The sequence below is a fragment of the Phaethon aethereus genome, assembly GCF_964289735.1.
Source record: "Phaethon aethereus genome assembly, chromosome: W".
Classification (NCBI taxonomy): Eukaryota; Metazoa; Chordata; class Aves; order Phaethontiformes; family Phaethontidae; genus Phaethon; species Phaethon aethereus.
This window is the reverse complement of record NC_138581.1, coordinates 40,248,705-40,309,652: the sequence shown is the minus strand read 5'-3', so window position 1 is coordinate 40,309,652 and position 60,948 is coordinate 40,248,705. Positions and strand designations below refer to the sequence as shown.

Below are 60,948 nucleotides of genomic sequence, written 5' to 3'. Positions count from 1 at the left end.
AATGAGAGAGCGGCTTGGTGGGCACCTGGTGGTCAGCCAAGGTCAACCCGCCACAGCTGTATTTCAAGCACACAAAGTAAGGTGCTACTACTAAATAAGCTGAGAATGTTCATCATCTCTCTCTCAGTAATCTGCTACCAACTTATCTTAAAGCCCAATGTTTCATTCTTTACATAGAAGCATTAAGAAACTCAAAATTATTTCACACTAAAAGAGAAAAACATCCAAAAAAGTACAGTTGTATAATTTCAATGTATTGCAAAGGTTTGACTTCAGAAACAGGTTCTAATGCTTCTCTCACACACAGCTATTCTGTGCTGAATATCTCTTAATGCTATACATCAGTACACTGCACCCTCATTAATATTCCATGAAGAGAATATTTCAGTCCAAAACACTGTGTCTGGCTAATGATTCACTGCATCTGTGTAGAAGCTACTCAGTAGAATTATGAAAACCATTTAGTAAGGCCACACAACTTTAAAAGTCCAATATATTGAATAAAATAATTTTATTTGTATCTAAAAAGAAACAAGCAAAATTTATGGAATCTGAAAGTAGATGATAAAAGGTAACTTTTAACTGAGACTTAATATGGGAGATTCTTTACCCAAAAATATGTCACATATTAAGGTCATAAAGAACTTCAAGATTCTGTGCTATACTTTGTGATATGTAAACAGATTTTGAAAATACTTTCCCATTATATATTTTGACACAGTGTGCACAAATTTTTAAAACAAAAAATAAATTAAATTGCCTCAAGGTATTTCTTAGAAGTAAAGCCATTTGAAGATCTATTTACCATCTGTGGTAACAAACTTCTATATATCCAAAATATTTCCTTTTTCCCCAGTACAGAAGAACTGTCTGGAGGCAATTACCTATCAAAATGATGCCAGCAACACAGATCTGATTGTATGACTGCAGCACTTAAAAGAGCACACTGTTTATACATGGCTTTTAACCTTGGGATACAATTATGCTATCATCAGAACTAAAATCAAGCCTAAATCATTCATGTAGAGATGTGTGTGTCATCTGAACACTGTTTAGAGTCCTTGTTTTCCAGATCTGATGGAGATGGTGAAGGTGCTCCAAGGTTCTTGTGCTTATATTCAGGGCAGGATGAACTTTGCAAATACCAGTTTCTCCAATTAATGACAAGCCACAAATCCCAAAGTAGGCATGTAAAGCATCTGAAAGCAGGACGGAAAATGAAAAAGAAAATTATGTTTCTTTCAGGCTGTAACAGACAACTGTTCCTGGATTCCAAACCCCCTGAATAATTACAACCAAGGAAAACAGAGAGATGCTACATTTTAAACTTAGGATTTGAAACAAGAAAAGAATTTCTGCCCAAACCCTCCAGCATGAAATGATGGTGTGCAACCTCTAAGACTAGAGTCTGTTTTATTTTATAAACATTCTTGCCCACTACTTAATTTCATCTGAATTCTCAGGCCAAACAGCAAAATCATTTGAGGAGCTGTAAATACATTTCCTTCAACAGAGTAAATCTTCCTCCCCTGCAATGTGAAGGAATTTTTTTTGCAAATGAAAGTTCAGGTGGATAGCTGGCTACTTTAGTGGACAGATGACTATTGAAACACCAAAATTAGCACCAGTAGCCAAAGAGCAAGACTTAGAAGTATGAAAAAAATCATTACTTTCCCTAATTTCCCCACTTCCAGCGAAAATACCCTAAGGATGTGAATCCACGAAGTAGCTTGATCAGCAGAGATGAGATGTTCTTATTTCCCCATCCCACAGCATTCCTGCTGCCTACGTTATACCACCACTAGAACTTGCTCAACACCCTCCATGACTTTAATTCAGAAAACATGGAAGAAAACTAACCTGAGCAGGAAAAACTGGACAGCTTTCTGACATTTTAGTGAATTAAACTGGTTTGCAGAAGTGTTCAATATATAGCAAATCTAGTGCAAAAAGGGGAAAGGACATGCAGCTGTACTTAAGGAAGCCGGGAGGAAGAGGAGTGAGCCTGCCCCCTCTGGGCAATGATAATCCATTAGGTTGGATTATCTGCCCAAGAAATCACAGCCTAAAGATGGAAAGAGGATGTGACCTTAATGTGTCCCTTCCAAATTCTCAACACCTGGTAATCTTTTGGAGGTATCACTAATTTCATGTCTGACTAAAATGATATTACAAGAAGTTATATGGCTAGAGTCTCTCTAGCCAGATACCTTCTCTGAAAGATGGCTTCTGCTTACCAGCATTAACATGCAGACAAAAGCACATTTGGTAGATATAGTCCCTATTGACCTTGCAGAAAGTATGTCAGGCAAGGAAAGCTCAACTTCAGGAAATATAGTATATTAACTCCTGTGGAAAGGTGCATTGATACTCACTAAAATCCATATACAAGCATAATTAACTAGGGATATTTGGTGAGTTTAACTACAAGGTTCTACACTTGTGCAAATCCATATCAACTTAATAGATTTAAATACAGTGTAACAGAAACTAGCTGTTAGTCGCCGAGGGGAGCTGCTCTGGAGCCGGCCTGACACGCAGTGGAGCGGCAGATCTTGGCGCACAGGGGGTTTCCTGAGGCAGGGAAATGCCAGGGCAGCAGAGAGACCCACCAGGAGCCGGCAGCTCTCGTGGGAGATGCTGCTGAGGCCTGGGCATTGCCAGAGCAATGGTGGCCCACACCCACACCTGTAAAAAGCAGCCTGGATAGAGCTAGAGATTAGGAGTGCTGCCAACAGAGTGGGCAAAGAGTGGGGTGCAGCAGTTTGCGCGGCAAGGGTGCAGAGGCCCCACTAGCTCAAGAGGTGAGTTATATTGGTGGTCATCACCCTGTCAGGTGGAGCTTAGCTATGGTAGCCGCCTGGCAGAAAGCCATGTCTACCAGAATGGATGTGGCAATCCAGACAGAGCTCCCACGGAAACATGCAGCCATCCAGGACTCAGGCTGCAGAGAGTGCCAGAGACTCCCACTGGTAATGGATGGCAGTAGTGGGAACAAGTGTCTGAGGTGTGATCAGGTGGACAATCTACTCAACTCAGTGGCAGAGCTCCGAGAGGAAGTAGAAAAGTTAAGGAGCATCAGGGAGTCAGAGAAAGGGATGGACTTGTGTAACCATGCTCTGCCCTCCCTGAGACAGAAGCAGGAACAGCCACTGGAAAAAACCCAGGATGAAGGGGATCCTGTATCCTCCCCCTGCCAGGCTGAAGGCAGTAGCTTAAAGGAAAGAAGTGAATGGAGGCAAGTCCAGGCTCAGGGTAACAGGTGAAACCCCTCCTTGCCTCCCCAGGTGTCTCTGTACAACAGGTATGAGGCTCTGGATGTGGAGGGACAGTCCATGGATGAAGTGGACAATGGTCCAGCTACACCACAGGTGTTGCCAAGGTCAGAAAGGCCTACCCCCGTATCACAACCACCCCCACAAGGAAGAAAAGATGGATTATAGTTGTAGGCGACTCCCTTCTGAGAGGAACTGAAGGTTCAATATGCCGGGCAGACCCTTCTCTTAGGGAAGTCTGCTGCCTCCTTGAGACCCGGGTTAAGGACATCACTAGGAAACTTCCTAGCCTGGTGCAGCCCTTGGACTATTACCCACTACTGCTCTTCCATGTGGGTGGAGATGAAGCTGCAACTCATAGTCCAAGGGTGATCAAAAGAGACTTCAGGGCCTTGGGATGGTTGGTAAGGGAATCTGGAGCACAGGTTTTTTATTTCTTCCCTCCTTCCAGTTGCAAGCAGCAACACAGGAAGAAACAGATGAGTCCAGTCTATTAATGCATGGCTCTGACTTGTGTCACCGCCACAGTTTGGGGTTTTTTTGATAATGATATGGCCTACCTGGCACCTGACTTCCTGGCATCAGATGGGATTAACCTTTCTCAAAGGGGAAGAGGGTCTTTTCTTGGAAACTAGAGGGACTTATTGACAGGGCCTTAAACTAGACTTGAAGGGGGAGGGGAATAATATCAGGCTTACATATGACAAGCTGTGGGATGACACATCAAGGTTAGAGGGATGGGGGGATAGCAAGGCCCCTCAGCCTGTTGCACCAGAGAAAGACCTCAGAGGAACTAAAGGAGGTCCCTCTAAGAGGGTGACATGGCCGACAGCCCAGCTGAAGTGCCTCTACACCAGTGCATGCAGCATGGACAAAAAACAGAAGGAGCTGGAAGCCAAAACTTGGTGGAACGAATCCCATGACTGGAGTGCGGCTATTGATGGCTACAGGCTGTTCATAAGGGACAGGCAAGGAAGGAATGATGGAGGCATTGCCCTCTATATCAAGAAATGGATAGAGTGGGAAGAGCTGTCTCTGAAGAATAGCCACAAGCAGGTTGAAAGCTTAGGGGTACGAATTGGGGACCAAGGCAACAAAGGGAACCTTGTGGTTTGTGTCTACTACAGGCCACAAGATCAAGGGCAGTCTACTGATGAAGCCTTCTTACTCCAGCTACAGGAAGCATAGCGCTCGCAGGCTCTTGTCCTGCTGGGGGACCACCCCAACATCTGCTGGAAAAGTAGCACGGCGAGCTGTAGGCAATCCTGGAGACTCCTGGAGTGCATGGAGGATAACTTCCTATGCCAGGTAACAGACAGCCCTACCAGAGGGGATGCCATATTGGACCTGTTGGTCTCCAATGCATGTGAGCTAATCAGTGAAATCAAGACTGGAGGCAGCCTGGACTGCAGTGATCATGCACTGGTGGTGTTCACAGTCCTGAGGGATATGGGGCAGGCAAAGAGTCAAGTCAGGACCCTGAATTTTAGGAAAGCAAACTTCCAGCTCTTCAGGGAGTCAGTTAATAGGACCCCCTGGGAAACTGCCCTCAGGGACAAGGGAGCAGAACAGAGCTGGCAGATCTTTAAGGACGCTTTCCATAGAGTGCAAGAGCTCTCGATCCCAAAGTGTAAGAAATCAGGAAAGGAAGGCAAGAGACCAGCATGGCTGAATGGAGACCTGCTGGGCAAACTAAAGGGCAAGAAGGAAATGCACAGGCAGGGGAAGCAGGGACAGGTGTCCTGGGAGGAGTACAGGGATGCTGCCTGGTTGTGTAGGGATGAGGTCAGGAGGGCCAAGGCATGGCTGGAGCTGAACTTGGGATGCAAAGAACAATAAGAAGGGCTTCTAAAGGGATGTCAGCCAGAAAAGGAAGGTCAAAGAAAGCGTACCCCCCTTGAGGAGCAAGGCTGGCAGACTGGTAACAATGGATGAGGAGAAGGCTGAGGTACTCAGCGACTTCTTTGTCTCAGTCTTCACTGGCAGTCTCTCTTCCCACACCTCTCAAGGGGATGGTCTGCAAGACAGGGACTGGAGGAGCAAAGTCCCTCCCACTGTAAGAGAAGATCAGGTTCGAGACCACCTGAGGAACCTGAACATGCACAAGTCTATGGGACCTGACGAGATGCATCCCAGAGTCCTGAGGAATTTGGCTGACGTAGTTGACAAGCCACTCTCCATGATATTTGAAAAGTCCTGGCAGTCAGGTGAAGTCCCTGGAGACTGGAAAAAGGGAAACATTGCACCCATTTTTAAAAAAGGTAGCGAGGAGGACCCTGGGAACTACTGACCTGTCAGCCTCACCTCTGTGCCTGGGAAGGTCATGGAGCAGATCCTCCTAGAAGCTATGCTAAAGCAGCATGGAGGACAGAGAGGTGATTCAAGACAGCCAGCATGGCTTCACCAAGGCAAGTCCTGCCTGTCCAACCTAGTGGCCTTCTGTGATGGAGGGACCACATCAGTGGACAAGGGAAGAGCTACCAATGTTATCTGTCTGGACTTCTGTAAGGCCCTTGACACGTTCCCCACAACATCCTTCTCTTTAAATTGGAGAGATATGGATTTGATGAGTGGACGGTTGGCTGGATGAGGAATTGGTTGGATGGTTGCACCAAGAGGCTAGTGGTCAATGCCTCAACGTACAGATGGAGGTCAGTGATGAGTGGTATCCCTCAGGGGTCTGTATTGGGACCAGAACTGTTTAATATCTTCATCAGTGACACAGACAGTGGGATCAAGCTCACCCTCAGCAAGTTTGCAGATGACACCAAGCTGAGTGGTGTGGTTGACATGCCTGAGGGATGGGATGCCATCCAGAGGGACCTGGACAAGCTTGTGGAATGGGCCCATGTGAACCTCATGAGGTTCAACAAGGTCAAGTGCAGGGTCCTGCACCTGGGTCGGTGCAACCCCCGGTATCAGTACAGGCTGGGGGATGAAGGGATTGAGAGCAGCCCTGCCGAGAAGGACTTGGTGGTACTGGTGGATGAAAAGCTGGACATGAGCCGGCAATCATAGAATCACAGAAACACTAAGGTTGGAAAGGACCTTCAAGATCATCAAGTCCAACCATTAATCCAGTGCCACCATGTCCCCTAAACCATGTCCTGAAGCGTCACATCCACAGTTTTTTGAACACTTCCAGAGATGGTGACTCCACCGCCTCCCTGGGCAGCCTGTTCCAATGGTTGGCCACCCTCTCGGTGAAGAAATTTTTCCTAATATCCAATCTAAACCTCCCCTGCAACAACTTCAGGTCATTTCCTCTCGTCCTATCACTAGTTAGTTGTGAGAAGAGAACAACATCCACGTCGCCACAACCCCCGTTCAGGTAGCTATAGAGAGCGATAAGGTCTCCCCTCAGCCTCTTCTTCTCCAGACTAAACAACCCCAGTTCCCTCAGCCGCTCCTCATAAGACCTGTTCTCCAGACCCCTCACCAGCTTCGTTGCCCTTCTCTGGACACGCTCCAGCAACGCAACGTCCTTCTTGCAGTGAGGGGTCCAAAACTGAACACAGTATTCAAGGTGTGGCCTCACCAGTGCCGAGTACAGGGGCACGATCACTTCCCTACTCCTGCTGGCCACACTATTCCTGATACAGGCCAGGATGCTGTTGGCCTTCTTGGCCACCTGGGCACACTGCCGGCTCATGTTCAGCTGGCTGTCAACCAGCACCCTCAGGTCCCTTTCCGACGGGCAGCTCTCCAGCCACTCCTCCCCAAGCCTGTAGCGTTGCCTGGGGTTGTTGTGACCCAAGTGCAGGACCCGGCACTTGGCCTTATTAAACCCCATACAGTTGACCTCTGCCCATCAATCCAGCCTGTCCAGATCCCTCTGCAGAGCCCTCCTACCCTCCAGCAGATCCACACTCACACCCAACTTGGTGTCATCTGCAAACTTACTGAGGGAGCACTCGATTCCCTCATCCAGATCATCGATAAAGATATTGAACAAGACCGGCCACAGAACTGAGCCCTGGGGAACACCGCTTGTGACCGGCCGCCAACTGGATTTAACGCCATTCACCACAACTCTCTGGGCTCGGCCGTCCAGCCAGTTCTTTACCCAGCGAAGAGTAAACCTGTCTAAGCCACGAGCCGCCAGGTTCTCCAGGAGAATGCTGTGGGAGTCGCTGTCAAAGGCTTTACCTGTCCAGGTAGACAACATCCACAGCCATTCCCTCATCCACTAGGCGGGTCACCTGGTCATAGAAGGAAATCAGGTTGGTCAAGCAGGACCTGCCTTTCATGAACCCATGCTGGCTGGGCCTGATCCCTTTGTTGTCCTGCACATGCCCTGTGAGCACTCTCAAGATGAACTGCTCCATGATCTTCCCCGGTACCGAGGTCAGGCTGACAGGCCTGTAGTTCCCAGGATCCTCCTTCCGGCCCTTCTTGTAGATGGGCGTCATATTGGGAAGCCTCCAGTCTTCTGGGACCTCCCCTGTTAACCAGGACTGTTTATAAATGATGGAGAGTGGCTTGGCAAGCTCCTCTGCCAGCTCCCTCAGCACTCTCGGGTGGATCCCATCAGGCCCCATAGACTTGTGGGTGTCCAGGTGGCTTCACAAGTCCTTAACTGTTTCCCCCTGGATTATGAGTGGGTTATTGTGCTCTCCATCCCCATCTTCCAGCTCAGGGAGCTGAATACCCTGTGGATACCTGGTCTCGCTATTAAAGACTGAGGCAAAGAAGGCATTAAGTACCTCAGCCTTGTCCTCGTCCTTGGAGACAATGTTCCCCGCCATATCCAGTAGGGGATGAAGATTCTCCTTGCCTCTCTTTTTGTTGTTAATATATTTGTAGAAGCATTTTTTTTATCCTTTACAACTGTGGCCAGATTGAGCTCTAGCTGGGATTTTGCCTTTCTAATTTTGTCCCTGCTTGACCTAATGAGATCCTTGTACTCTTTGTGAGTTGCCTTCCCTTTCTTCCAGAGGTGATAGACTCTCTTTTTTCTCCTGAGTCCCAGGAAAATCTTCCTATTCAGCCAGGCTGGTCGCCTTCCCCGCCAGCTCTTCTTACGGCACATGGGGACTGCCTGCTCTGTGCCTTTAAGGTTTCCTTCTTGAAGACTGTCCAGCCTTCCTGGACACTTTTGCCCTTCAGGACTGTCTCCCAAGGGACTCTCTCAACCAGTGACCTGAACAGGTCAAAGTCTGCCCTCTGGAAGTCCATGATAGCAGTTTTGCTGACCCCTCTCTTTACTTTGCTCACAGCTGAGAAATCTATCATGTCATGGTCACTAAGCCCGAGATGGCCTCCGACCACCACATCTCCCACCAGTCCTTCTCTGTTTGTAAACAGCAGGTCCAGCAAGGCACCTCCCCTGGTGGGCTCACTCACCAGCTGTGTCAGGAAGTTATCTTCCACACACTCCAGGAACCTCCTAGACTGTTTCCTCTCTGCCGTGTTATACTTCCAGCAGATGTCCGGTAGGTTGAAGTCCCCCACAAGAACAAGGGCCAGCGAATGCGAGACCTCCGCCAGTTGCTTATAGAATGTCTCATCTGTCTCTTCGTCCTGGTTGGGTGGTCTGTAACAGACTCCCAGCAGGATATCTGCCTCATTGGCCTTCCCCCTCATCCTTACCCATAAGCACTCGACTTTGTCTTCACAATCATCGATTTCTATGCAATCAAAACACTCCCTAACATACAGAGCCACCCCACCACCTCTCCTTCCTTGCCTATCCCTTCGGAAGAGCTTATAGCCATCCATTGCAGCACTCCAGTCATGAGAAGCATCCCACCATGTTTCTGTGATGGCAACTACATCATAGCTGTCCCGCTGCACAATACCTTCCAGCTCCTCCTGTTTGGTGCCCATGCTGCGTGCATTGGTGTAGAAGCACTTGGGCTGGGCTATTGATTTCAACTCTGGCACGCCACCCCTAGGCTCAACTCTAGTGAGCCTGGTTTTGTCCCCTTCCCCCTTCAAATCTAGTTTAAAGCCCTCTCGATGAGGCCTGCCAGCTCATAAGCAAGAAACCTTTTGTCCCTTGGAGACAGTTGCACTCCATCTGCTGCGAGGAGGCCCGGTGCCGTGTAAACCGCCCCATGGTCAAAAAACCCAAAATTCTGACAATGGCACCATCCCCTGAGCCATGTGTTGATCAGGTGTGCTTTCCTGTTCCTTTCAGCGTTCTTCCCTGTCACTGAAGGGATTGATGAAAACACTACCTGTGCTCCTGCTCCATCGACCAGTCGCCCCAGTGCTCTCAAGTCCTTTTTGACTGCCTTTGGGCTTCTTAGTGCAACCTCATCGTTGCCAACCTGTAGGACCAACAGTGGGTAGTAATCAGTGGGCTGTACCAGACCAGGGAGTTTCCTCGTGAAATCTCTCACCCGGGCCCCAGGGAGGCAGCAGCCTTCCCTGTGGGTGGGGTCCGGTCGACATATTGGGCCCTCCGTACCCCTCAGAAGGGAGTCGTCTATGACAATTACCCTCCTTTTTTTAGGATGTCTTGATGTGTGGGGCTGGCTGACTCACCCTAGGCACCCCCCTGGATGGACTTTCGTCAGGGTCCTCATGTTCCTGGCCTTCAAGTTCCAGAGCCCCATGTCTGTTGTGTAAGGGCAGCTGGGACGGTGAGGGAGGCCGGGAGGGGATTCGCCAACCTCTCCGAGCAGGGACCTGCTTCCATTCTCCCTCATCTCTTAGGTCCCCTCCTTCTGCCCAGCAGCAAGAGGGCAGGGCATCCCCTGCTGCTTGTGGAGCCTCCACCAGCTGCCCCTGCCTCAGGGATGGCCGGGTGTGGCTCCACCAATCTATCTCCCTCTCACACTCCCTGATGCTCCTCAGCCTCTCCACCTCCTCTTTCAGCTGTGCCACCAGGCTGAGCAGATGGCTCACCTGGTCACACTGCACGCAAGTGATGTCTCCACTGGTCTCTGGCACAACCGACAGGCTCAGGCACTCTTTGCAGCCGGACACTTGGACAGCCGCGTGCTTGAGTGGGAGCTCTGTCTGTGTCGCCATATTCCTTCGGGCCACGGCTTTCAGCCGAGTGGCGACCATGGCTGAGCCTCTTCTGGGAGGCCGATGGCCACTCGTCAGAGAGCCTCTAGTGCCGGGGTGGGGGACTGCGCCCTGCCTGCACGCCTTCCCTGCACGCCCTGCCCACGCGAACTGATGAGCAAACTGCCGCGCCACATCCTTCTGACGCGCCACGTTCTGTTTGCCCGCCCTGGTCACCGCGCTCCCTGGGGCTGCTCTTGTACGTGAGTAGCTTTCGCCGCCGCCGCCACTCCTGTCCCCCGCCCACGCTGAGTCAGAGCTGCTGCTCGTCAGGAGCCCGCTCTGCCAGCCGGGGCGGGGGAGCTGGGGCACCCTCTCTCTCCCTGTGCTTTTGCCTTCGCGGTTTTGCCGCTTCAGGAAGGGTCCCCCGGCGCGATCCTCTTCTCCGGAGCCCTTCACCTCGGTGTCTTCAATGTGCGCTCGCAGCCCAGAAGGCCAACCGTATCCTGGGCTGCATCAAAAGCAGTGTGGCCAGCAGGTCAAGGGAGGTGATTCTGTCCCTCTACTCCGCTCTGGTGACACCTGACCTGCAGTACTGCGTCCAGCTCCGGAGCCCTCAGCAGAGGAAAGACATGGACCTAGTGTAGTTACAATCTGTAAATCATAATATGTAACTATCTAAACTTTGAGTTGAGTATTTTTAAATACAGTCAAGATTTCTCAATAAGCTCAAAGGATTAATTTCTTAAGGAAATAAACATTCTGAAATATTTTACTCAGACTCTTTACAAAGATACCCACTGCACAGTATGATTTTTAATAAGTATGGTTAAAGACATAACTTGTCCAGCTCTAAACAGACAGTGATACTGTTTTGTTGATAGTCTAAATGACAGCAGCTCACTTGCTCTGATGCTGCACAAGGAAAAACTATATCCCTTTCGCTCTATATCATGAAAATCTTATGTTTTGTAGTTTATTTTTTACATTATTTGAAGGAGCTTGTGGGGAAAAAAACCTCTCACACCTCTCAGATGTTTGACTGCTGGAATATACTTGTAGCTTAAAAAGACACTCAACATAATTTTGAGAAGTAAATTTACCTGGATGGCTATCTGGCCACTTGGCAAATCCACCAAGAAGTCGATCTTGAGTTGACAGGATGTAATTTCGGTTTCTCTCAAAATTTGTGTATTGGAATATGTTCAAGAGCTGAAAAGAAGTTAGAATGTTACAGTAATATATTAAACTTGAGTATATTTTTAAATATTAAAATGTCTTTTTACATAGATAAGTAATGCAATATAGCACTAATCTGTTAAACCTCCTTATCCTGAATTTTTTCAAGATGAAAAACCTCTATAGTGATCTTTGCATATTGTGGGAGAAAGATGGACTTCACAACTCTATGAGAGTTATACTCCGAAGCCGTTTATTGTCTTGTCTGACTCCAATATATGTCATAATTTTTGCTTAGTCACTGCGCACACACTCATGATTGGTTACAGCTTGTTATACACATTATTGCAATTGGCTATACACAAAATATCACGCGCTGTCCATGCACCTCTCACACAGTCAGCATTCGCTGCCTGCAGGTGTTCCTGCGCTCCTTTGCTTCCTCTTAGTTGTTTACCACAGCTCCTTCTCCTCAAGGCCGAGCCGTGCAAAGTGATCCCAACAGCATATTCTTGTACTTGCACCAAATATGTAATTCTTCCAAGTAAATCAAGATGATTAAAGAAATCAAAACAAGTCAATAACTATCTTGTAGGTTTTCTGTAGACTACCTTCAAAGTTGCTCCCACCCAAAAGGAATAGCAGGTGTCTACAGGTTTGTTGGGTCGTCCATGGTAGCCATTCTGTTGTCTCATTATACACCACCTTCTTATCCTGTTCAGTTCTTTTTCTGAAAAAACTTCCTCCAGTTTACCCATCAAACACAGCGATGCAATACCACAAAATGTAGAGCCACCTATGAGGAAACAGTTGTTTATGCAATGTTTTAAGATACCCAGATTTTCACTGAAGCCTATATGATCTCGATCAGAATTTTAACTAGGGTAATATCAATTAAACCAATGGATTTCTAAAAAGAGTACAACAGGAATCAGTAAATGGTAATGCAACAAAAGACATTTCTTGATATGTTACTTGCACAAGAAAGCTAATGGGAAACCAGCAATCAGACTATCAGACTGAAGCAGAGATGGCAAAGGCAGTCACAGACAAAGCTCCTCAGAGAAGAAAAATAAACTGAAGGGTGTCTGGCAAGCAGTAAGCAAAAAAAAAACCCACACCAAAAAGACATGGTTAATGCTATGAAAAAAACTGGAGGGTTCCCATGATTGTAGTAAACACAAAAATTATGCTTCTAAGGATTTTTTTTTATTGTCAAGGAAACTGCAAGGTAAAATTTGAAATTAGAAGATAAACTCATATTCTCTGTCTGTGTATCATTGCCATCGCTTTTGAAAACTCATCAAAGCTCATTCTGAGTTTATTACCTGTAATTATAATTACAGCCTGGAAGTAAGCTGTTGATACAAGACATGTGGACCAAGATCCACTGTTACATATTATGGCACTAGTAAACCCCATGAAATCTAGGATTATTTTTCATTCTGATGTTGAAACGCAGGAAGGATACTGAAGTAATGATATTTGTTATCACTAGCATTCTACAGCAACTTATTTAATGACATTTTAAAATATGTAGGGGTATAATTTAAGTTTTTCAACTTTGTCAGGGGTCTAGGGGATAGCTGCTGGATGGACTGATTATCTTGATCAACTGGAGATGAGCAACAGCATCAGGTTGTCTGTGCTGTTCATATCTGTGTGAGTGCTGGTATTGTAACAGTATGTGGAAGGAAAGAGAGTCTGTTCCTTTAAGGGTATCTGTTCAAGGGCCTTTTCAATGCAAAAGGGGATATTAAGAAAAAGGGGGAAGCCATAAACAAGAAAATATACAGAGACATAAACCTGACCAACAAACAATAAGGGAGGCAGCAATGAGAATCAAACCAGGTCAGTCACACTAATTGGTAAGGCTATATGGAGTGTGGGAATATTTGTTCCATTAAGATTATCTGATCAAGGACCTTGTCAAATGAGGAAAAGGGGGGAGCCATAAACAAAACATAGAGATACAAACCTGACGGGCAAACATAATGGAGACAAAGACAGGAAACAAACCTGGTCAGTCACACTAATTGATGAGCTATCAAGAAGCCACAGGCAAACTTGGACTTTGCAACTGATAAAGGATGCAAACCTGAGGGTCCAGGATGTTGGAGGGGAGGTCGGTGGAACTATGCAAACAAAATAGGGAATGTGGAGGGGAAGGGGAGCAGGGAGGAACAAACCAGGAATAGACAGAAAAGGGTATAAAAAGGACTGTTCATGTCTAAAATGGCACTGGTCAATACACTTGTCTGAGACCTGTGCCTGATCATTGCAGTCTGTCCTATCTTCTTATTAAAACCTTTCTTTAACTATCTCTCTACGTAAGCTCTCTGTGTATCCCATGTGCATGTGTGCTGCAAGGACTAAATGTCAGCTACTGGGGAGACCTGTGTGAGTTGATTTGGTGCCAGATACTGGAGGAGTCAGACCAGGGCTGCAGCTGCCCCTGGGCTATGGTGTCAGCTACTGGATTGGGTGGGGGTCTTGGCCACCAGCCACTGGAGTGGGAATGAGGTGTATCCCAAAAAAGCAGCTACTGGGAGGGACCAGACAGGGAGGTGAGTGAGGGGCTCAGCACCAGTGGCTGGAGCAGGACCGCAGGTTACAGTCTATGTGCCTGGTGCTGGCTTCTGGGCTCCATCAAGCTGGACGAACTGGCGAGTAGGGGACCCATGAAGCAAGTAAGAGGGCCTGGGGTCTGGGCAGTGCTACCAGGGTGTGACCAGTACCCCCTGCTCCTGACACCTGGTACAGCATTGTTGCCAGGATATGGTGACACCAATTATACACAGGAAAGACATGAACCTGTTGGATGGAGCAGGTCCAGAGGAGGGACACAAAAATGATCCAGAGGGATGGAACACCTCTCCTAAGAAGAAAGGTTGAGAGAGTTGGGATTGTTCAGCCTGGAGAAGAGAAGGCTCTGGGGAGACCTTATTGCAGCCTGCCAGTACTTAAAGGGGACTTTTTTATAGAAAGATGGGGACAGACTTTTTAGCAGGGCTTGTAGAGACAGGACAAGGGGTAATGGTTTTAAACTAAAAGAGGATAGATTCAGACTTGATATAAGGAAGAAATTTTTCACAATGAGGGTGGTAAAACACTGGCACAGGTTGTCCAGAGAGGTGGTGGATGCCCCATCCCTGGAAACATTCAAGGTCAGGTTGGACGGGGCTCTGAGCAACCTGGTCTAGTTGAAGATGTCCCTGCTCACTGCAGGGGGGTTGGACTGGATGACCTTTAAAGTTCCCTTCCAAATCAAACTATTCTATGATTCTATGATTATGGAACAGGAAAGCGTAACAGCACATGAGATATTCTGGATGGCAAAACCTGTGATCCTCCAGTGGTCAGGGATGCCTCCTGTGACTGTTCACTCAGCTCTTGCTCAGATTTTGACTAACACACAGCTCATGCTAAGGCCTGTCCTATGCTGTGAGAAGCACCATTAGTTCAAAGGGAGAGCAACAGTTAGGCAGGACACAATGGACAGGAAGAGATAAAGATCATTAATCATTATGCTGCCATTGCCACCTGCAGCTTGCTGTCTCCTGCAGACAAAATTCTTGCATATTGATTGTCTGGCAGCCTCTTCAGGATCCCCTAATTTATGGATATGGTAAAGACTAAACTCCCAAACTGAGAGATATAACTATATGATCTTATCCAAACGGCTTTTGAAGGAGATCTAACAGCAGTCAGTTTGCTAAAGCCTTCATGCTTCCTGGTGTGATACAGGGGACGCCTGTACCGTGACAGAGGGGAAAGGGGAGCACCCTCGCTGTCAGCTAGTGTACCATGACACCACCTCCATCGTTCTTCTTCCTCTGAGGATTGAGTGAATGACTCGTACTTTTTTAAAGTCAGAGTCTAGATTATGATTATTGTATTGCGTGATGATTTTAAAGAATTTGACCCAATCTGCAGAGGGTCCAGGTGACTGAAAAGTCTAGGTAACTGAAATTTTAGGTAACAGGAAAGCCATGCTAATTGCTATAAATTCTGTGTAATGATAAGCTATGCTCATTACTAAAATCATTATATAATAATAAAGCTCTACATATAACTACAACCCTGTGGCCAATTCTCATTCTACCAAGGATCCTTAAAAGAACCTGCCTGTCCCCATAGCGTCGGTGACACAGATGGACAGAGGGGCTGTTCTGGTACTTGGGGAATCCACAAATGCACATGTGCTTGTGAATTTAAAGAATGGCGTGTGTGTGCCTTCACTAGGTACCAGGTATATTGGTTGTATGTGGCAAGGTCTTGGTAGCAGGGGAGCTGCAGGGGTGGCCTCTATGAGAAGAGACCAGGGGCTGCCCTTGTGCTGGACAGAATCAGGTCCAGCCAGCTCTGTAATGGACCCACCACCAGCCAAAGCTGTGACAGTCAGTGAAGCTGGTGGCACCATCATGAAATGACAGAGTTTTCAATTGCTGGAGAAGTAAGGAGGGGGTTAGCAGAACTGCCACCTTGGACTTCTGGAGGGCAGACTTTAGCATGTTTAGGAGACTGGTTGAGAGAGTCCCTTGGGAGACAGTCCTGAAGGACAAAAGGGTCCAAGAAGGCCGGACATTCTTCAAGAAGGAAATCTTAAAGGCGCAGGAGCAGGCAGTCCCCATGTGCTGCAAGACGAGCCAACGGGGAAGAAAACCAGCCTGGCAGAACAGAGAGCTTTGGCTGGAATTCAGGAAAAAATGGAGAGTTTATGACCTTTGGAAGAAGGGGCAGGCAACTCAGGAGGACTACAAGGATGTTGTGAGGATATGCAGGGAGAAAATTAGAAGGGCCAAAGCCAAACAAGAACTTAATCTGACTACTGCCATAAAAGACAATTAAAAATGTTTCTATAAATTAGCAACAGAAGGAGGGCAAAGGAGAATCTCCATCCTTTATTGGATGCAGGGGGAAACATAGTGACAAAGGATGAGGAAAAGGTTGAGGTACTTAATGCCTTCTTTGCCCTAGTCTTTAATAGTAAGACCAGTTGTTCTCGGGGTACCCAGGCCCCTGAGCTGGAACAGAGACAAGGAGCAGAATGAACCCCCATAATCCCAGGGGAAATGGTTAGTGACCTGCTGCACTACTTAGACACACACAAGTCTATGGGGCCAGAGGGGATCCACCCAAGGGTACTGAGGGAGCTGGTGGAAGTGCTCACCAAGCCACTTCCCATCATTTATCAGCAGTCCTGGCTAACCAGGGAGGTCCCAGTGTTGGAGATATGAGAGGAATGAAGCTGAGGGTATTGTTTAGTCTCTGTGAGTAGTTAATAAGGTGCAACCTTGAGGGAAGGAACAAGATAATCACAAAAGAAACACAACTACTGAACTTTGAGTCAACTATCCTAATTAACATCTAATTAGCACAGTAGAAACCCACCCTCAGGTAGGGAAAGCCCCCTACCTGTAACCAAGGTGGTAGGGAATTAAAATAAAATAGGGTTAGAAAATAGGTTTGTGAATTTGTAGCAAGTTGTAACTATAAGAACATTATGCACCAGCAATGCTGCTCGAGAACCCACCTAACCCTTCCCATCTTGATTTAATTATCAAGGAGTTAAGTGTAACATTGTGATCATGGTATTATGCTTTGTTCTAATAACAAGTAGTCAGAAAGAAGGAACACCTTGGTCAGTTCTACGGTCCGGTGGGTAGGTAATTATTCATTCTATAGTCTTGTCTTAAAACAAAGGACTGTGGGGTGAATGATTGCATATTGGACCGATAGCCCGTGAAGGCCTATTGAGTGTTGCCAAGCTTAAGTGAACTTTGTAGGAAAGGTAATTCCGGCAGGGGGAGATCGCGACCACCGACTCAGAGACCACCCACTCAAGAAACCCTCCGACTCAAAAGATTAAGGAAGTAAAATCCCAAGAAATTATAGTGAGCATGCGTGGTCATTTACATGGTAGGCGAGGAATACTTAACCAATCATTGTATGGACACTTGATGAATATGTATTAGTCTTGTAATCATAGGCCTATAAATGTTTGATTTTTGAACTGATCGAGCGAACACGATTTAGGAGGAGCTATCCCCCGTGTTCCCGGCGCCGTGAATAAAGAATGCCTGCCTTTTAACACTACATTGGTGTTACGAGGTTTATTCCCGATTTTGGTGACATACGCACAGAAGCCCCCTCCTCACTGAGCATGCACAGTAAAAAAGAAGGACGCTGTGACTTTAAGTGGAGACGAGGCTTGCGAGAACCAATAGGATGAAGGGTGACTGAGCCAACTTGCAAAAATACTGATAACTGTTGTTCGAAATGTATAAATATTTTCTGTGTGTGCTCTCTGCACACTGGGTGAAAGAACCCATATTTGGGACAACAAAAGGAGGTTGTAGCAAGGTGGGTGTCAGTCTCTTTCCCCAAGTAACAAGTGACGGGACGGAAATGGCCTCAAGTTGCGCCAGGGGAGGTTTAGAGTGGATATTAGGAAAAACATCTTCACTGAAAGGTTTGACAAGCATTGGAACAGGCTGCCCAGGGAAGTGGTTGAGTCACTGTCCCTTGGAGGGATTTAAAAGATGTGTAGATGTGGTGCTTAGGGACATGGTTTAGTGGTGGACTTGGCAGTGCTAGGTTAACGGTTGGACTCAGTAATCTTAAAGGTCTTTTCCAACCTAAATGATTCTATGATTCTATGACCTCTGTGATAACATATTTAAGAAAGGGTTAAAAGTACTGCACAGCAGTTGTGGGAGAGATGGAAGGAAGGAAAAAAAAAGCATGAGAAATAATGCTGCAGACACTAAAGTCCATGAAGAAGGAGGTGCTCCACATCCTGGAGCAGAGATTCCCTTGCAGCCTGTGGAAAAGACCATGGTGAAGCAGGTTGTCCCCCTGCAGCCAGTGGAAAGGACTATGCCAGAGCAGATGTGGATATGCTCTGAAGGAAGCTGCAGCCAGTGGAGACCCCATGCTGGAGGATGCTCCTGGCAGAAACTGCAGCCCATGGAGGACATACACTGGAGCAATCTTATCCTCAAGGACTGCAGCCCTTGGGAAGGACCAGTGCTGGATCAGGGAAAAGGTCTGAGGAGGAAGGAGTGGCAGAGATGAAGTGGTATGAACTTTCACTGTCTGTAACCCCTCACTCCCCATCCCCCTTGAGCCACTGTGGAGGGATGGGGGGGGAGGACAGGGCAGGGAAGAGGAGTCTGGAATGAAGGAGAGAAGTTGTGCCTGGGAAAAAGGGGTAGGGTGGGGTGAGGGAAAGCTGTTTTAGTTTTTGTCTTTGTTTCTCACAACTCAGATCTATTTTAATTGGTGTACTGGTTTTGGCTGGTATGGAGTTAATTTTCTTCATAGCAGCTTGTATGGTGCTGTGTTTTGGATTTGTGATCAAAACAGTGTTGATAACACACCCATGTTTCATCTATTGCTGAACAGTGCTTACACAGAGTCAAGGCCTTCTCTGTTTCTCACACTGCCCCCTCGAGTGAGAAGGCTGGGTGTGCACAAAAAGTCGGGAGGGGACACAGCCAGGACAGCTGACACCGACTGGCCAAAGGGATATTCCATACCATATGAGGTCATGCTCAGCATATAAAGCTGGGGGAAGAAGAAGGAAGGGGGAGATGTTCAGAGTTATGGCATTTGTCTTCCCAAACAAGTGTGATGGAGCCCTGCTTTCCTGGAGATGGCTGAACATCGGCCTGCCCATGGGAAGTAGTAAATGAATTCCTTATTTCACTTTGCTTGCATGCACAGTTTTTGCTTTACCTATTAAACTGTCTTTATCTCAACCCATGAGTTTTCTCACTTTTACCCTTCCGATTCTCCCCCCATCCCACCAGGCGGGAGTGAGCAAGCGGCTGTGTGGGGCTTAGCTGCCTACTGGGGTTAAACCACAACATTGGGCAAGAAATTAAATGAATCTTCCCTAAGTCAAGTCTATTTTGCCCATGATGGTAACTGATAAGTGGGGTGAGTTGACCTTGGCTGGCCACCAGGTGCTCACCAAGCCACTCTATCATACCCTCCTCCTTAACAGGACAAGGGGAGAAAATAAGATGAAAAGCTCATGGGTCAACATAAGTACAGGGAGATCACTTACCAACTACCATCACAGACAAAACACTTGACTCGGGGAAATTAATTTAATTTATTGACAGTTAAACAGAGTAGGAGAGTGAGAAATAAGAACAAATCTAAATACACCTTCCCCCACCTCTCCCTTCTTCCTGGGCTCAACTTCACTCCCAACTCTTTTACCTCCTCCCCTGTCCTGAGCAGCGCAGGGGAATAGGGCACCACTGAGAAGGTGGCCCTGTCAGTGTCCTCTGTGTGTGTGTGTCTCTGGGATATGTGCTCAGCTTTGCTACTGGTTGAACTTCCAAACAAGAAAGCGGCAACTACGTCCCTCAGCCTGGGCAGAGACCTTGGGTCCCCAGGCTGGGCTTCAGCAACCAGGCAGCCAGGAGTCCTGATCCAGAGCTGCTGGAGGAGGTGACTGCTCCTAACATCCCTTAACAATCAATATTGCATGTGTAGGGCATTCTAAACACTGAATATTGTTTAGAACTTGTATTAGGTTTGCGTGGCAAGGTTTTGGTAGCAGTGGGGGTTGCAAGGGTGGCTTCTGTGAGAAGTTGCTAGAAGCTTCCCCTGTGTCCAATACAGACTTGCCACTGGACAAGGCCAAGCCAATCAGCGATGGTGGTAGCGCCTCTGTGATAACATATTTAAGAAGGGGAAAAAAACCAGCATGCAGCATTTGCAGCCAGAGAGGAGAGTGAGAACATGTAAAAAAACCTCTGCAGACAGCAAGGTCAGTGAAGAAGGAGGGGGAGGAGGTGCTCCAGGTGCCAGAGCAGAGGTTCCCCTGCAGCCCATGGTGAAGAGCATGGTGAGGCAGGTTGTTCCCCTGCAGCTCATGGAGCTCCACAGTGGAGCAGATATCCACCTGCAGCCCGTGGAGGAACCCACGCCAGAGCAGGTGGATGCCCGAAGGAGACTGTGACCCTGTGGGAGGCCTGCGCTAGAGCAAGTTCCTGGCAGGACCTGTGGACCCATGGAGATAGGAGCCCACGTTGGAGCAGGTTTGCTGGCAGGACTTGTGACCCTGTGGGGGACCCACGCTGGAGCAGTCTGTTCCTGAAGGATGGCACCTCGTGGAAGGGACCCAAGCTGGAGCAGTTCGTGAAGAACTGCAGCCCATGGGAAGGACTCGCATTGGAGAAGTTCGTGGAGAACTGTCTCCCGTGGGAGGGACCCAACACTGGAGCAGGGGAAGACTGTGAGTCCTTCACTTGAGGAGGAAGGAGCGGCAGAAAACAACATGTGATGTACTGACTGCAACCCCCATTCCCTGTCCCCCTGCGCTGCTCCTTGGGGGAGGTGGTAGAGGAATGGGGAGCAAAGTTGAGCCCGGGAAGACAGGAGGGGTGAGGGGAAGGTGTTTTAAGATTTGGTCTTATTTCTCATTATCCTGCTCTGATTTTGACTGACAATAAATTAAACTAATTTCCCCAAGTTGAGTCTGTTTTGCCTGTGATGATAACTGATGAATGATCTCTCCCTGTCCTTATCTCAACCCACAAGCTTCTTGTTATATTTTTCTCTCCCCTGTCCAGCTGAAGAGGGGGAGTGATAGAGTGGCTTTGGTGGACACCTGGCATCTAGGCAAGGTCAACCCACCACAGAACTATACAACATCTAAACTGACCATATCCTATAGTAACTTCAGCCTGAGAGTATGGCTACACCACAGGGCAGAATAAAAACATATTAGCTAACGTTAAACAGGTTAGCTCAGGCATTAAAAGCAATTACAAGTGTGACAGTACAAAATTTTGTTCATACTCTTCATCCCAATATGCAGGCTTATGTCATCAATGAACAGCGTATTAATCAGACTGACTTCAAATCTATGAAAAAGGGCATTTGAAGAAAACTATGTTCATATATGTCATTCAGTACCTCAGCCTTCTCCTCATCCATTGTTAACAGTCTGCCAGTCTTGCTCATCAAGGGGGGTACACTTTCTTTGACCTTCCTTTTCTGGCTGACATCCCTTTAGAAGCCCTTCTTATTGTTCTTTGCATCCCAAGATCAGCTCCAGCCACGCCTTGGCCTTCCTGACCTCATCCCTACACAACCAGGCAGCATCCCTGTACTCCTCCCAGGACACCTGTCCCTGCTTCCCCTGCCTGTGCATTTCCTTCTTGCCCTTTAGTTTGCCCAGCAGGTCTCCATTCAGCCATGCTGGTCTCTTGCCTTCCTTTCCTGATTTCTTACACTTTGGGATCGAGAGCTCTTGCACTCTATGGAAAGCGTCCTTAAAGATCTGCCAGCTCTGTTCTGCCCCCTTGTCCCTGAGGGCAGTTTCCCAGGGGGTCCTATTGACTGACTCCCTGAAGAGCTGGAAGTTTGCTTTCCTAAAATTCAGGGTCCTGACTTGACTCTTTACCTGCCCCATATCCCTCAGCTTCCTGTGATGTACATTAACTGGACTGAGTACACTTCTTCATCTTTTTTTAGAGATGTGTGTCCGTGTGTCCTGCGTGAGTTTCTATTGGATAGGTTCTCAGCTTTGCTACTGGATGAACCTGGAACCAGGAAAGCAGCAGCCCTGTCTCTCATCCTGAGCATAGATCCTGGGTCCCCGGGCACACCAGGCTGGGCTCCATCCATGGGGCAGGAGGAAGTCCTGGGCTGGAGCTACTCGAGGAGGCAACCACTCCTAAAATCCCTTACCACTTACAAAAATTAACTGCAGCTTCAAGATTTGAGCCCCCAGTGGATTCTGTAATCTAGCAGAGTAAATGTTTCTAGGCTTTACTGATATCTGCTGAAACTGGAAATTATCAAGTACATTGCACAAGATCTCTTCAGATAAATCCACAGAATACCAATGGTACATGCGGAAATTGGTTGCTCTGTCAGCAAGAGATGAGAACTACAGCCAACACCTTTCAACAAAACATTCATGAGATAAGAATAATGGAGTTGATATATTAAGAGCCCATCTGGTCTGATATTAAGCTGGAACTAAGAGAAGATGACATAATATTCTGAGGCATGTTTTGGATTTGCTCTTCCCACTTCCTTAAAACCAGAAAAGAAGGAAAAGCATGACATACAGAATCACAGAATCATTAAGGTTGGAAAAGACCTTTAAGATCATCAAGTCCAACCATCAACCCAACACCACCATGCCCACTAAACCATGTCCTGAAGTGCCACGTCTACAAATTTTTTGAATACTTCCAGTGATACCTTGCACTTCTTAAAGCATTTCTCAATTCAAGTCTTAAAAATGGGTATAGAACATGTTAACATTCTTACTATGAGATTCCAGTCCAGCTCCTTGTGCCAGGCCATTATCATAAGACTCAAGAAAGAATTTACAAACCAGTTACTTTAGAGCGAAATCACTTTTACAGACATTAGAATTTATCAGTTTATTAGCAAAAATATTATTAGATCATTCCACCATTTTAATCTAGTTAAATTCTGAACCTATGTCTCAAAAAGCTCTTGTCACAAATCAGTGTTGTTTCAGTACAGGCAGTTTTTATGACTTTTTTCTTCAATCAAAGAGCATGGAGTTCATTTCAGTTATGAAATCAGGTAAACAGTTCTTTGCCAAAAAGGGAAAACATGCAGTGTAGATAACCATTTAAAAAGCCCTGCAATTTTCAGGCCTTTCTAAAAAGGAAAAATGGATACATAATTCCAAACAAAATTGAAGTAAATAAATGAAATCTTTCTCTAACCCAAAAGTTGGTTAATATACATGAAGGCATAATGTAGGGCACTACTGTATGTACAATGCTGAAGCACAGGAAATGCTTTAGTATGGAGCAAAAGCATCAGTCTTTCAAAAACTGAAGACTGGTAGGGTGGGGGGCAGAAGCAACAACATACTAAGCATACTATTTGGCATTGAACTTTACCTGCCTTATAAAATAATTGCTGTTAAAAATTATTTTTAAAATGATGGAAAAAATGCTTTGTGAAGTGAAATAAAAAGGAGGAGCTTCACTGACAAACGAAACATCAAAAGTATTCTGAGAACACTTCATCTTTTTTACAGAGAGTATATACATCCTTACTGTACTGTAAAGGGATGTACTGGACTAGGAACATTTAATAAGCTTGACTTGATCTCAGTAATTAGTTTTTCCATTGATTCTGTATACGATTTAAAAAACAGGACTAGAGGTCATTGAAATTTGAGGATTTTAGTGACACAATGTTTTACTTATGCGTTTTTTAAAGTTATAGGAACTTCAGGCCTCAACTTTTAAAAACTTGCTTTCAATTTTAAATCTAATTTAAAAAGAAAAAAAATCAGATTTAATTTAATTTGCAGTAAACATACACAATCAATATGATTACTTTGCTAGTACAAACATTACAATGAAAATATAAATACAAAAAGGAATGTGCTTTTCATTTTCAACTCATTGAAGTAGGAATAGAAAAGAAACAAATTACTGTAATATTTCTATTTTGATGGACAGATTTTTAGTCATAGAAAAGAACTGAAGCTATTAACTTGAAAATGCATTGAGAAATAACACTTTGGGAATACTCACCATACTTCTTCTAATGTAGTTTATAGCTTTTTTTGTATCCATGCCTGACCAGTTATCAAGCATGTAGCAGCTGCAGGAAGCACAGTACACAAACCTCATACCGTTCTCACTTCCTTCCAGCACAGCACAGAAACTGAAAGAAAGGTTTCTTTCATTATACATTTTATAACCCGTTACATTAGAAAATATGAAAAGCATTTTAGGAATTTCTCGTGGTTTAGCCCCAGCCAGCAACTACGCACCACGCAGCCGCTCGCTCACTCCCCCACGGTGGCACGGGGGAGAGAATTGGAAGAGTAAAAGTGAGGAAACTCATGGTTTGAGATAAAGACAGTTTAATAAGTAAAGCAAAAGCCGCGCATGCAAGCAAAGCAAAGCAAGGAATTTGTTCACCACTCCCCATGGGCAGGCAGGTGTTCAGCCATCCGGTGGTTGCTTCCACCATGGTAAGCACATAGCGCTTGCCTTGGCGAGTTTGTGGGAGTGTGATATAGTCAATCTGCCAGGCCTCCCCATATTTATATTTCAACCATCGTCCTTCATACCAGAGGGGCTTTAACCGCTTGACTTGTTTGATCGCAGCACACGTTTCACATTCATGGATAACCTGTGCAATAGCATCCATGGTCAGGTCCACCCCTCGATCCCGAGCCCATCTATATGTTGCATCTCTTCCCTGATGGCCTGAGGTGTCATGGGCCCACCGAGCTATAAATAATTCACCCTTATGTTGCCAGTCCAGATCCACCTGAGCCACTTCAATCTTAGCAGCCTGATCCACCTGATGGTTGTTTTGATGTTCTTTGGTGGCCCGACTCTTGGGTACGTGAGCATCTACATGGCGTACTTTTATGACCAGATTCTCTAGTCGGGCAGCAATATCTTGCCACAATTCAGCAGCCCAGATGGGCTTGCCTCTGCGTTGCCAGTTGCTCTGCTTCCATTGCTGTAGCCACCCCCATAGAGCATTTGCCACCATCCATGAGTCAGTATAAAGATAGAGTACTGGCCATTTTTCTCGTTCAGCAATATCTAAAGCCAGCTGGATGGCTTTCACTTCTGAAAACTGACTTGATTCACCTTGTCCTTCAGCCACTTCTGCGACTCGTCGTATAGGGCGCCATACAGCAGCTTTCCACCTTCGATGTTTGCCTACAATACGACAGGACCCATCAGTAAACAGGGCATACTGCCTTTCATTCTCTGGCAGTTCATTATATGGTGGAGCCTCTTCAGCATGCGCCACCTCCTCTTCTGGTGATATTCCAAAATCTTTGCCTTCTGGCCAGTCCATGATCACTTCCAAGATTCCCGGGCGATTAAGGTTTCCTATTGGAGCCCGCTGTGTAATAAGCGCGACCCACTTACTCCACGTAGCATCAGTCGCATGATGTGTAGAGGGGACCCTCCCTTTGAACATCCAGCCCAGCACTGGCAGTCGGGGTGCCAGGAGGAGCTGTGCTTCAGTACCAACCACTTCTGAGGCAGCTCGAACTCCTTCATATGCTGCCAGTATGTCCTTTTCAGTTGGAGTATAGCGGGACTCAGATCCCCCATATCCTCGACTCCAAAACCCTAGAGGTCGACCTCGAGTCTCTCCTGGTGCCTTCTGCCAGAGACTCCAGGTAGGGCCATTCTCCCCGGCTGCCGTCTAGAGCACATTTTTAACATCTTGTCCTGCTCGGACTGGCCCGAGGGCTACAGCATGAACTATCTCCTGCTTAATTTGTTCGAAGGCTTGTCGTTGCTCAGGGCCCCATTTAAAATCGTTCTTCTTCCGGGCCACTTGATAAAGAGGGCTTACAATCAGACTGTAATTTGGAATATGCATTCTCCAGAAACCCACAACACCCAGAAATGCTTGTGTTTCTTTTTTGCTAGTTGGTGGAGACATAGCTGTTATTTTGTTGATCACATCCGTTGGGATCTGTCGACGTCCATCTTGCCATTTTAGTCCTAAAAACAGGATCTCTTGTGCAGGTCCTTTGACTTTACTTTGTTTTATAGCAAAACCAGCTTTCAGAAGGATTTGAATTATTTTCTTCCCTTTCTCGAAAACTTCTTCTGCTGTGTTGCCCCATACGATGATGTCATCAATGTATTGCAGATGCTCTGGAGCTTCACCCTGTTCCAGTGCAGTTTGTATCAGCCCATGGCAAATGGTAGGGCTATGTTTCCACCCCTGGGGAAGTCGATTCCAGGTGTATTGGACACCCCTCCAAGTGAAAGCAAACTGTGGCCTGCACTCTGCCGCCAAGGGGATCGAGAAAAACGCGTTAGCAATATCAATGGTGGCGTACCACTTGGCTGCCTTTGACTCCAGTTCATATTGAAGTTCTAGCATGTCCGGCACGGCTGCGCTCAGTGGCGGCGTGACTTCATTCAGGCCACGATAGTCTACTGTCAGCCTCCACTATCCATTACACTTTTGCACTGGCCTTATGGGGCTCTTAAAGGGTGAGCGAGTCTTGCTGATCACTCCTTGGCTCTCCAGCCGACGAATCAGCTCATGGATGGGGATCAGGGAGTCTCTGTTGGTGCGATATTGCCGCCGGTGCACTGTTGTGGTAGCGATCGGCACCTGTTGTTCTTTGACCCTGAGCAACCCCACCACAGAAGGGTCCTCTGAGAGACCAGGCAAGGTGGACAGCTGTTTAATTTCTTCTGTCTCAGAGGCAGCTATACCAAAAGCCCACCGGTACCCTTTTGGGTCCTTGAAATACCCTCTCCTGAGGTAGTCTATGCCCAGGATGCACGGAGCCTCTGGGCCAGTCACAATGGGGTGCTTCTGCCACTCCTTCCCAGTTAGGCTCACTTCGGCCTCCAGCACAGTCAGCTGTTGGGATCCCCCTGTCACTCCAGAAATACAGATGGGCTCTGCCCCTATATGGCTTGATGGCATTAAGGTACATTGTGCAGCAGTATCCACTAAAGACTTATATTCCTGTGGGTCTGATGTGCCAGGCCATCTAATCCACACAGTCCAATAAACTCGGTTGTCCCTCTCCTCCACCTGGCTGGAGGCAGGGCCCCTCTAATCCTGCTCATAGTACTCGTTACCCACTTCTTGTAAATAGGAATCAGAAGTCCCCTCAAGAGGATCAGAGGTGAGATCAGCTCTTCTATTCTTTCTGGGAAGCTGCCCACTGGAAAGTGGAGCGACGATTTTCCTGGAGGAACCTGAACGCCCTTTTGTAATTGTTTTCCCTTGCAGCTCGCATACTCGTGCCTTTAGGGTCGAGGTAGGTTTTCCATCCCACCTCCTCATGTCCTCTCCGTAGTCACGCAATTGAAACCACAGGGTGGCTCGCGGTGTGTATCCTCTATATCCTCTCTCTTGAACAGAAGAGCGCTTACTCCTAATGGCTGAGACACTGGTCCGTACGGGTGGAGGGTAGGGCATATCCTCTTTGAATTGCCGGAACTCCTGGGACAGTTTCTCTACAGCAGAGACACAGGCCCGTAGGGAGGAAGAGAGACTTTCTTCGTATTGCCGGAGTTGGCCAGCCAATTCATCCACCGTTGGTCTCTCTCCGTCTTTCCAGGCCATTACTGCTAATGAGTTGGCATATGATGATGGTGCACTCCGTACAAACTTCCGCCACATAGGTCGCGTGCAATTGACTTCATCTGGATCTTTGGATGATTGTCCATTGTCCAAGTCACCATAAATCACCTCCAGCACAGCTAGCTCCCTCAGGTACTGGATACCTTTCTCCATGGTGGTCCACTTGCCTGGGTGACATAGAACATCTTCCTTGAAGGGGTACCTTTCCTTCACACCCGACAGGAGTCGTCTCCAGAGGCTGAGGACTCGTGCACCTTTTCCAATTGCTTTGTCAATGCCCCCTTCCCTAGAAAGGGATCCCAGCTGCTTGGCTTCCCTACCCTCTAATTCCAGGCTACTGGCCCCATTATCCCAGCATCGGAGCAGCCAGGTGACAATGTGCTCACCTGGACGACGGCTGAAATCCTTTCGCATATCTCGCAGTTCACTCAGTGATAGAGATCGGGTAGTTACCGTCTCTTTTATGAGTTCTTCCTCTTCCTCCTCTTCAAGCGATGACCTGCTCTCTTCCCTCTTCAGTCCTCGTGATGGCCCTGCTTCAGAGCACTCTGCCTCCTCACTCTCTTCCTCTGGCTCCTTCTTAGCAGAATCTTCCTCGTCCCTTACTAAACGAGCTGACTTCCGCTTCCAAGATTTCTTCTTTTGTACAGGGGCAACTGATACCGGGATGGGCTGGTTCTCTGGTTCAGCTGCAACAGTCTGAGTAGCTACAGTGCCTGTTGCAGAGGTTGGAGTAGTGGCAGTGCCTGCCACATTGCCATCAGACCCAGAGAGCCTCTCTCCCCTTTGCACAGTGTTAAATAGAGCTTGGTAGGCATGGGCCAGGCCCCAGCACATTGCAATGATTTGTGTCTCCTTGGAGCTGCCAGGCTGACAGCATACTTCTTCCAAATATTCTGCTAGTTTATCAGGATTCTGCACTTGTTCGGGAGTGAAGTTCCAAAACACCGGAGGTGCCCACCGCCCCAGGCATTTGCCCATGCTGTTCCACACGCCCTGCCATTCATAACTATCCAGCCTTGGGGCAGATCTCCAGGTGATATTCTTAAATCGCTTGCCAACCTGGTCTTTATCTATTCAAATGGCTCTGTATGTTAGGGAGAATTTTGATTGTATAGAAATCAAGGATTGTGAAGACCCACTCGAGTGCTTATGGGTAAGGATGAGGGGGAAGGCCAATGAGGCAGATATCCTGCTGGGAGTCTGTTATAGACCACCCAACCAGGACGAAGAGGCAGATGAAACATTCTATAAGTGACTGGCAGAAGTCTCGCAATCGCTAGCTCTTGTTCTTGTAGGGGACTTCAACTTAGGGGATATCTGCTGGAAGTATAACACAGCAGAGAGGAAACAGTCACAGAATCACAGAATCACAGAATCACTAAAGTTGGAAAGGACCTTCAAGATCATCAAGTCCAACCATTAATCCAGCACCACCATGTCCCCTAAACCATTTCCTGAAGCGACACATCCAACACTTCCAGAGATGGTGACTCCACCACCTCCCTGGGCAGCCTGTTCCAATGCTTGACCACCCTCTTGGTGAAGAAATTGTTCCTAATATCCAGTCTAAACCTCCCCTGGCGCAACTTGAGGACATTTCCTATCGTCCTGTCAGCCTGACCTCTGTACCGGGTAAGATCATGGAGAGGTTCATCTTGAGAGTGCTCACAGGGCATGTGCAGGACAACCAAGGGATCAGGCCCAGCCAGCATGGGTTCATGCAAGGCAGGTCCTGCTTGACCAACCTGATCTCCTTCTATGACCAGGTGACCCGCCTAGTGGATGAGGGAAAGACTGTGCATGTTGTCAACCTGGACTTTAGTAAAGCCTTTGACAGCATCTCCCACAGCATTCTCCTGGAGAAACTGGCAGCTCGTGGCTTAGACAGGTTTACTCTTCGCTGAGTAAAGAACTGGCTGGATGGCTGAGCCCGGAGAGTTGTGGTGAATGGAGTTAAATCCAGCTGGCGGCCGGTCACAAGCGGTGTTCCTCAGGGCTTGGTTCTGGGGCTGTTCTTGTTCAATATCTTTATAGATGACCTGGATGAGGGGATCGAGTGCTCCCTCAGTAAGTTTGCAGATGACACCAAGTTGGGTGGGAGTGTTGATCTGCTGGAGGGTAGGAGGGCTCTGCAGAGGGATCTGGACAGGCTGGATCGATGGACAGAGGTCAGTTGTATGAGGTTCAACAAGGCCAAGTGCCGGGTCCTGCACTTGGGTCTCAACAACCCCATGCAACGCTACAGGCTTGGGGAGGAGTGGCTGGAGAGCTGCCCGGCAGAAAAGTACCTGGGGGTGCTGGTTAACAGCCAGCTGAATATGAGCCAGCAGTGTGCCCAGGTGGCCAAGAAGGCCAACAGCGTCCTGGCCTGTATCAGAAATAGTGTGGTCAGCAGGAGTAGGGAAGTGATTGTGCCCCTGTACTTGGCACTGGTGAGGCTGCACCTCGAACCCTGTGTTCACTTTTGGGCCCCTCACTACAAGAAGGATGTTGAGGTGCTCGAGCATGTTCAGAGAAGGACAACGAAGCTGGTGAGGGGTCTGGAGCACAAGTCTTCTGAGGAGCAGCTGAGGGAACTGGGGTTGTTCTGTATGGAGAAGAGGAGGCTGAGGGGAGACCTTATCGCTCTCTACAACTACCTGAAAGGGGGTTGTGGCGAGGTGGGTGTTGGTCTCTTCTCCCAACTACCTAGTGATAGGACAAGAGGAAATGGCCTCAAGTTGCGCCAGGGGAGGTTTAGATTGGATATTAGGAAAAATTTCTTCACCGAGTGGTCAAGCATTGGCACAGGCTGCCCAGGGACTTGGTGGAGCCACCATCACTGGACGTATTCAGAAAACGTGTGGATGTGGCACTTCGGGACATGTTTTAGGGGGCATGGTGGCACTGCATTAATGGTTGGACTTGATGATCTTGAAGGTCCTTTCCAACTTTAGTGCTTCTGTGATTCTGTGATCCTGTGAAATATGTTAATTTTTACATTCTTTCACGTATCACAGTATACACTGATATATGAGTTACCATTGTAGAATCTACTATTCTTAGCAGAATTATTTTCCTCCTGTTATAAATGATTTAGTCCCAAACAGGATTCCAATTCAAATGTACAATTTATTAAGCGAATAGAGGCAAGCAAACAGCGCTGGGTGCGCCGGGAGTCTCTGCTCCACCAAGACGCACGCGGTTCAGTTCCCGTTCCTGGTTTATATCCTGTCCGTTAATACATATTCATGAATAGGCGTGTCTTCTTCGGCGCATGCCCTCTTCTCCTTCTACAATCTTCTCGACTCTTCCTCAGCGTGATCCTGTTCGCTAATACATATTCATGAATAGGCGTGTCTTCTAATACATATTAATGAACAGGCGTGTCTTCTTCAGCGCATGCCCTCTTCTCCTTCTAGAGTCTTCTCGAATCTTCCTCGGCGTGCCCCCAGGATGACCCCAAACCTTATGCATGCACTTTCTTTACACAATACTATGCGGTCAGTGGTCAAACTGGTTTGAGCTGATATACCAGCAAAGTAGTTTAACTTTCTCCTGTAAAATACCCCTTTTTATGGTGCAGGAGAAATCCATGAAAGTACAGAAGATTACGCTTCATCACACGAATCAGATAAACATATTTCACAATCCCCCATCTTTTTCTTTTTAGTATTGATTCATGTTTTCATTTCCAATTGAGTATAACCGAGTAGATTAATCTAGTAACAATCCCCCACATATCCTCAATACAACTATCCCCATTTTAGTAAGCCAATCACCACCCATAAAATCTCCCCAAAATCCTATTCCATTCCAAGTTTGTCTCTCAGGAGGCCATTCGTTCTCCCTAATTTATGGGTAACAGGAAAAAACTAGGTTTTATTGTTGATTACAGGTATGCGCTGTACAATTAGAAAAGGTCCTCACTTTTTCCATTTTTCTGGGGTAAACCCCAGCTGGACTTGTTCCAATATTGACTACAGTTATTTGCCATAGTCAGAGTCCAAGGAACTCACCCCCAAGTAGAACTAGAAGAGGTCCGGTCAGGGCCATAGTGGTCGGCGGTCACAGCCCGAAGGGGTTGCAGCCCTTGGCAGACCCTTTTTAAGCCGCAACACCAGTTCCCCTCCGGTCTTGCCCTCTTCTTTCCTTTAAGGGGGTGCTTTCTTAGTACCCAAATTAATTGAGCACTGCTTGTGAAGGCCAGAGCTTTGCTAGATCAGTGGTTTGTCCAGACCTGAGCAGTTGCCCGAGCCTGGCAATCCTCTTTATTTGCAAGGCTTTATGGCTACAGAAAACTGCCAGTTAGCCTGCAACACTAATCTTACAAATACACACCACCTTCTACACAAAGGACAAATTCTAGTTCCAGCTCCTTTTTCCTGTTCTTTTGCAAACAACTCCTTCTGATTATACTCGTTTGGAGTACCCATTGTTGTTTCCTATTACCCTTTCCCATTGTTTTCCAAACTTGGGGATTACTTACATTTCTCTCCATAGCTTCCCATGGCCATCATTCACCTTGATTTGTTCCACCACAAACGTAACAATTAGTTATATTCAATGACTTTACAAATAGATTTTTAGCAACTGTGGGAATTTCATGTTTCACTCCTGTTTCATTACAGGAGTAGCCGCAATAAAATTCCCACAGCAATTTAGTCAGATGTGACCTTCCACTCCTTCACTGGACCTTTCACTCGCGACACGTGTCCATCCTTTTTCAGCAGTTCTCACAGCTGTTTCTGTAGTTAAGAAAACAAGGAAAGGTCCTTCCCAGAGGGGAGATAGGTTTCCTTCTTTCCATGTTTTTATCAGAATTTTATCTCCTGGTTCTAACTGATGAATTGCAAATCCTAAAGGTGGTGTTTGGGCCACCATCCCAATCTCTCTTACTTCTTTTAATCTTTTTCCAATGGTAATTATATATTGTTGGATACTATGATCCTCAATTACATTGTTCCCCAGAGGCATTCCTTGAAAATAAGGCATGCCATATAACATTTCATATGGCGATAATCCAGTCTCACTGTATGGTTTCGTTCTTATGTTTAGAAGTGCCAATGGTAAACATTTCGTCCAGGGCATTTGCGTCTCAATCATTAATTTAGCCAATTGTTGTTTTATTGTTTGATTCATTCTTTCTACCTTCCCCGAGCTTTGTGGGTGCCACGGAGTGTGGTATTCCCACTGTATACCTAATGATTGACATAATAGTTTTATTATTTTAGAAGTAAAATGTGTGCCCTGGTCAGAATCAATGTACTGGATTATCCCATATCTAGGTATCAAATGTTCCAATAAAATTTTTACCACCATCTGTGCCGTAGCTCGTGCTACAGGGTAAGCTTCTACCCACTGTGTTAAATGATCTACTATTACCAATAAATATTTTATCCTCCCTACCTTAGGCAATTCAGTGAAATCGACTTGTACTTTCTCAAAAGGTCTGTAAGCTGTTTTTCTCCCTCCCATGGCTGTTTGTCGAAACACTGTCTTATTTACCTTTTGACAGGTTAAGCAACCTTGTGTAATTTGCTTTGCTATTTCAAAAATTCCAATACAACCAAATTGTTTAAGAAAATGATCACTTAAGGCTTTTGTACCCCAATGTGTTTGCGCATGCAAACGTTCTAATATTCGCCTGGTGTAGGCTTTTGGCAACATTTCTCGCCCATCAGGCAGCGTCCATTTTCCTTGTTCTAATTTAGCTCCTATTTTCTCCAATTTTGTTTGTTCTTCTGGCGTAAACTTCTTCTCTCTTTCCTCTCGTTCTTCTTTGCTGGTGTCCTCCTTTGTTTGTATGACATTAATTTTGGCAACTTTAGTCCTCAAGGCTGCTTCCTGGGCCTCTTTATCTGCTAAGTTATTTCCTCTAGTTCGGTAATCTAATCCCTTTTGGTGTCCCCTCACATGTACCACTGCTATCTCCTTTGGTTCTCAACGCCTTCAAAGTCTTTACTATTAATTCTTGATGTATTAAATTCCTCCCTTGAGTATTAATCAAACCTCTTTCTTCCCAAATTTTTCCAAAAGTGTGGACCACCCCATATGCGTATTTAGAATCTGTAAATTTAGTCCCACTTCTTCCTGTTAATAATTCCAGGGCCCTACATAGGGCATACAGCTCACAAGCCTGAGCTGACCATGATGGACTCAGAGGTCCTGATTCCACAAGTTCCAAGTCCTTATTAATTACTGCATAACCCGATTTTCTCTTCCCTTCTACCACTCTGGAGGAGCCATCTATAAACAGCGCTTCTCCATTTTCCAACTCAGCATCTCTTACATCTGGTCTCACCTTTGTCTGGGTCTCAATTACCTCTAAACAGTTATGTTGTAATACCTCTGATGGTTCTCCAAACAAAAATTGTGCTGGACTCTGAGCAGAAGTCACCCTCAGTTCTAAGTCAGGGGAGTCTATTAGTATTGCTTCATACTTTAGGATCCGGCTGTCCGTTAACCATTTTTCCGCTTTTTGTTGTAAAACATTTCTGACATTGTGTGGGGTATACACTTTTAAAGGAGAACTAAAGGTAATCTTCCTAACTTCTTCTATTAATAATGCTGTAGCAACCAAAGCTTGGAGACAAGCAGGCCATCCTCTGCTTACTGGATCAAGTAACTTAGAACAATACCCCACGGGTTTTTTGATTCCTGCCCAGTCTTAAGTAAGAACTCCATATGCTGTCTGGCTTGATGTATTCACAAAGAGATAGAAAGGTTTTTCTAGTTCTGGGAGGCTCAATACAGGTGCTTGTATTAATGCCTTTTTTACTTCCTCAAATCTCTGATCATCTTCAATAAACCATTTAAGTTGGTTATTAGTTAATTTTTCATATAAGAATTTTACTTTATCACTATAATTTTCAAGCCATGGTCTACAATATCCTAATAATCCCAGTATTTGCCTAATTTCCGTTTTAGTTTGGGGCGGTCTTAAGGATAGAATCCCAGATACCCTATCAGGATCTAACTTCTTCCTTCCCTTACTTAGCCAATGTCCTAAGTATTTTACTTCTTGTTCTACAAACTGTAGCTTTGATCGGGACACCTTTAATCCCTTTTCCCCTAGAAAATTTAACAATTTAATGGTGGCTTTTCGGATCCCCTCTTCAGTTTCTCCTGCTACTAATAAATCGTCCACATATTGCAATAATTTTACCTCCTTAGGTATTGTGAAATCTTGTAGAATTTTTTCTGAAGTTTGTCCAAATAGATTTGGTGACTCTGTAAACCCTTGTGGTAACACAGTCCATCTTAATGGTTGTTTTCGTCCTGTTTCGGGGTCCTCCCACTCAAAGGCAAAATAATCTCTGGATCCCTCATCCAGAGGACAGGCCCAAAAAGCATCTTTCAAATCTATTACACTATACCAAGTATGTTTGGGAGATATATGACTCAATAAAGTATAAGGATTTGCCACCACAGGGAATTTAGTGATTGTTCGCTGATTTACAGCTCTTAAGTCCTGCACCATCCTGTATGACCTGTCCGGTTTCTTTACAGGAAGAATGGGCGTGTTATGAGGTGACATACATGGTTCTAGGGTTCCTTTTTCCAGAAGTCTGTCAACTACAGGTTTTAATCCTTTTCGACCCTCCATAGGTATAGGGTATTGCTTGATTCTAATTGGGCGGTGCGGATCTATTATTTGAACCCTTATGGGGTCCATTTTTATCTTTCCAGTTTCCCCTTCTTTATACCACACTGAGGGGTTAATAGCTTCTTCATCCTCTTGTGTTAAAGTGTATAATTTAATCTGCAATTTGTCCCCTTGACTCTGAATGCTCAAGTTTAACTTCAAAATCAAATCCCTTCCTAATAAATTGTATTCCGCTTCAGGGAGCAAAAGTAAATCATTAAGACAAATTTTCTTTTCTGTTTCTACTTCTACATCTTTCAATATATTTACTTTAAAAGGCTCTCCTTTTGCTCCTACTACTGACACGTAACTCTTCCCTTTTTCTATTCCTTTTGGAAGTTTTTGAATGGTTGACTTTTCGGCCCCTGTATCCACTAAAAATAAAACTTCCTCTTTATGGGGACCAATTAATAATTTTATCAAGGGCTCTGTTGATGTTGAAGTCCCCAGAAGATAGAGCCCCTGACACCCCTAGTCTTCTTTGAACATCTTCTCATCTTGTTCCCTCTTACGGCAGTTCTTCTGAACATGTCCCCTCTTGTTACAGTAGTAACAGATGGGAATTGTAAATCTTTCTCGATAAGGCTGTCCCCGGGGTGTCTGCTCTATTCTTTTTTCCCTTTTCTCTCCAGGAGTCGTCTTATTTTTCTGACTTTCCCTTACTGCTGCTACAAAAATTTTTGCTTTTGCTTTTTGTTTTTCTTCGTCCCTCCTAACATAGACTTTCTGGGCTTCTCTAAGTAACTCCTCTAATCCTCTTTCTTGCCAGTCTTCCAATTTTTCTAATTTCCTTCTTATATCCCCCCAGGATTTAGCTACAAATTGTGTTTTAAGGAGTGCGGTCCCAGCCACTGCATTCGGATCAATTCCAGAATACATTTGCAGGTTTTTCCTCAACCTCTCCAACCATTCTGTTGCAGATTCGTCTTTCCCTTGTTGTTCATTAAATGCTTTAGTAATGTTTTGCCCTCAGGGAACCGCTTCCCTTATTCCCTGTATGATTAACGTTCTCAAATCCCTCATATTTTGTCTTCCTCGGGGTTGCTGATGATCCCAGTGGGGATCCACATTTGGCCATTTCTGATCTCCCAGGGGTCCTGCCTGATTCTGTCTTTCCCAAATTCTCATTCCAGCTTGTCTAATCATTCCCCTTTCCTCAACAGTGAATAGGATCCCTAAAATGGACTGTATTTCTTCCCAGGTATAAGTATTGGGGCCTCGGAATTGGTCCAATTTTTCAGCTACTCCGAGGGGATCATCTAATAGGGTCCCCATTTCTTTCTTGAAATTTCTTACATCTGTGGTATTTAATGGGACTGCCACAAACCCGATGCCTCCCTGATTGCCTCCGAGGGGTACTTCTCGTAAGGGATATAGAGAAGCTCCCTCAGATACAGCAGTCCTACTTCTCGTACATGCAGCCGGAGGTCGATCTAATTCCAGTGCTGTTGGTGGTGGAGATACTACGGCCACCGGAGGGGGAGCCGCCGCCGGAGATGGATTATTAGAATATGGAGGCGGTAGGTTATCCAGTGGCTCCCATTTATCATCTTTTTCCTTTTCACTTTTCCCCTCTTCTTCTTCCTCAAACTTTTCATCTGTTTTTAATGTAAGTATTGAGGCTGGAAAAGAACGTAAAGTTCTGCCCCATAATCCTGCATAATCACTTTCCTCCTGACTAAAAGGTTCCTTTGAATTAACATATATATTTAAGGCCTGGCAGACCCAGTCTTCAAAAGATCCAAAAACGGGCCAAAAGACATGTGGTCTCAAAGGTTCTTTTGGCCATTCTACCATACAATATTGAACTAATTTTAATTTACTTTTTCCTTTTCTGGGGCCCCTATCATTCCAATTTTCAATCATTATTCCTAATGGACTCTCCGGAGGTATTTCTAGTAATTTGCTCCCTTTCTTCTAGTCCTGGGTTCTCGATTTCGTCTGACCCATCTAGGAATTTTTACTGTGGCAATTCCTACAGCCCTTGGCTACCAGTAAGGGTGTCTTGCAGGGGGTTTAGGACGTATCACCCACCCACGAATCCCATAGGAATCGCTTCGGTCCTTCACCGGCCAAGTCCCTCGCGGGAGATTGGAACCGCGGTTAGAAGACCTCCACAATCGCTTCGGAACTAGGTTCCGTCTCAGTCACACTCTTACACACACAGGCAACCGAATCCCACCCAACCGAACGGTATACACCTTAAATACTTACGACTCCGTCGTCTTCGTTCGGATCTTCACGCGCAGAATTACAGGCACAATAAACTGCTGCAGCCGGCAAGGGAGCTCATAAAAAATCAAATTCTTTGCTTGCCCCTATTCAGGTTCAGGATGGCGTTAGTCCCGACCCGACCCGATCAGGAGCCACCAAAAGGTGGGGCGCCCCTCCTAGATCAAGTCAGAATTCAGGAACCAAGACCCTCCCGGACAAGCCCCCTATTGTTATAAATGATTTAGTCCCAAACAGGATTCCAATTCAAATGTACAATTTATTAAGCGAATAGAGGCAAGCAAACAGCGCTGGGTGCGCCAGGAGTCTCTGCTCCACCAAGACGCACGCGGTTCAGTTCCCGTTCCTGGTTTATATCCTGTCCGTTAATACATATTCATGAATAGGCGTGTCTTCTTCGGCGCATGCCCTCTTCTCCTTCTAGAATCTTCTCGAATCTTCCTCAGCGTGATCCTGTTCGCTAATACATATTCATGAATAGGCGTGTCTTCTAATACATATTAATGAACAGGTGTGTCTTCTTCAGCGCATGCCCTCTTCTCCTGCTAGAGTCTTCTCGAATCTTCCTCGGCGTGCCCCCAGGATGACCCCAAACCTTATGCACGCACTTTCTTTACACAATACTATGCGGTCAGTGGTCAAACTGGTTTGAGCTGATATACCAGCAAAGTAGTTTAACTTTCTCCTGTAAAATACCCCTTTTTATGGTGCAGGAGAAATCCATGAAAGTACAGAAGATTACGCTTCATCACACGAATCAGATAAACATATTTCACACTCCCTAGAAATCTTAATAGCTCACATGGTTTTTCTGCCCAACTTTAGGATCAGATTCCCATGTATGTATAAAAGTAATTGTTATCATTTTATGTTACATATCATGTTACAATTTCTAATATAAATGATGACAGTTACTTGCAATCCATTTTTTTTGTTTCTAATAGTTAGATTCTTTCCAAACTCTGTAAAGATTTTAAGGTTGTTATATCTATCTATCTATCTAGATACAATCTGGTGTTCTCTCAGAGACTCTTAAAAAGATGACTGATGATATGATTTGCTTCCTGATAAGCCTCCATTTGGTTCAAAGAGATAGAATATTTTTACATGGGACAGTCTTTCAAGCGCCACTGTGACACTCCTCCTTTGACCCTGGGATTCAGGTATGTACTCCATCTTGTTGCATACAAAAGCCTCCAACACCTACTGGGAAATAGTTTCATCTCTCCTAACCTCAAGGTTGCCAGCTCCTGCTCTCTGCAGCTCAAATGGGGATCCACTCCATTACTCTTTGGATATAGCAAAGGATATTTTTGGGAGCCAGGACACTTAAGATGTGCCAGTACTGTAGTTTACAACTTCATCCCATCCTTAGGTAACAAGTGCCTTGTATGTTATCTAGATACTTCAAATTACATTAAGCCAAGGTAAAGTAGAAATGCAAATACAGATGTTTATGCATGACATTTAAAAAGAGAGAATATAATTACTTTTTTTTATAGCTAATAAAATATATGCGTGAAGAAATAAAAACTAAGTCTAGTATACTTATAGTAGGGTAACACCAGAAAAGCTTCTCTCTCCCTCATTCAGCTCTCATGCTGTTTCCATCTGGACAAGATGTTAGGTCAGGTTCCGACCTTTGTTCATCCTTCCCCTTTGGTGTAAAAGTTGTTTTAATAGGTATTAAAATATCTGTCGTACTAGAAATTTACTTCCGCCCAAGTAGCAATTCTACCCCAGAGAGGTGCAAAGCACTCTCCCTCTGGTGGTTAGCTGGCATTCTTCAGCAGGGAATACAAAATACAGGATCAAGTATAAGAGGTATCAGTCTGTACATTAAAACCATACATGATACAAACATGTAGAACAGGTTAACTATCTGCAGTTTATTATTGTCATCAGGCATGATGACAAGCAACCACTTCAAGATGCTAGTGGGTTTGGAGCAACTCATCCCTAACTCCTTTCTCTTGAATAAACTTTAACAACAAAAATGGTACAACATATGATAGGAAAGCATACAGCAGTGGTAGAAGCACCCCCACATGCTAGAAGATGCTGCAAATGGAAGTAGACCAACAATGTATACATACATTAGAATCTAGCCCATTATGGTCAGTCTGTTGCTATAAATAACAGGAAATTGTAGATCATATAGTTCATATTTGCTGTTTACACTTAGAACATTCTAGAGGGGGGAGGTGTTTGGTTTTGGTTTTGTTTTTTTTTTTTAAAAACCTACACATGTAACACTGCATTTTAATAGTTATGCTCTATTTTTACAAAAATTTTAATTATAGGAGACTTCTAGGCAATACAAAGCCATTTGACAAAAACAAAGGCTTCCATAGCTAGTAAATGGGGACAGCAATTTCATTATGAAGTGAAACATAATTTCTTTAGGAATAAGGTTTCTATAGTTATGCATTTCTTAAAGTACTCTTTAAAAAATTATATTCAGTAAAATCTAAGTACACAGACAGATCATGTAACCTAGCAGAAATTTTCATTAGCTACCAGCTCCAGCCTACATAAAAAATAAACAGATGTAGTTCAAAGGGTGTATACCATCTTTTTAAAAAATGCGTGCAAAAAGGATGAATCTCAGAATGAATATTAATAATATTATATTCCTATTGTAAGCTATAGGTTAATTAATCCTGTATATTAATGGATTGAATCCCTCAAAACTAAATAAAGCTCTCCCTCCCACAAAGCAGAGCAAATGTCATCTTAATAGTGCTCCACCAGGGCCTTGCAAAACCAGAGAATATGAATAGAGAAAACCTGACATCTGAAAAATATAAGAAACAAACAAACAAAACAACTGTCCCCAAGACACAAGCCAAACAATTAACTTTCAAATAGCATGTTTCTACAGCTGTAAGCAAACATCATCATTCTCCAGTATGAAAGCAACTCTGGACGTAAAGTGCTCTTTGGTCCAGTAAACTAGCATGTTGTTCTATTACTTATCCCCCCCAAAATATTATCTGATAGAAATAATATATTATACAACTATTTTCATTAAAGTGTGTATTATGTTTAATTCTACACTTGGGTTTTCTATTGACCTTCCAGAGAGTTGTAAGATATTTTATATCTTTTACCTTCCATCCTCCAGCTGGAGAGCTCTCAGTCCTGACAGTAAGGTATCTTTATTTGCTCGACTTAAATCATCTCCAAGAATAAGCAGACACGAAAGACCTGTGTAAGTCATTGCTATGTGCCCACTATCATAGGGATGAGACATACTAGGACCCTTAAGGGGAAAAAAAAGAAAGAAAAAACACCACATCATAAGAACTTATATTACAAGCACATATTCATTATTTATTATTAAAGAGATAAGCAAAGTTAATTTCCCTTCACTAATTATGGTTAGACTGAGTGCATCCCACTCAACTTTTCTAGGTGAAACTAAATTACTGCACAGCTCTGCTACTCTTGTAAACAGCTCGTCAGTAGGAAGCTTTGAAACAGGACTATGCCAACACTGATATTGATGCAAGAGTTAAGTGAAAAGGATCAAGTGTGCTGAACCATATCTAAGTTTATCCTGACACACTACTGGGCATTAGTTGGGGGAACTCTCTGTTAAATAGCATACCTCTACAAGTTCCTTCCACAAAGATTTTAGAACCTAATGATCTAAAAGTAGAAAGTAGTGTGAGGGATTATCGGCAATCTCCCTGTCAGCTGAAAGGAAAACAAATTAGCTCCTCATTTACTTTCATCTATATTATAAAAAAATAATCAGAGTTTAAACAAACTATTTGCATAACAAATAATGTAAACTAGGAAGCTAAAATGAGAGTTAAATGTTGACTAGTTACATGGTACAAAACCAAAAAGGAGGGAGATTGATACAGCTGTCCTAAAATTATTATTTTTCCTTGTGATATTTTATAGGTACATCCTGGACTGTACCGATGCATGACAACACAAACCACATGTAACAAGATGACTTTGGATACTTAGGATGGTACTTAGGATGGATCAATTTGGAACAACTGGAAGATGACTTTTTTTTTTCTTTTAAAGAGGATAAAAGAGCTATTTCTGTACTGAGCAGCAAAGACGGACAAGTTTTTAAAGCATATTTTACTAGGATTATGTCAATTGCCATTTTTATTTTGCATTTCATATTAAAAACACATGCAAAAAGCAGTACAAAAACAAGTTAAATGAGATTATGCTACGGGTACACAGTATTTTTCAGGCCAAATTATGCTTGTTTCCCAAGCCAAAAAATGTTATTTAAAATAAGTAGCTAGGATAAAAATACCTATTGACCACTGTTCTCACACTAGGGAATCACACTGCAGTAGGCAGGCACAAAACAAGGTGAAAGTGGCAGCAACAGCACTGAAAAAGCTCTAGCTACGCAACAGAGAAGGGGAACAGGGGAGTGTTGAGAGCTGCCCCTCCTCTCCCTCATTTCTGGCCCCAGGGTCTCTGACAAGAAGTGAGGCAAAAATCTCAGTAGTCACAGCTGTCTCCCACTCCTGTCCCTGAGCCAGTGCTCGCATTACTCTCTCTTCTCCTGCATGCTCCCCAGTCCCAGACACACTTCCCCACAGGGCACCCCATAGATGGAGGACAACTGCATACTCAAATGGGTTGGAGAACTATTGCAGTCGTGAAACAAGTTTTTCCTGGGTGGTTGACAGGCTCTAATCTCTGAAGGAACAACTTGGCCTATCATACCATAATTTTATTATAAGCAGCTAAACCCTTGTGATGTATCAACACATTTGAAATGTAGATTTTCACTCTAAAACTACATATATATCTAGAGTGATACAAAATTGCTCTGTCACAGAAAAGTATTCAGTTTCATGTAATAAATAAATTTACTTTTAAACAAAGCAAGTCTATTCTGAAAAACCAATTTTGAAACAATTCTGGTTCTAAAAGGATTCTCAGGGTCCCAGCTCAGTAGCTAAGGCTTCTTACATATTTTGTCAAATGAAATACATGACACACATTAGCAGATGAAAAAAAAATGAAAAGGTTCTTCAATATTTAGTACCAACTACCTACAAAAAGACACATCAGCAACTATGAAGAAACCTAAGTTTCCAAACACAGGATCATAGAACGGTTTGGGTCAGATGAACTGGCGGGGAAGATGACCAGCCTGACAGAACAGGGAGCTTTTCCTGGGACTCAAGGAAAAGAGGAGAGATTATCACCTTTGGAAGAAGGGTCAGGACACTCAAGAAGAGTACAAGGAATTCGTTAGGTCAAGCAGAGACAAAATTAGAAAGGCAAAAGACCAGCTAGAGCTCAATCTGGCCACAATCACAAGGAATAACAGAAAATGTTTTTAAAAATATATTAACAACAGAAAGAGAGTCAAGGAGAATCTCCATCCTTTATTGGATGCTGGGGGGAACATTGTCACCAATGATGAGGACAAGGTTGAGGTACTTAATGCCTTCTTCTCCTTAGTCTTTAATAGCCAGTCCAGGTATCCACAGGGTATTCAGCCCCCTGAGCGGGAAGACAGGGATGGAGAGCAGAATAAACTCCCCATAATCCAGAAGGAAGCAGTTAATGATCTGCTAAGCCACCTGGACACCCACAAGTCTATGGGGCCTGATGGGATCCACCCAAGAGTGCTGAGGGAGCTGGTGGAGGAGCTTGCCAAGCCACTCTCCATCATTTATCAGCAGTGCTGGTTAACAGGGGAGGTCCCAGAAGACTGGAGGCTTGCCAATGTGACGCCCATCTACAAGAAAGGCCGGAAGGAGGATCCTGGGAACTACAGGCCTGTCAGCCTGACCTTGATACTGGGGAAGATTATAGAGCGGTTCATCTTGAGGATGCTCACGGGGCATATGAAGGTCAACCAGGGGATCAGGCCCAGCCAGCATGGGTTCATGGAAGGCAGGTCCTGCTTGACCAACCTGATCTCCTTCTATGACCAGGTGACCTGCCTAGTGGATGAGGGAAAGACTGTGCATGTTGTCTACCTGGAGTTTAGTAAAGCCTTTGACAGCGTCTCCCACAGCATTCTCCTGGAGAAACTGGCAGCTCCTGGTTAGACAGGTGTCGTGGTTTCAGCCAGGATAGAGCTGGTTTTCTTCATAGAAGCTAGTGTGAGGCTGTGTTTTGGATTTGGGATGAGAAACTGTTGATAATGTGCTGATGTTTTGGGTTGTTGCTAAGTAGTCAAGGACAGTCCAGTTTCTTGTGCTGGCCTGCCAACGAGCAGGCTGGGGGTGCACGGGAAGCTGGGAGGGGACACAGCCGGGACAGCTGACCCAGACTGGCCAAAGAGATATTCCCTACCATCCGACGTCATGCCCAGTACATAAACTGGAGTTGGCCGGGGGGCGGAAATCGCTGCTCGGGGACGGGCTGTCGATCACTGGGTGGTGAGCAATTTCTGTATTGGGCATCACTTGTTCTTGTACATTCCTTTGTTGGTATTATCATTGTTGTTTCCTTCTTTCTTTCTGTCCTATTAAACCGTGTTTATCTCAACCCACGAGTTTTTTCCCAATTCTCTCCCCCGTCCCACTGTGGAAGGGGGAGTGAGCGAGCGGCTGCGTGGTGCTTAGTTGCCGGCTGGGGCTAAACCACGACAGTCCTTTTTGGCGCCCAACATGGGGCTCGAGGCTTGAGATAATAACGGTTGCAGGTCACAATATCAGTTTATTTGATTTGCATCATGCTCTCGTCTTTGCTGTACATGTTAAGGATTGGTGTTGGTTTCTGCGGGCTGCTGTACTCTGCAATAATTAGTAATGTCTCGCCTGTGAGTTTTGTTTTTAGAGCACTGACCTTGAGCTTAATGTGGTATCATCTGAGCTCTGTACTAAAGCCGTTACTGTATTTTGGCTACTGTCTTGTGGAGACAATTAGCAATTATACTTCTGCCTCTGAAAGGCTTTCTATGGAGGAAATGCGGAACGGTACCTTTGCTACCCTCTATCATAACATTTCCTCCTTCATCACAATAACTTTTCAGTATTTTGAACACCCTTGGGTAGTTAAAATTGCTACTTCTGGGGAACACTGTTTCAGTTTTGTCTAAGGTCAGCAAGCAATTTAAGAATATCACCCGGAGATCTGCCCCAAGGCTGGATAGTTATGAATGGCAGGGCGTGTGGAACAGCATGGGCAAATGCCTGGGGCGGTGGGCACCTCCGGTGTTTTGGAACTTCTCTCCCGAACAAGTGCAGAATCCTGATAAACTAGCAGAATATTTGGAAGAAGTATGCTGTCAGCCTGGCAGCTCCAAGGAGACACAAATCATTGCAATGTGCTGGGGCCTGGCCCATGCCTACCAAGCTCTATTTAACACTGTGCAAAGGGGAGAGAGGCTCTCTGGGTCTGATGGCAATGTGGCAGGCACTGCCACTACTCCAACCCCTGCAACAGGCACTGTAGCTACTCAGACTGTTGCAGCTGAACCAGAGAACCAGCCCATCCCGGTATCAGTTGCCCCTGTACAAAAGAAGAAATCTTGGCAGCGGAAGTCAGCTCGTTTCGTAAGGGACGAGGAAGATTCTGCTAAGAACGAGGCAGAGGAAGAGAGTGAGGAGGCAGAGTGCTCTGAAGCAGGGCCATCATGAGGACGGAAGAGGGAAGAGAGAGAGTCATCGCTTGAAGAGGAGGAAGAGGAAGAACTCATAAAAGAGACAGTAACTACCCGATCTCTATCCCTGAGTGAATTGCGAGATATGCGAAAGGATTTCAGCCATCGTCCAGGTGAGCACATTGTCACCTGGCTGCTCCGATGCTGGGATAATGGGGCCAGTAGCCTGGAATTAGAGGGTAGGGAAGCCAAGCAGCTGGGATCCCTTTCTAGGGAAGGGGGCATTGACAAAGCAATTGGAAAAGGTGCACGAGTCCTCAGCCTCTGGAGAGGACTCCTGTCGGGTGTGAAGGAAAGGTATCCCTTCAAGGAAGAGGTTCTATGTCACCCAGGCAAGTGGACCACCATGGAGAAAGGTATCCAGTACCTGAGGGAGCTAGCTGTGCTGGAAGTGATTTATGGTGACTTGGACAATGGACAATCATCCAAAGATCCAGATGAAGTCAATTGCACGCGACCTATGTGGCGGAAGTTTGTATGGAGTGCACCATCATCATATGCCAACTCATTAGCAGTAATGGCCTGGAAAGACGGAGAGAGACCAACGGTGGATGAATTGGCTGGCCAACTCCGACAATATGAAGAAAGTCTCTCTTCCTCCCTACGGGCCTGCGTCTCTGCTGTAGAGAAACTGTCCCGGGAGTTCCGGCAATTCAAAGAGGATATGCCCTACCTTCCACTCATACGGACCAGTGTCTCAGCCATTAGGAGTAAGTGCTCTTCTGTTCAAGAGAGAAGATATAGAGGATACACACCACGAGCCACCCTGTGGTTTCAATTGCGTGACTACGGAGAGGAGATGAGGAGGTGGGATGCAAAACCTACCTCGTTCCTAGAGGCACGAGTACGCGAGGTGCAAGGAAAAACAATTACAAAAGGGGGTTCAGGTTCCTCAAGAAAAATCGTCGCTCCACTTTCCATTGGGCAGTTTCCCAGAAAGAATAGAAGGGCTGATCTCACCTCTGATCCTCTTGAAGGGACTTCTGATTCCTATTTACAAGAAGTGGGTAACGAGTACTATGACCAGGACTAGAGGGGCCCTGCCTCCAGACAGGCGGAGGAGAGGGACAACCGAGTTTATTGGACTGTGTGGATTAGATGGCCTGGCACATCAGACCTACAGGAATATAAGGCTTTAGTGGACACCGGTGCACAATGTACCCTGATGCCATCAAGCCACATAGGGGCAGAACCCATCTGTATTTCCAGAGCGACAGGGGGATCCCAACAGCTGACTGTGCTGGAGGCCGAAGTGAGCCTAACTGGGAATGAGTGGCAGAAGCACCCCATTGTGACTGGCCCGGAGGCCCCGTGCATCCTGGGCATAGACTACCTCAGGAGAGGGTATTTCAAGGACCCAAAAGGGTACCGGTGGGCTTTTGGTATAGCTGCCTTGGAGACGGAAGAAATTAAACAGCTGTCCACCTTGCCTGGTCTCTCAGAGGACCCTTCTGTGGTGGGGCTGCTGAGAGTTGAAGAACAACAGGTGCCAATCGCTACCACAACAGTGCACCGGAGACAATATTGCACCAACAGAGACTCCCTGATCCCCATCCATGAGCTGATTCGTCGGCTGGAGAGCCAAGGAGTGATCAGCAAGACTCGCTCACCCTTTAACAGCCCCATATGGCTAGTGCGAAAGTCTAATGGAGAGTGGAGACTGACAGTAGACTATCGTGGCCTGAATGAAGTCACGCCGCCACTGAGCGCTGCCGTGCCGGACATGCTAGAACTTCAGTATGAACTGACGTCAACGGCAGCCAAGGGGTACGCCACCATTGATATTGCTAACGTGTTTTTCTCAATCCCTTTGGCGGCAGAGTGCGGGCCACAGTTTGCTTTCACTTGGAGGGGTGTCCAATACACCTGGAATTGACTTCCCCAGGGGTGGAAACACAGCCCTACCATTTGCCATGGGCTGATACAAACTGCACTGGAACAGGGTGAAGCTCCAGAGCATCTGCAATACATTGATGACATCATCGTATGGGGCAACACAGCAGAAGAAGTTTTCGAGAAAGGGAAGAAAATAATTCAAATCCTTCTGAAAGCTGGTTTTGCTATAAAGGAAAGTAAGGTCAAAGGACCTGCACAAGAGATCCAGTTTTTAGGAATAAAATGGCAAGATGGACGTCGACAGATCCCAACGGATGTGATCAACAAAATAACAGCTATGTCTCCACCAACTAGCAAAAAAGAAACACAAGCATTTCTGGGTGTTGTGGGTTTCTGGAGAATGCATATTCCAAATTACAGTCTGATTGTAAGCCCTCTTTATCAAGTGACCTGGAAGAAGCATGATTTTAAATCGGGCCCTGAGCAACGACAAGCCTTTGAACAAATCAAACAGGAGATAGTTCACGCCATAGCTCTCGGGCCAGTCCGGGCAGGACAAGATGTTAAAAATGTGCTCTAGACGGCAGCCGGGGAGAATGGCCCTACCTGGAGTCTCTGGCAGAAGGCACCAGGAGAGACTCGAGGTCGACCTCTAGGGTTTTGGAGTCGAAGATATAGGGGATCTTCCGGGAGAAGGATGGACTTCACAACTCTATGAGTTATATTCCGAAGCCGTTTATTGTCTTGTCTGGTTCCAATATATATCATAATTTTTGCTTAGCCACTGCACACACACACTCATGATTGGTTACAGCTTGTTACACACATTATTGCAATTGGATATATACAAATTATCACGCGCTGTCCACGCGCCTCTCACACAGTCAGGATTCGCTGCTTGCAGGTGTTCCTGCTCTCCTTTGCTGCTTCTTAGTTGTTTACCACAGCTCCTTCTCCTCAAGGCCAAGCTGTGCAGATCAACGCCACAGCTCCTTTTCCTTAAGGTCGAGCCATGCAGGGTGATCCCAACAGGATATGAGTCCCGCTATACTCCAACTGAAAAGGCGATATTGGCAGCATATGAAGGAGTTCGAGCTGCCTCAGAAGTGGTTGGTACTGAAGCACAGCTCCTCCTGGCAACCCGACTGCCGGTGCTGGGCTGGATGTTCAAAGGGAGGGTCCCCTCTACACATCATGCGACTGATGCTACGTGAAGTAAGTAGGTCGCGCTTATTACACAGCGGGCTCGAATAGGAAACCTTAATCGCCCGGGAATCTTGGAAGTGATCATGGACTGGCCAGAAGGCAAAGATTTTGGAATATCGCCAGAAGAGGAAGTGGCACGTGCTGAAGAGGCTCCACCATATAATGAACTGCCAGAGAACGAAAGGCAATATGCCCTGTTTACTGATGGGTCCTGTCATATTGTAGGCAAACATCGAAGGTGGAAAGCTGCTGTATGGAGCCCTATACGAAGAGTCGCAGAAGCTGCTGAAGGACAAGGTGAATCAAGTCAGTTTGCAGAGGTGAAAGCCATCCATCTGGCTTTAGATATTGCTGAACAAGAAAAATGGCCAATACTCTATCTTTATACTGACTCAGGGATGGTGGCAAATGCTCTATGGGGGTGGCTACAGCAATGGAAGCAGAGCAACTGACAACGCAGAGGCAAGCCCATCTGGGCTGCTGAATTGTGGCAAGATATTGCTGCCCAGATTAGAGAATCTGGTCATAAAAGTACGCCACGTAGATGCTCACGTACCCAAGAGTCGGGCCACCGAAGAACATCATAACAACCATCAGGTGGATCAGGCTGCTAAGATTGAAGTGGCTCAGGTGGATCTGGACTGGCAACATAAGGGTGAATTATTTATAGCTCGGTGGGCCCATGACGCCTCAGGCCATCAGGGAAGAGATGCAACATATAGATGGGCTCGGGATCGAGGGGTGGACCTGACCATGGATGCTATTGCACAGGTTATCCATGAATGTGAGACGTGTGCTGCGATCAAACAAGCCAAGTGGTTAAAGCCCCTCTGGTATGAAGGACGATGGCTGAAATATAAATATGGGGAGGCCTGGCAGATTGACTATATCACACTTCCACAAACTCACCAAGGCAAGCGCTATGTGCTTACCATGGTGGAAGCAACCACCGGATGGCTGGAAACACACCCTGTGCCCCATGCCACCGCCCGGAACACTCTCCTGGGCCTTGAAAAGCAAGTCTTATGGCGACATGGCACCCCCGAAAGAATTGAGTCAGACAATGGGACTCATTCCCAAAACAACCTCATAGACACCTGGGCCAAAGAGCACGGCATTGAGTGGGTGTATCACATCCCCTATCATGCACCAGCTTCCGGAATAATTGAGCGATACAGTGGACTGTTAAAGACTACACTGAGAGCAATGGGTGATGGGACATTCAAACATTGGGATAAACATTTAGCAAAAGCCACCTGGTTAGTCAACACTAGGGGATCTACTAATAGAGCCGGCCCTGCCCAATCATAACTCTTACGTACTGTAGAAGGGGATAAAGTCCCTGTGGTGCATGTGAGAAATATGCTGGGGAAGACAGTCTGGGTTACTCCTTCCTCGGGCAAAGGCAAACCCGTTCGTGGGATTGCCTTTGCCCAGGGACCTGGGTGCACTTGGTGGGTAATGCGGAAGGATGGGGAAGTCCGATGTGTACCTCAAGGAGACTTGATTTTGGGTGAAAATAGTCAATGATTTGAACTGTATTATGTTAATTGTTACACAATACAGTATGACATTACTACTATGGTTGCTATCTACCATATCAATGGTATTACAGTAAGAATCACCCAGACTAATGAAGAATGAGCTTCACTGAAACTAAGCAACGTGCAGCAGTGATGGAACCAGAACTGGCTTCAGCAGCTTGCGCCCAACAATGACCTCGAGACCGACATCTTCGACCTGCAGATCATGGACATGGACCGCGCCAGATGACAATCCAATACCACATACCATCTCCCCTGCCCTGAAAGAGTGCTATGATGGATGACGCCCAGAGTCATGGACTGAATGAACTACACAGACATTTAAAGTGATGGCCCATGGACTAAGAAAGTGATATCTGTGTGTATATATTAAAAGACAGGAAGGGTAATAATGAATAATTGGAATGTATTGAAAAGTACAGGACCCGGGCATGACGTAAATGGTATGGAATAAGGGGTGGATACTGTCCTGGTTTCAGCCAGGATAGAGCTGGTTTTCTTCACAGAAGCTAGTGTGAGACTGTGTTTTGGATTTGGGATGAGGAACTGTTGATAATGTGCTTATGTTTTGGGTTGTTGCTGAGCCGTCAAGGACAGTCCAGCTTCTTGTGCTGGCCTGCCAGCAAGCAGGCTGGGGGTGCACGGGAAGCTGGGAGGGGACACAGCCGGGACAGCTGACCCAGACTGGCCAAAGAGATATTCCCTACCATCCGACGTCATGCCCAGTACATAAACTGGAGTTGGCCGGGGGGCGTAAATCGCTGCTCGAGGACGGGCTGTCGATCGCCAGGTGGTGAGCAATTGCTGTATTGGGCATCACTTGTTCTTGTACATTCCTTTGTTGGTATTATCATTGTTGTTTCCTTCTTTCTTTCTGTCCTATTAAACCATGTTTATCTCAACCCACGAGGTTTTTTTTTCCTAATTCTCTCCCCCGCTCCACTGTGGGAGGGGGAGTGAGTAAGCGGCTGCGTGGTGCTTAGTTGCCGGCTGGGGCTAAACCACAACAACTTGATCTTGTTTATGCTGAGTAGGGCTGAGCAGGCTGTTTCACTGAATGGGGGAAAAGTTGGAAAGCAGCATCCTCTTGCAACAAAATTGAGAATTACTGGTCTTCAAGGTGACCTTTGTTGCTTCCCACCCTAGGCTCTTTTCCCTAGCACCACTGAGCTTAAATATTTGTGGCTACCTGCACCCCTGGCAGCTCTGTGTGCTAGCAGGAAAGAGCCTAAGCAAGGCCCCCAGACCCCCCTGTCCTTTCACACTGGCAGCCTGCTTTCCAAAGCAAAAGTGAGGCTTTGTCTGTTTTTTACCAAAAAAAACCCTGCCTCACTGCCTTTAAGATGCTAAGTCAGGGTTAGACTGCTTTCTGGGCTTGTCCAGTCTGATCTGGACTTAGAGATGCAGAAAGTCCCTTCTCTGCCCCACAGAGGGTCTGCAGTGCTGGCTCCAGATGTGCCCCAAATGCTCTGTGCTGCTCTGCAGACTGTCAGCTGAGTGAGCACCTGATTGACCAGCACCCAAAGCCACTCAGTTGGCAGGTCTGCCAGAGAAAAAAAAAAGCTGTGCCTTTTTGTTTCCATCATGATGAATACATACTCCTCCTGCCCTCAGAAGGGCTATGTTTTGATGCACTCTCGGTTTGCCCCAGCAAGTGCCGTGAGGCTGGGGAGTTGAGGCCACTTCTAGGGGAGAGAGGAACTGGTGTCATGAGGAGGAGCTGGAGGGAAACCTTGGGGAGCAGGGCTTTCATTGCCCATGGTGGATTGGAGGGGGAGCAGCACGGGTAGGAGATGGAAAAAAAAATTACATTAAAACCTCCCCTGCTCTGTTATCAGAAGCAAGAGATGATCTGTGTGATGAAGGCAATGAGCAGTGGATGCTAGTGCTGTACCACTTGGCTGGGCCTTCCTGCCTCCTCTGCAGCTGCAGCCACTCATCTGCACACTTCAACATGGAGCTCCCCAGGGTGCTGTTCCCTCTGCCCATGCCTATAGCTAGCCCCGGCCCTGGCAGTGCCAAGACCTCCTCCATCCTATAAATCCTCCATTACTGAAGCTTCTTTGACAAGTCTTCTTATAATCTGAAAATAGCTATTCCTGTTCCCACGATGCCAGATGCCATTGCAGCTTTGGGAACACCTCTTGCTTAGTCAGCTCCCATCTGTGCCAAGCCCTCTCTCAGACTGAGCTTCTTTGTACACTCCAATTTTGTAATGCTCTTCGTTGCACCTATCAGTGCTCTGAAATTCTCAGCACAGGTGTCATGGTTTAGCCCCAGCCAGCAACTAAGCCCCACGCAGCCGCTCACTCACTCCCCCACAGTGGGACAGGGGAGAGAATTGGAAGAGTAAAAGTGAGGAAATTCATGCTTTGAGATAAAGACAGTTTAATAGCTAAAGCAAAAGCCGTGCACGCAAGCAGAGCAAAACAGGGAATTCATTCACTGCTTCCCATGGGCAGGCAGGTGTTCAGCCATCTCCAGGGAAGCAGGGCTCCATCACGCATAATGGTTTCTTGGGAAGACAGACGCCATAACTCCGAACGTCCCTCCACCTCTTCCTTCTTCTCCGTCCCAGCTTTATATACTGAGCATGACGCCATATGGTAAGGAATATCTCTTTGGCCAGCCTGGTGTCCTGGCTGTGTCCCCTCCCAGCTTCCTGTGCACCCCCAGCCTGCTCGCTAGCAGGCCAGCACGAGAAGCTGGACTGTCCTTGACTGCTTAGCAAAAACCCAAAACATCAGCACGTTATCAACATTTTCTCATCCCAAATCCAAAACACAGCCTCACGCTAGCTTCTGTGAAGAAAATTAACTCTAGTCCAGCTGAAACCAGGACAACTTAACAAAAGACACTATGATCAAAGCAAGGTAAGTTGGTCAATGGATGTTCCATCTGATAAATATAAGTTTGCACTTGTGCAAAACTCATTTTCAGCAAAGCTGAGATTCAGAGACCGATGGTACTTCATTTGAGGGTGGGGGCTTTCAAATTCCCTGTCAGGCCTTTTAAGTGCAGCAGGCAGCTTCCCCTGGGAAACATCCGCATTGTGTTCAACAGCCTCTTGCTCTGCAGGGGGCTGCAGCAATGGGGAAGTCCCTTCCACGGGGTCATCTTCTACCCTTGTGGGAGATGTGGTCACTGGCCCACCACGTTTGCATTTAAGGGCCCTTGTGGTCCACTAAGCCCCTTGCCAAGAAGATGCTTGCAGCAACACAAAATTCATTTAGCTTTCATAATTAACATGCTTCATTTTACCATTTTTTTCTGTTCTCCTAGCCTGTAAGTCAAGGCCTCAGAACTAACAGTCCCACCAGCACTTTTATCACCACCATCCTGCCTGCTACTCCTCTGTGCTCAAAAATCATCATGGGCTTTGAGTGCTAAACCCATTTGCTTACTGTTGCACCCTGCCAAAAAATGGCTTAGATGTACTAATTAATGGTCTTGTTTGTGCGTTTTGCTTTGATGTCCTGTGAACAGTAGCCACAGCCTTATCAGCACAACTAATACTTGTATGACCACCCCCTGACTTCTGACAGCCTCTGTCAAAGCACCACCGCCTGCCCTTTTCTCACCAGCATCCTGCTGGCTACTCCTCTGTACCACATAACAATCATGGTCTTTCAGCTCTGCATTGTCCCCATTGCTCTTACTGATCTGCTTGCTGTTTCTGCAGTAGCTGTGCTCTCCAAGAGCATGGGGCTGCAGTCTGTCCCCCAAAGCCTGGGTCTGGCTGCTTTTGCAGTAATCAGGACAGTCTAACATGACAGTCTTGATTGCATGCTCAGTTTTCTTATTTGCAGCATCAACCTAAGGACAAGGAAACGCATATAGCACCAGCCTGCACCCCATAATGGTCCTATAGGTAGCTCTAAGATCCCCCACAACCACAGGGAAAGGGATCTCCTCCACCACCACCCACCCTCTCTGCATGACAAAATCCAGTTTGCAGTTCATGGGCCCATTGGCCGGTTCTTCTGGTTCATATGCTCCTTTTTGGGATCCCCTTAGGATCTTTTCCTTATTGTCCCCATGACGTGCAAAAACAAACTTCACAACTCAAAAGAGTTATAAAGCAGGTATGTTTATTACGGCGCCGGGTGCAAGGGGGATCGCTCCTCCTAACTTGCACACCGTTTTGGTGAGCAAGCAAATTTATTACACAAAAGCATACATATTCATATGATTACGCAATACAAAATGTGATAAATGATTGAGTCCCAAACAGGATTCCAATTTAAGTTTACAATTTATTAAGCGAATAGAGGCAAGCAAACAGCGCTGGGTGCGCCGGGAGTCTCCGCTCCACCAAGACGCACGCCGTGCAGTTCCTGTTCTTGGTTTATATCCTGTCTGCTAATACATATTCATGAATAGGCGTGTCTTCTTCAGCGCATGCCCTCTTCTCCTTCTAGAGTCTTCTCGAATCTTCCTCAGCGTGATCCTGTCTGCTAATACGTATTCATGAATAGGCATGTCTTCTAATACATATTAATGAATAGGCGTGTCTTCTTCGGCGCATGCCCTCCTCTCCTTCTAGAGTCTTCTTGAATCTTCCTTGGCGTGCCCCCAGGATGACCCCAAACTTTAGGCATGCACTTTACAAGTTTCTCTTTACACAATACTATGCGGTCAGTGGTCAAACTGGTTTGAGCTGATATACCAGCAAAGTAGTTTAACTTTCTCCTGTAAAATACCCCTTTTTATGGTGCAGGAGAAATCCATAAAAGTACAGAAGGTTACACTTCATCACACGAATCAGATGAACATATTTCACACATCCATACCTAATTTATTATGGGGACCTAGAAGTAAGGTCAGGCAGGCTGTTTGTCCATTAAACATAATTAGTTTAGCCTTGACCAGTGGGTGGGTAGTGACTTGCCCATTAACACCTACAACAGAAACTAACTGCTTCCTAAGTGGAGGCTGTCCTTTGTACATGTCCTTATCTACCATCGATATTTGGGCATGTTGTAAAGTAGCAATCATTAACTGTGGCCATCATCTCAGGACTTGTATCCTTAGCAGTGGGAGTAGTGGCCGCTAGTGCTTCCACCAAATCAAGCCTTGCCTGCATATTCACTGTCTAGTTTTAGTACTGATAGATTCACGTATCTCCCCCAATCCCACATCCCTAACATCCTCTGGCTCCTTAGCGTTATCTTTTTTAATCATACGGTGTCACCCCTATCCCCTGACACAGATCCCAGAGAAGTTAATGAGGGAAACCTGGCCAAGTTGCAGTAGAACTGGAGCTGGCAGCCCATTTAACTGACTCAGAGCGAGCCGCTTCTCTAAACACATTTTCCATAATCTCTTATGCACAGTAGTAACTGAGGGCATTTTCTAATTTCCCCTTTTTGTTTCCGTCTTTTGCATGGAGACAGGCTGTCTCTTTTCTATTACATTTACTGTTGTTGAGGTTCTCCCCTGGTTTTTTTCCTGTGGGGTGTATAGTGGTAAATCTGCGAGCATACGTTGAAGGACCTCTTGGAAAGCAATGCCATTTAAGCCTGTCTTAATGGCTAAAGCTAATGATTTCAATGCTCCCTCAGCTCCCTTTATTATAGGTCAGAAGTGTACAGGCTCACAAGTTACCTCCCAGGGATTTGGTTCTGCAAGAGGGGGTTGTCCAGCACCTGGGGCAACAGGTGCTGGTCCTTCCAATTCAGCTAAAATAGTAGTCCTCAACAGGATGGTTTGCAAGCTGGCTGCCGAGTTACAGGGCCACATGCTTTCCCCCTTGCAATCAGTAGAATGCATAGTGCAGCCCCAGCACAAAGCACAAGTCCATAAGGGACTGGTAATATTTGGCCCCACAGTATCTAACAATATTCCTGGACCTAATGCTAACAACTGAACTTTAGCTGGGGCAAGGTGGCACTGGTTGGCTCCAGCTGTCCAGATTTGTGCTAGCCAGTCCATGGGTATTGCCCCTGGGTTAGCATGGTATCTCCTCTCCATATCTCTTAAGTCTAAGGCAGTAAACCCTCTAGTAGTTGTTGTGGAGGGAGGTGGGTTTTGTGCTCCAGCAGGTGTGCTCTGTCATTCAGTCTTGATTACTGGTTCCAAGAGGGCAGGGGGCACAGGGGGCAGGGAATCATCCTCCTTATCTCATGGCCCTGAGGGGAGGGTATTGGGATGCACAGAATGAAACATGAAAAGCCAAGCTACTGTTGCTTGCCATCATACCAACCACCACACAAAGTCCCTTCTACCTAAAGCATAGATAGCAACAGTACCTTTATGTGAAAAAGAGTTAAGGTCAGTGGAATGACGTACTGGTCTCAGGATAAAAAACGGATCTTGTGTATAGCCACTACCTAGTCTAGAGCTCATTGGCTTCTGGGGTGAGTTAGGCAATGGCACGACAACGCACTGGAGGACAGTGACATTGAGCTGAAGCTACAGAGCAACAAGCCTTTGTGCATCTGGGCCATCAGAGTTGCTCATACTCCAGGACAGATCTCACAGGGAGAAGTGGTGAGTGCTCTCTGCCCCAGTTGAATGAAGGGGAGATAATGGCACTGGTATGAGGCCAGATCAGATCATCCTGTAAAGAGGGAGAGACAGCTGAAGGGCTGGGTACAGGCTGGTCTGTGGTGGATATCAAAGTGCTATTATGTCATGATTCCGCTCTTTGATGAAGGGACCAACAGTCTTAATTTCTGCAAAATGTCTTTTGGCATAGGAGCGGTTGTGTGGAACTGGTACATTTAAAACCAGTGTAAGAAACCTGCTTGCTGATTCCTTGAACCTGACTATCGCCATGCCCAGAGCTGATCCCTCTGGCATGTGTAAAGCCAGCCAAAAGTTCTTCAGAAGTGCTGAGCATGTACAGCTTTTCCAGATTTAAGCAAGAGAAATAAATACTTAACCACACTGGAAATTGCAGACAAAGCATTTCATGCTAGAAGCAAAAATACTGAAGCACCCCACATCCAAATATTTTGTCCTAAGTATCTCTCACCAAACAAATTTTCTTCTCCATTGTAAGTCCATCATCCCACAGAATATGAATTTGTATCATTCATTCCATGTATTATTCCTGCTAAATAAACTGAAGGACACTAAACAAAACTAATTTTCTCCTCAGCAAACAGAGCTTTATTTTTGTGCCACTGTTGTCCCAAAGATGGGTTCTTTCACCTGGTGTGCAGAGAGCCGAAAAACACACAGAGCCGAGATATTTGCTTTTATTCCAAATCTGCGCAGAGTTGGGTGCTAGGTGGTAGGCCCACAAAGCTAGCACGCCTCAGTTAACACACAGAAAATATTTATACATTTCGAGCAACAGTTATCAGTATTTTTTCAAAGTTGTCTCAGTCACCCTTATTCCCATTGGTTCCTGCAAGCCTCATCTCCACTTAAAGTCACAGTGTCCTCCTTTTTTACTGTGAGTGCTTAGAAAGGAAGGGGCTTCTGTGGGTAGGGGGCTTTCCCTACCTGAGGACGGGTTTCTACTATGCCAATTATATGTTAATTAGACGTTAATTAGCATAGTTGACTCAAAGTTCAGTAGCAGAGTTCCCTTTGCGGTTATCTTGTTCCTTCCCTCAAGGTTGTGCCTTGTTAGCTACTCACAGAGACTAAACAATACCCTTAGCTTCATTCCAGCATATCTTCAACACCCCCAGCTCATTTGGGTGCATCATCATCCCATATTGGGAAGTCCTCCCAGTATTCAAAGGGTTCTCACAGAATCACTAAGGTTGGAAAGGACCTTCAAGATCATCAAGTCCAACCATTAACCCAACGCCACCATGTCCCCTAAACCTTGTCCTGAAGTGCCACGTCCACACATTTTTTGAACACTTCCAGAGATGGCAACTCCACCACCTCCCTGGGCAGCCTCTTCCAATGCTTGACCAGCCTCTCGGTGAAGAAATTTTTCCTAATATCCAATCTAAACCTCCCCTGGCGCAACTTGAGGCCATGTCCTCTCGTGCTATCACTAGTTAGTTGGGAGAAGAGACCAACACCCACATCGCCACAACCCCCTTTCAGGTAGTTGTAGAGAGCGATAAGGTCTCCCCTCAGCCTCCTCTTCTCCAGACTAAACAATCCCAGTTCCCTCAGCCATTCCTCATGAGACTTGTGCTCCAGCACCCTCACCAGCTTCGTTGCCCTTCCCTGGACACGCTCCAGCACCTCAGCATCCTTCTTGTAGTGAGGGGCCCAAAAGTGAACACAATATTCAAGGTGCGGCCTCACCAGTGCCGAGTACAGGGGCACAATCACTTCCCTACCCCTGCTGGCCACACTATTTCTGATACAGGCCAGGATGCTGTTGGCCTTCTTGGCCACCTGGGCACACTGTTGGCTCATATTCAGCCGGCTGTTAACCAGCACCCCCAGGTCCTTTCTGCCGGGCAGCTCTCCAGCTACTGTTGCCCAAGCCTGTAGCGTTGCATGGGGTTGTTGTGACCCAAGTGCAGGACCCTGCACTTGGCCTTGTTAAACCTCATACAGTTGACCTCTGCCCATCAATCCAGCCTGTCCAGATCCCTCTGCAGAGCCCTCCTACCCTCCAGCAGATCAACACTCCCATCCAACTTGGTGTCATCTGCAAACTTACTGAGGGAGCACTCGATTCCCTCATCTAGATCATCGATAAAGATATTGAACAAGACCGGCCCCAGAACCGAGCCCTGGGGAACACCGCTTGTGACCAGCCGCCAGATGGATTTAACTCCATTCACCACAACTCTCTGGGCTCGGCCCTCCTGCCAGTTCTTTACCCAGCGAAGAGTAAACCTGTCTAAGCCACGAGCCGCCAGTTTCTCCAGGAGAATGCTGTGGGAGACGCTGTCAAAGGCTTTACTAAAGTCCAGGTAGACAACATCCACAGCCTTTCCCTCATCCACTAGGCGGGTCACCTGGTCATAGAAGGAGACCAGGTTGGTCAAGCAGGACCTGCCTTTCATGAACCCATGCTGGCTGGGCCTGATCCCTTGGTTGTCCTGCAGATGCCCTGTGAGCACTCTCAAGACAAACCTCTCCAAGATCTTCCCTGGTACAGAGGTCAGGCTGACAGGCCTGTAGTTCCCAGGATCCTCCTTCTGGCCTTTCTTGCAGATGGGCGTCACACTGGCAAGCCTCCAGTCTTCTGGGACCTCCCCTGTTAACCAGGACTGCTGATAAATGATGGAGAGTGGCTTGGCAAGATCCTCCGCCAGCTCTCTCAGTACTCTTGGGTGGATCCCATCAGGCCCCATAGACTTGTGGGTGTCCAGGTGGCTTAACAGGTCCTTAACTGCTTCCTCCTGGATTATGGGCGGGTTATTGTGCTCTCCATCCCCATCTTCCAGCTCAGGGGGCTGAATACCCTGCGGATACCTGGTCTGGCTATTAAAGACTGAGGCAAAGAAGGCATTAAGTACCTCAGCCTTGTCCTCGTCCTTGGTGACAATGTTCCCCCCCCCCGCATCCAATAAAGGATGGAGATTCTCCTTGCCTCTCTTTTTGTTGTTAATATATTTGTAGAAGCATTTTTTATTATCCTTTACCACCATGGTCAGATTGAGCTCTAGCTGGGCTTTTGTCTTTCTAATTTTGTCCCTGCTTGACCTGACGAGATCCTTGTACTCTTCGTGAGTTGCCTTCCCCTTCTTCCAGAGGTGATAAACTCTTCTCTTTTCCCTGAGTCCCAGCAAAATCTCCCTGTTCAGCCAGGCCGGTCACCTTCCCTGCCAGCTCTTCTTACGGCACATGGGGACTGCCTGCTCCTGTGCCTTTAAGATATGTATTTGGAGTATGCTATGCTACTGGGCATTTATAGAAGCTGCATGGGTTTATAACTTCTAGTGGAAGTATAATATCAAATGCTCTGCAAATTACTGAACTAAGATATACAATTGCCAGAGAAACTTGATGCCATTCATCAGCCAACCCATACCAATGAAAGGACAAAAGAAGAGATAAGAAATATTCTAACAGATATTGCCACTAAAGCCGCAGCACAGCAGTTGTATGAACCACTGGGTTTACAAGCAGTCTGACGGTCTGACCTGGTGTTGCCTGCTTCTGAAAAGATATGTTTGACTGTTCTTGCTGAAGAAATTGACTCTTGGAAGAGGTATGAGGCAGAGAATATGGAGAGCAGGTATGGAAAAACCTTCCTATTTTACCTAAGCAACACCTTATTCCCATACCAAATATTCATCACCATCTAGAGCATTTTGGGACTGCTGCACAAGCCCAGACAGTACTGAAGAATTGCTTTGCACCAGGAATTTATGCTACAGCCGAATAAGTAACCACATCTTGCACGCACTTCCTTCAGCCTTAATGAATATTTAGATTCGAAAGACTGATACAACTCCCCAGAACTTATGTACCCACTCATGTAAGTTTATTAGCAGGAAATTAAAATGTGACTCAGTATATTTTACAGGTTGTTATGGAAATTACACATGCCAGCCACCATAACAGGGTTCGACTCTAGGTTTCTGCTGAATCAATATGCCAAAAGGTAGATCCTTCTATAAAGTCCTTTTTATCAATAGCACTACAGCTCAAGCTGTGTGTGTCCAAAGAGGAACCCCAAACAAAGAAATCCTTGGGCAATTATACCCTTACAATCTAAGTTCTCCACCCCTCACATGACAGTTCGGACCAATAGTAGTATTAACGTCTCGGGTCTTCCTGTTCTTCATCGGGTCCCTTCATTTGTCTCTACGCAGGCTGTTTCTTTTCTTATCTCTAGGGTTGCAGCTTCTGCTGATGATTTTAGCTTCCTTATCTTCCATCTTGAACCACCTCTGGTGTCTTCTTTTACTTAATTAGGTAAAAGTTCAACATATCTAGGTGAAAGTTCACAGCTTGCAGCCTAAGGCTTCAGCAAATTTAGCTACTAATGCTAAGCAAGTTCTATATAAGTAGTATACCAAATCACACAACAAGGTTCAGAAATTAGTAAAATACAATCAGGCCCAGGCACAGCTAGTACAACCAGTACCTCTAGAAGGGGCTCTTACCCCTTCAGTCTAGGAAATTACATATGGGTAAAAGTGCACAAAAGAAAGGATAACTTATCTCCTTGGTGGCAGAGACCATTTTTGGTATTGCTAACCTTTCTCAGCAGTAAAGGTGGAAGAAAAATTGACTTGGATCCATCAATCCCACCTGAAAGCTGCAACCAATCTAGAATAGGAACTGGGAAACCTTCCTGCCACCAAGAGAACATCTACCACTACAGAGACAAAATTACCTGTGGACAGGAATTTACACAGAGCTAGTGGATTGGCTATGGACTTGCTAACCTTGCTTAAAATTTGACAACAAGAAAGTAGAAAGTAATTTGATACTTATGAATTGCACATGGAC

The 60,948-nt window shown here is 46.0% G+C and overlaps 1 protein-coding gene across 1 annotated transcript; it reads right to left on the bottom strand.

Annotated features, from left to right (window-relative positions):
- Positions 1 to 1,018: 1,018 nt before the first annotated feature.
- Positions 1,019 to 41,022, bottom strand: LOC309415174 (geranylgeranyl transferase type-1 subunit beta-like; the record flags this gene model as incomplete). Its single annotated transcript, XM_082012614.1, is given in 7 exon segments — positions 1,019 to 1,065; positions 1,068 to 1,199; positions 11,339 to 11,447; positions 12,026 to 12,210; positions 22,725 to 22,770; positions 23,981 to 24,113; positions 40,524 to 41,022. Coding segments are annotated over 7 exon segments (843 nt in total). The 5' UTR covers positions 40,715 to 41,022.
- Positions 41,023 to 60,948: the final 19,926 nt, after the last annotated feature.